The following is a 60,000-nucleotide window of genomic DNA, read 5'->3' as shown; positions in this document are numbered from 1 at the left end:
AAACAAAGAAAAAGGGTAGGAGAAAATGAGAGAATAATGGAAGGGGCCTTTGTCTAGAGAGTCTGCACCTGCAGAGATGACCTTAGAAATGGCCATTGTATCAGGACAGGTGGAATGATATGAAAGATTAGAGAAACTAAACACACCGTATCTCAGGAACAACAGTGGACATGAAGTTACAGGGCAAGATGGATATTTCTGTGGAATATCCCTTTTGAAAGGTCCTGGGATTGGTAGAGGTCTCCTGTGAGTTAGGAGAAGCAAGTGTTGTGCTCATCTTTGCAAGCGGACCACAGTGGAACCCAGGGAACCCCAGGCTGTACAAGCTCACTTTGGTGAGGAGGGAGCCATTGAAGGAGTGCTCTTGGGTGACATCCCTGGGCACCTAAAAGAGAAGAGCATCGTCCTGGACTGACCAAGGGTCAACCATGCCTCACCAACCTGGCTGCCTTCACGATGAAGGAGCTGCATTTGTGCATGAGGGGACACCAGGTGATGTCGTTTACCTCCACTTCAGCAAGACTTTTGGCATGGTCTCCCTCAATATTCTTGTACCCAAGTGAGGCCGTTACGGTCTGGACGGATAGACAAACAGAGGAGCAAAGCACCAGTTGGATGATGAGGCTGAGAGGGCAGTGGTGAAGGGGCCATCCTCTACCTGGAGGCCAGGGGACATACTGGGGTTTGGTGAGGCGGCACAGGGGACTCTCCTGAGCCCTGTGCAGTTTCACACCTGTATCCATGACCCGGAGGAGGCAGCTCTCACCACAGGTTTCAATGATACTCACTTGGGAGGACCATTCCTGTGCCTTCGGGATGCCTTTCAGGGAAACCTGGCAGGCGGGAGGACTGTCCTGTCAGGAACTTGATGGAAAACACAAAGGACAAAGAGCAGGTCCTGCGCCTGGGGGAGATAGAGTGACACCCTGCAGTGGCAGGGGAAGGGGCCTGCCTGGCTGGGGAGCAGCTCTGCGGAAAAGGCCCTGGTGGTGCTGGGGAACAGACGGCAAAACAAAATCCAGGAGCGTGACGTGGTGGCAAAGGCGGCCAGCAGTGTCCTGGGGTGTGTAAAGAGGAGCCTCGCCAGAAGAGTGGGGGAAGGGATTGTCTGCCCCTGCTCATCCCTTGTTCGGCCACCAGTACACTACTGTGTCCATTTCTGGAGCCCCAGTTCAAGTGTCCTGGGTCTGGCTGGGATGGGGTTCACGTCCTTCGTAGCAGCCCCTGTGGTGCTGTGGTTTGCGTTTGTGCCTCGACCAGTGTTGATGACACAGCAGCGTTTTGGCTGTTGCTGAGCAGTGTCTGCACAGCGTCAAGGCCTTCTCTGTGTCTCACTCTGCTCCCTCCCAGCGAGTAGGCTGGGGGTGGGCAAGAAGTTGGTGGGCGGCCACAGGCAGGACAGCTGACCCCGACTGACCAGAGGGATATTCCATACTGTATGACGACACGCTCAGCAAGAAAAGCTGGGGCCTGTTTTTGATCTCAGCCCACATGCTGCACAACAAGTTTATGCAGCAGCATGGGTAGAGACCTGTCTGGCTAAGGAGTGCCCTGAGGAGAAGGGCCTGGGCACCAGGACGGTTCCATACAAACCAGTGGGCCTCAGATTTCAAAAGGAAAGTGGAGAAACTGGAGAGGGTCCAGAGGAGGTCTGCCAAGATGGAGCTGGGGGCCTAAAGCACGAGCTGTGAGGAGAGTCTGAGGGAACTGGGCATCTCTAGGCTGCTGAAGGAGGCATGGGGCAACCTAGTAGGAGCCTACACCTACCTGGAGCGATGACGGAGCCAAGCTCTCTTCTGCAGTGGCCAAAGATATGGCAGAGGCAACAGCCACAAACGGCCTCTTGGGAGCTTTAGGCTGAGCCTTTGGAAAATAAAATGGACTAGAGGAGCGTTGCTGTGATCTCCACCTTTGGAGCTCTTCTTTGCTCCACAAAGTCACAGCCAGCCTGGAGGCTGGACAAGAGACCCCCAGCAGCCTCTTTCCCACCAGCCCTTCCAGGAGCCTGTGCCTTGCCACACACCGTACAAGAAGAGACAAAGCTGGAGGTGAGGGTCTCTACGTCATATGCTCATAGGACAATTCAGGGTGGGAGGGAGCTCAGGTGGTCTGTAGTCCAATGGCCAGCTCCAAGCAGGGCCAGCTCTGAGGTCAGACCAGGTCACTCAGTCCATGTCAGCATCCACAGAGAGAGTTTGCACATGAACCAGGCATCTAAGCCCCCATTCAAAAAAAGGAGACAGGCATTTGACCAGCTCCGTGCACACAGCTATCGGGACACCATTCCTCCAGAGATTCCTGGGAACATCCACCTCTTTGTCCAGAGGAGCGGGCTACTCCTGCAAGTTTCCTGGCATATCTCCAGACCATGGGGGCTTTGGGCTGGAAGCAGAATTGAAACAAAACCTCTGACTTGGGTACTGTCAACTTCACTGCTAAAAGAGAGGGAGGTGGAGGGATCTCAGCGCTTCCAGGTTCCTGCAGAAGATTTAAGGCCTCCGAGAAAGGAGCAGAAGATAACAGTTTTGAACTAGCAGAGCCTTAGATCATTTCACATGTGAGGGCTCTGCTCCCCCCTTTCAGTCATTGGCACCCAGAAACCTCCTTGAGCTTTTCCTTGCTCTCCTCCCAAAAGCTGACCCAGTGATGGGAAGAAAGGAAGCAGAACGGCCCTAGGCCTCTGAGAATCAGCTGGGGTCTGGCACCTGGAGGGCCACGGTGTCATTCCATTGTCCACCCGATAAAGAATCAAGCTGGGGAGTGACTGTGCAAGTCCGAATCAACAAGGTGCATGGACAGGCAAGGCTGTGTCTGTGGCTGTGTCTGGAGACCCGTACGCCTACAGCATAGATGAAGCTGGGGCTGAAACTCAGGCCTTGCTTCAATGGTCTCCTGGGCCCCTGGACAGAGAGGCAGGTGGAGGCCCCAGGTGATGCTGCTCACGGCCATGAAGGCCTATGGATGCTCTCAGGGCCCTGACACTGCCCCCATGGGTTTCCACCTGCCAGTGCCCTCAGCAGGTCAAGTTCTCATGCCCTGATGTCCAGGGTCTGCTCTCTGCTCATTTCCCTCCCCATGTCCCTGGGGATCTGGGAGACCACCATTTCATGGTCGTTACGACCAAGGCTGACACTTGTCTTCACATCCCTGACCAGCTCTTCCTCCTTTGGGAGTACCAGATCCAGGTGAGCAGAAGACTGGGTGGCCCATTCAGAAGGTGACCCCCACACAAGCCGCCATCTGACCTGTTACATGTCCCGTAGAGACCCTCATATATCTGAGCTGCCCTGACATCACACAAGGCATCCCCCACTTCTCATCTTCCCTGTCGGTCTCTCCTGAAGGTCTTGTATCTCCATGACCACAAAAGCCGTGGGAGCTGTCCTTCCCCACCTCAGCTCTTCTTCCACTGAAGTCACAGCTCTGTGGTGGCACACGGGGCTTCTGCTGCCTGTGGCCCAGCCTGTGGGTTTTGATGGACATTTGGGCTGCAGCACCTCACATGCGGCACCAGGTCCAAGGGCAGATTGTCACATGGAAACCTGGTGCGCAGAGCTTGGACCCCTTGCGTGGCCACAGAGCTGGTTTCAGGGATTGTAGCGTCTTTCATAGGAGGAAATGGCTGAGAGATGTGGGTCTGTTCAGTCTGGAGAAAAAAAGTCTTGGAGGGATCGTATTAATGTCTATAAAATTCCATCTGACGCCAAGAAAACGCTTTTAGACTGTGAGGGCGGTCAGTCACTGGAACGGGTTGCCTGGAGAGGTTGTGGAGTGCCCGTCCATGGAGATATTTGAAACCCACCTAGACAAGGTGCTGAGCAACCTGCTCTAGCTGACCCTGCCTCAGCTGGGGGGTTGAACCAGATGATCTCCAGAGGTCCCTTCCAACCTCAACATTGCCGCGATTCTGGGAGTATAAAGAAGTAAGACAGGAAGAAATGAACAACACAGAGCCTTGACCACAAATATGGTGGGATCCCATGGACAAGACCCACACTGGAGCAGGGGAGAAGTGTGAGGAGGAAGGAGCGGCAGAGATGTTCTTTGACTGTTAACCCCCTCTTCATCACCACCCCTGCTCCTCTTGGGGTTGGGGAGGGTAGATGAATTGGGAGCAATGGAGTAATTTGAGCCTAGAAAGTGTGAGGGCAAGGGTCTTTAATAGTTTTGTCATTGTTTCTCACAATCCACATCTTTTTTAATTGGCAATACATTAAATTGATCTTCGGCAAGTCCACACGTCTTTGCCTGTGACAGTAATTGGTAACTGATCTCCTTGACTTTGTCTTGACCCGTGAGATTCCTGGTTTCTTTTCTCCCCTTGTCCTGTTGAGTCAGGGGAGTGAGGGAGTGAGCAGCTGGGTGGCTGTCTGGCTGCTGGCCAAGGTGAACCCACCACAGGACCGCATCAGGACTGCTGCGTCCAGTACGGGGCTTCCCAGCACAAGGAAGACCCTACACCGAATGGAGCGAGTCCTGCAGAGGCCAGAAGGGTGGTTGAGGCCTGGGGCACAGTACGGAGAAGCAGAGGCTGAGAGAGCTGGGGTTTTTGAGAAATTGTTCAGGGAGAAACAGTGGAGCAAGGGCCCAGGCCCGTTGGTGGGACCTCAGTCAATGGAGATTTTCAATGTTGGAAAGATCCAAGGGACAAGGCCATGAGCACCTGATCGCTTTGGAGTTGTCTGGGAAAGGGCTTGGCTGAGAGACCAGCAGTGGCCAGAGCTCTGGGACTCGTGTGTCGTAAGAGTCAGTAGGAAACTGGTTCCCTTTCTATTAATGAGTGCGGTGGAGTTGGGTATCACAGGGCCCCAGAGGAGGACAGAGGTGACCATGCAGCAGCAAAGGTCCCTCCTCAGGGCTGGGGTGTACCACCAGACATGGAAATGGCCGGTGTGTGGGACTGATCTGGGACAGTTTTCCCAGGGCAGCTTCCCCAGGGTGTCCAGGGAACATGGCACAGAGCGGGCCCCTCTCTTCTGCACCTTTGGTGCCTTGCTTCCTTCACCACGACGCCTGGCTCTGCACCGTGAGCACCCTGCTGGGTGCCCTCACCCTGCACACTCTCACAGCGTTGGGAACACTGGTGTTTCCCTCTCCTGGGCTCTTTCCAGCCCAGCCCAGCCTCTCCCCACCTCTCCCCACCTCCCCTGCCCTCTACAGCAGCCCAGCCCAGCCCAGCCCAGCGGAGCAGCCCAGTCTGGGCTGGTCCCACTGCAGTGCTCATCGCAGGGTGCTGCAGAGCTCTGGCCATTCGGCAACAGCCCCGGCCCCTCTGAAGGGCACAGCAGGTCCTGGGGGGCAGAGAGGGGTCTCAGCCTCCCCACCAGCCCCAGGGCTGATGCTTGCCAAAATGCCACAAGGAAACAGAGGCCAGTCACTCCCAGGATCTCCTGCAGTCATCTTGTTGCTGATCCGCAACCCCAACTGCATTTGACCTCTTCTCTGCTCCCACCAGCCCCACTCCCCAGGACAGCACAAGAGCCCTGGGCCTCCTCAGGCAGCTCCCGCATCTCTCCAGTCTCCCCTTCCTGTGCCTGCTGGCTCCCCACTGACTCCCATGGCACTGCAGAGTCCTTTGTGGATACCTCAATCCAGTGCTTTACTTTGGGGGGACTTCACCTTTCAGGGTGTTGCACCTTCTGAGTCTCCATTCATTCCAACCCCAGGGCACGTGGCGAGTCCCCATCCTCGCCTCTCCTCACCCCTCCACATTCATTTCCACAGAGTCTGCCGTATGCCATCAGTCCTGTCGTACATGAAGAAACCTGAGGAGATAAGGGGAGCTCATGGACCATCTCCCCTGCCTTTGGACACCAAGAGGAGACCTTTGAAATCCAGAACATCTGGTCCAGTGGAACCCAATGGTAGCATGAGCTTAACTCCCAAAACACTGAGAACAAAAGGAGAACAGACTCGTTAAAACACCAAGTCCTCCGACATTGTCTTGGAAGCAATGTAGTAGACATTGAAGATGTGGGTATGACATCGGCACGGAAGAGGGGGTGGAGAAAGGACTGTCGTGGTGTAACCCCGGCCGGTAACCGAGCACCACACGGCCGCTCGCTCCCCCCCAGTTTTATTGCTGAGCGTGATGTCATATGGTGTGGAATATCCCTTGGGTCAGCCGGGGTCAGCTGTCCCAGCTGTGTCCCCTCCCAGCTTCTCGTGCACCCCCAGGCTGCTCGCTGGTGGGGCGGGGTGGGAAGCAGAAAGGGCCTTGACTCAGGGTAGGCACTGCTCAGCAGGGACGAAAACACCCCTGTGTTATCAACACCGTTTCCAGCACAAATCCAACCCAGAGCCCCGTAGCAGCTACTACGAGGGAAATTAACTCCATCCCAGCCCAAACCAGCCCAGCTCCCAGTACAAGAGAGGAGTTTGATGCCGGGACAAGTGACGACTCGCCAGCTTGGCAGAGCACGGGTGCCTTTTCGTGCCCTGGGATGTCTCAGGAGGGGCAGGTTGGGCTAAAGCTTCTCCCCTCCTCCCCTCGGGGCTTTGTGGTCTAGCGGGGCAGCTGGGGCTTGGCTGCAAGGACACCCTGGGTCCGGGTGTGCTGTCCTGCAGGCAGCGGCAGAGGCCAGGAAGGACGCTGTCTGCTCAGCACCCTCAGGGTGGTCCCCATGGGAAGGACACCATGGGATGGGGCTGCTTGTTCCAGCTTTAATTAAAAAAAAAAATATTCAAATACGGACGTTTTTGAGAGGAGAACGTAATCTCTCAAAGGCTCAGCAGGGCCAGCAGCACAGCAATCGCAGGCTCCATCCTGATGTTGGCACATCTCTTGTCAGGATGAAGAGGGTCTGAACTGCCAGGGAGCTGACCGAGAGTTCCGTGTCCTTCCCCAAGGGCAGGAGGGCTGCAACGAAAGGAAGCGAAGCGGACGTGAACCCCCACTGCCTGCAGAGACCCCCAGGAGTCCCCTCCAGCCCATGCCAGCCCCACCCATCTCTTTCCCTGGCCAGGAGGAGCAGGTGGGACAAACAGACCAGCTGGAAGCTGCTGCTCAGGAATGCCCCATGTGCCCCGTGACACATTCCTCTGCCCCTGGAGCGTTGCCCTGGCGCGGGGCCAGGCAGGGCAGCACCCTGCCCCGGCTCTGTCCCCTGCCCCGCCAGCCCCGGCCAGCACAGCACCGCCCCTACTCACCATTGCAGATATCCCAGAGCTTCTCCGAGCTTCGGTTCCTCAGGTGCCGTGCGGCAAGCCCTACGCACAGAGCTCCTGTCAGACCTCCTGCTCCCCAGCACGCTCCCAGCAGCACGGCCCCCGGCCCTGCCAGACTGGCTGCACCCCCTCCTCCCCCTCAGCAGGGCGGACCCCAGCGAAGGACAGTACGCGAGGGCGGTGGGACTGAGCAAGGCTCCCAGCGAGCCCACCTGCGTGGCGGGCCCTGCACGGGGCAGCCGGGGCTCTGGCAGCCACAGGGCTGTCCCTTGCTGCCGGTGCAGTGGAGGGGACCGGGGCCAGGCTGCCAGAAGAGGGACCCCAGGGGCTGGGGCTCACCGATGAACCTGATGGCCGCCACTCGCAGGGTGGCCTGAGCGTCCTTCAGGTACGGCAGGCTCTGACACAGATATTCTTCCACCCTGCTCCTGTTGCGCAGTAGCTGCAGAGAGCACAAGGGCACGTGGCTCATACAGACCCTCCCCAGCCATCCAGACCAGTCCCTCCTACCGGTGCCCTCCCTGCCTCGCTCCCTCCCAGGCAGGAGCCCTGTGGGGCTGAGGTTCAGAGCGAGCCGCAGGCACAGGGGGCCTGGGGGTGCTGCGACCCCTCTGTCCCACTGCCAGGGCTTACATGTGCCAGGGTCTTGTTCAGCACCCTGGGGGCAGGGAGGGGAGAAGGGCCTGGAGAAGAGCCCTTGGGGGCTGCGTGCTTGAGGGCAAGGAAGAAGGATGCAGCTCCAGGCTCTGGGCTCCAGGCTGGAGCAGGGCAGGCGAGGCACAGCTGCACAGCCCTCCCCACGGGCACGTGGGGCCCGGCCGTGGGGCTTGGGGGTTGTCCTCACCAAGCACTCTCCAATCAGGTGTGTCTGACGCGTCTCGGCCAGGTAGCTGAGCTTCCTCCATCCCAGGAACTTTGCACAGGCGAGGAGGGTGTTCCCAGAGGCCTGCAGAGAAGCAGAGGCTGGGAGATGGCACCACAGCCCAGGGAAGCAGCCCTGGCATCCTCCTCCTCTTGGCCAGGCTCCAAGCTGTTCCCAGCCCCTTATGGGAAGAGGCAGCAGGGGACAGAGTCTGAACTGGGTTCAGTGCCCAGGGCAGGGACACGGGGCAGCCACCACCTCAGGTATCTCCTGCTGCCGGCCAACAGAACAGAGATCCTCAAGAGCTGCTGAGCTGCTGCCAGGGATGGGGGCAGGCCGAAGGGCAAAGGAGGTGTGGGCCCACAGCTGTAGGCAGCGAGGGCTGGAGCCCCAGAGACACTGGGGCAGGATGGAGCCAGCAGCACGTCCCAGGAGCATCCCCCAGCAGGACGCTTGGCTCCCCAGCCGGGGCTGCCCCAGCTCCTCCACACCCAGGCTCCGGGTGAGCAGAGCTTTGATCCCGGGATGCAGGGCCAGTCCCCTTCTGGCTGCACCTCCCTTCCCACCATTCTCCCTGCCCCAGGCTGGGGAACAAGCTGACTCTCCACCCCTTGTAAGTGCTGCACCCCTCTGCAGAGGCCAAGTTCACTGGCCCCCTGCAAGGGCATCGGGGTGAGCAGGGCTCTGTTTCTGCAGCGATCCTGCCCTCAGGGAGCTGGGACATGCCCTGGCCCAAACATTTGGGGGTCTCTGGGACACAGCCCTGGGGGACAGGGATTGGGGCTCAAAGCCCTGGCCTCCCACACCTGCAGGGACAGCTGGGAAGCCCGTAGGGACTCGTGTGCTCGGTGGCCGTGGGGCTGCTGCTGAGCCCTGCTGGACCAGGCAGGGCAGGTCTGGGAAATGCCTGTGCCAGGTTCCCCGGCCCTGCTCGTGCTGGGTCTGCAGGGAGCCTTCCTCTGGGCTGTGCTGGAGGAGGGCTGAGTGGGGAGAGCGGGGCTGGGAGGGGACCCCCGCTCCCCATCCACCTCGGCAGCAGGCAGCAGGGGGGAAGGAGGAAGGCAGCGGTGGGCCCAGGGCAGGGAAGGAGGGGAGCAGTGGGACCCTGGGGTGACACACATTCCCAGACTCTGACGTCCAGCAGCCCTCGCCCCTTATGCCAGGCCAGCGTCGGCACGCCCTTCCCGGCGTCCCCAGTGGGTCGCTGGTCACTCACCTTCACCACGCTCTCGATCTGGTCGTTCATGTGGAGAAAGAGCGGGAGCAGGACCCTCTGCACTTTCTTCTTCATCTTTTTCACGTTTCTCCCCACCACAGTCTTCATCACGCCTTCGAAGAAGCTGATGGAGAGCTCCCGCACCTGGCTGGACACCTGGTGGTGAGGAGGACAGGGGGACTTGAGCAACAGCCGCTCCCTGCCCACAGTGAGCAAGGGCATCAGCGTGTCTGATGTGAGGGGGGCTGCTCTGGGGTGGGATCCTGAACACAGGGGCTGTGGGCCAGATCTGCAGCTGCGGCTGAAGAGCCCCAAAGCCCTGAAAGGCCATGCAAGAGGAGTGAGGAGGGGAGCCCTGCCCAAGTGCTGCCCACAGGGCTGGGCTGAAGGGCAGCTGTCTTTGCAGGGTGCCCATCTGTAGGGCTCAGGCTCCCACAGCAGCCTTACATCATCAAAGAGGGGCAGGAGCTTCTCCGCCAGCTGCAGAGCGATGACGCTGGCCTCCTCCCTCTTCATGTGACCCATCATGTTCCTGAGGAGTACCAGGGCCTTCATCCTGACATCAGCGTTGGCATCCTGCAGGGTCTCCATGATGTCTGGCAGCAGGACCGGTATTTTTCTTGCCTGTACGAAACACACAGTTTCCTTATTGTGAAGCAGGGAACGAGCACCCTGGCAAAAACGTGCCAGCTGCTGAGCACCAGCCTCCCGCCCGGCTTCCCAGCAGGTGGCCCAGGAGTCACTGCAGCAGCCTCCTGGCAGGCAGTGGCCACTGATGGGGATGCGGGGAGAGCCCGAGGAAGGGAAGGGAGTGCAGGAGAGCAGTGTCCCCTGCTCAGCCACCCCCTGAAACCGACCGGCCTGAAGGGGGCAGGTGGATTGGCAAGCCTCTGTGCCTGGAGGGCTCCCCAGGCACCCACCAGGCCCCTCCATAGCAGGGAGGGTGATTGGAGCCCTCACCCCGCCTCCTGCCTCCCAGCCAAGGCCAAGCCACCACATTACCCCCTGCCCCAGGCCCCGGCTGCCAACATGGCTCCGCTTGACTACACCCTGCTCACCGTCTCGGGTGTCTCTGAAAGCGTGATGAGGCCCCTCAGCACCAGCGAGAGCATCACCGGGCTTGGATGCCTCAGGTACCTCTGGGCTTTGTACAGGGCAGCAAACTCCTCTGTTCCAACGTCGGCGCAGAGCAGCAGCTAAAACGAAGACAGCAGTGAGAGACCAGCAGAGCCCGCAGGGCTCCCTCCACCGCGCTGGCACAAAGGGGGCACGACACGTGGGCGGTGGTAAGTGTCTCCTCTCCCCAGACTTGAAGCCCCCTCAGCCTGCGCAGAGGCCGTGCCTCTGCCCCAGGCCCAGCAACTGGCCTGACTCGGGCTTCTGCTCCTTTCTCTGCCCCTGCCCCGGGTTTCCAGGCTGCAGAGCAGGGCAGGGGGATGCAGGCAGGGGGATGCAGGCAGGGGGATGCAGGCAGCGGGGAAGCAGGGTGCTGCCCGGGCAGGGGCAGGCTTCGTGTTTTTTCACCGGGGCCAAAACAGCACAGGGGGGCCCCAAGTGTCTGGCACGGGGTCTGGCTGGTGCTGGGCAGGTCCCTGCTGACCCTCCGGGGCTGTGTCCATATGTACTGGAGGAGGTGGCCATTTGGAGGCAGACGGAAGGGGAGGGGGCCGTGCCTGTTTCCCTGGGGAGGCAGGCACAGCCCTGAAGGTCACTCACAGCCAAGGGATAGATGCAGGCGTCCTCCGCGGCACAGCTGAACACCTTGCGCAGCCGCTGGTCCTGGAGCACGCTGAGCAGCTCCGTCAAGACACTCCACAAAGCCCAAGGCACAGAGATCATCACCTCCCACATGGCCAGGGCAGCGCTGCAGACCCAGAGCGCTCGGTCAGCAGGAAGCAGAAGATGTTTACGCCTGCTCCTCTCCTCCAATCCCTGCTTGGGGATACAGTTGTCGATGGGACTCTTACAGTGTGTAGCGCGTACCAGATACTGTCAGAATAGGAAGCCTGAAAGAAATAGTCTCTCTATGCTGCCTTAACATCTTTAATCAAGGCCCTCACCCACAGCCTGAGAGACGGAGAACTTGAGGAGTCATTCAGAAAAGTCTTCTCTAAACACATGGATCTCACTGGGATCCAAACCTGCCCGACTGATGTGAACAGCTTCTAAGCTGCTCCTTATTTGTGCCTTTAGAGATTTCTCGAGGTTTCTAAGGTGGGCAGTGGAGACAATAGATATTTTTTGATGGTGCCTGCCGTCTCATTGCTTACAGAAGCTCTCATTCACTTCTGTCTTCATCAACCCTGGCTTGAGGTGCAACTCACCACTTTAGAAAGTGAGAAGCTGTTGGAGATGGCAGGCCGTGAAAGGAGAAACCTAGTTGGCCTGGGGTGAAACTGGTGAGAATATAAAGGGAAAACGTGCCAGCCAAAAGCTCGGAAAGTAGAGCGTCAGGATAGAAGGGGAAAAGGGGGAGTAGAAGGTGCGGCTGAAAAATGAGGCGGGGACGCCTGGGGGCCCCAGTCCAGCACCCTGTGTACCTGCTCTGTGCAGCCTGCAGCAGGAGAAGGAAACTGTTGCCCTGACTGTACCGCCTGTGTTTGACTGGCTGCTGTAGTCAGGAAGACATGGAGCGCTCCCCGACATCAGCGAAGGGGCACCCTGGTGTGCTGGTTTTGGCTGGGATAGAGTTAATGTTCCTCATAGTAGCTAGTACGGGGCTATGGATGTCTGGGGAGCCTTGGCTTGGATGCCTCCATTGACTCAGCCGATTCCCCTCCCTCAGCAGGGGTAAAGGAGATCCCTCCCTGTCAGTGTCCAGGTGCCCTGCCTAACGACGGGACAAGGCAGGGTGATTGTCAGACCTAACGGTGTCTCTGAGAGGAGAAAGGACAGTGCTGGGAAGAAATGTCTCTGCAGAGGTGAGACAGGCCACATCGGTGATTACTTCAGTCTCTTTCCACATGGGATCCTGGAGAGCCCCAGGGACAGCTGGCGGGAGCGCAGCGTGGGGTGGGGGGCAGAGAAAGTGACGTCTTGGGCAGGTCCTGTCCTCCTGGGCTGAGACAGGCTCCTGGGATGGAGGGAGCTCAGGGTAAGCAGGCAGCACTGCAGAGAGACGGCTCTGCCAAGGAACAACTCCTCTGCAAAGCGTGGCAGGGCTCAGAGGAAAGGAGTAGGGCAGAGAGAGATTGAAAGCAGCCTGGAGTGGGAGGACAGAGGAGAGCTCAAAGGAAGAAATCGTTACAGCCCTTGACACGGTAAGTCTCTTGGTGCAGGGCAATGCAGCTGCGGTTCCTGGCAGGGTCTCCTACAGCTATCGTAGCCTACAGGATCCGTCGGGAGGACTCCCAGTCCAGGGGCTCATGTTAGACAAGCGTGAAGGGGTGAAGCCAGGGTGTGCACCCAGAGCTGCCCAGGGCATTTCAGAGGGGACTTTTCCAGAGGAAGATCAAGGCAGGGGATACCTTAAAGGTGAAGAGCTTTCCGGAGTCTATGCTCTCAGTTTCCTGCTCTTTCAGGGAAAAGGCGCTGCTATGTTTGGAGAGGGAGACTGAGAGTCCTGAGCCGCTACACTGAGGGATCAGTGGGTGTGGTAGGAGCCAAGTAAACTGCTTTCATCCACTCCTCTACCTGCGGAGAGCACCAGCATCACCTTTGTTGCCCTCATCGAGGTTTGTCTGACCTGCTCCTTACTGCCTGCAAACGGGGAGAACCTCTAGAGAGTGCCTGAAACGGGGAGGTTTCTTCAGGTCAGAGCTGAGCCGACAGTAGTTGCTGATGGGGTCTGTGATCCCAGGCAGGGGAAAAATTGAGGGCAGAGGAACAGTTTGCGGCAGGGATAGCTCCAGGCAGCAGACACATGGCCAGAGAGCTCTACGCAGCTCCGACCAGAAATGTCACGGGAGGGAGAATTTGGAAAGCTGCCTGTCATCCCCTCCAACGCAGACGCCTTCCTCTGAGCCAGAGCCCTGGTCTCGTCTCCCACCCAGCAGAGCCTCTGCCCTCAAGGCTGCGTGGTCCAGGGCAGGAGTTGCCTCCTCTGCAGCCAGAGCTCTAGCACGGCAGAGGTGCATCTCTCCTGACACGTGGCCACTTGCCTCTGCAGAGCAAAGGGGCTGAGAGCGACTGCCCTGGGATTTTGCTAACTGGGAGGGGCAGCGCTCTGCTGGGTAAGGAGAAGGCTTTGCCGAGTGCCCGGCCACCTCTCCTCTCCTTGCTTCCCTTAGGAGGAGAGTCACAGAGTCTTTCTGTGACTGTACCGCCTGTGTTTGACTGGCTGCTGTAGTCAGGAAGACATGGAGCGCTCCCCGACATCAGCGAAGGGGCACCCTGGTGTGCTGGTTTTGGCTGGGATAGAGTTAATGTTCCTCAGAGTAGCTAGTACGGGGCTATGGATGTCTGGGGAGCCTCGGCGTCTCACACAGCACTACAGGCCTGTATGTGGCCATTAGCTGAGCGGCTGCCCTGAGTCTCCACCTGGTTGTGCTGCTCTTCTTCCTGCTCTTGGGGTCCCTGGCCATAACAGTGGTGGTGTGGCGCAAGGGGTGGGGGTGTTGAGTGCCTGCTCTGACGCTGCCCTGGAGGGCGCTGCCCTGGAGGTGTCTCCATGGGACCAAGGTGCCCAAGCCCTCTCTTAATTGTCCAGGCTGGAGACACTGCAGTCCGTGGTTGGGCAATGAGACGCTGCTTCCCTTAGCAGACACCACCTTAAGGCACCTGACTATGCTGGACAGGGAGTCCTGCGAGGCTGTGAGCATCACTCCAGAAGGGCATCGCTCTCCTGTCGGACCTCTGTGATGTCTGAGAGCACCTGATCTGCCCATGCGAATCAGCATCCCTGTCCTGTCCTCTTCATCACACTCTGCATAGCTCTGCTGGCAAGGAGAGGTGGTTTTAAATCTCCACGTTGAACAGGACCCCTCTGCTCCCAGTACAGTCCGGTTTCTTTTTCAGAGCAACCTCTGTGTGTGGTCCTCCTCCAGCTGAGAGCGGTGCGAGCACAGGGCAGCTGGGCACCCGGCTGATGGACAGAGCAGCCCTCCTGGACGTGAGCACTGACGGAGGTTTACACTGAGAGCAAAGGGGCAACGGGGGGATTTCACCCTTTCCAAGAACATCTCCCAAGTGGGATGGGGGGGTCTGAAGTCTAAAACACAGGGTAACGAGACACATTTGCTGCACGTCATCTCCCCCCCTCCTCTGTGGAAGAAAGCATCCTTCTGAGCTTTTTACCCTCCGCTCTGGTGCAGCCCAGGGAACTCCTCCCCGGGAACCCTCCCTCCAAATTATCTGGGCTGTTGCTACCTCCATGTGTCATTGCTGTAAAGCAGGGCTGACCCTGAAGGAGCCCACGGGTAGAGGGCACTGCTGTGCACCGCGCCCTCAGCCAGCACAAACCAGAGCTGAAGCCTCGGAGCTGCAGAACAGTCCCCCAGGCAAGAAAAGCACCCTCGGGTGTTTCACAATGAATGAATTAAGTTTTGCTCAGAGAAGCTTCTCTGAATTTTTCTGGTTTATCTCCTTTGGCAGTTTGAATGCCCAGAAGCAGCAGATGTCCAATGGCAGCTCCACCACTGAGTTCCTCCTCCTGGCATTTGCAGACACGCGGGAGCTGCAGCTCTTGACCTTCTGCCTCTTCCTGGGCATCTACCTGGCTGCCCTCCTGGGCAACGGCCTCATCATCACCGCCGTAGCCTGCGACCACCGCCTCCACACCCCCATGTACTTCTTCCTCCTCAGCCTCTCCCTCCTCGACCTGGGCTCCATCTCCACCACTCTGCCCAAAGCCATGGCCAATTCCCTCTGGGACACCAGGGCCATCTCCTACCCAGGATGTGCTGCCCAGCTCTTTTTATTTGTCTTTTTTACCTCAGCTGAGTATTTCCTTCTCACCGTCATGGCCTACGACCGCTACGTTGCCATCTGCAAACCCCTGCACTACGGGACCCTGCTGGGCAGCAGAGCTTGTGCCCACATGGCAGCAGCTGCCTGGGGCAGTGCGTTTCTCCATGCTCTGCTGCACACGGCCAATACATTTTCACTCCCACTCTGCCGAGGCAATGCCCTGGACCAGTTCTTCTGTGAAATCCCTCACATCCTCAAGCTCTCCTGCTCAGACTCCTACCTCAGGGAGGTTGGGCTTCTTGTGGTTAGTGTCTATTTATATCTGGGGTGTTTTGTTTTCCTTGTGGTGTCCTATGTGCAGATCTTCAGGGCCGTGCTGAGGATCCCCTCGGAGCAGGGACGGCACAAAGCCTTTTCCACGTGCCTCCCTCACCTGGCCGTGGTCGCCCTGTTTCTCAGCACTGGCACGTTTGCCTACCTGAAGCCCCCCTCCATCTCCTCCCCATCCCTGGACCTGGTGGTGTCGTTTCTGTACTCGGTGGTGCCTCCAGCAGTGAACCCCCTCATCTACAGCATGAGGAACAAGGAGATCAAGGATGCCCTGCGCAAACTCTGTGAACACGGACTACTGCAGCATCAATAAGGTGTCCATCATCCTCAGGAAAAGCTCGGATGCTCTTTTGCTCATATGTGCCTTGTTTTTCTCTTGGTTTATTATTCTTCATGTATTCCTTCTACTTAAATACTAATATTCTTCCCCCTCTAGCAGTGTTTTCTGACCCAAAAGACCTCATGTACATATGGAGCCGGGCTCCCTGTGTCGGTAAAGACAATAAAGAATCCAGCAGAATATTATTTGTCTCTGCTCCCATCTCTTAGATCTCCTCTGGAGCTGGGGGTGCAGCCCCAGCACACAGGAGAGGTCAAGGAGCCATGAGCCCAGCTGCCACATGGAGGAGCAGCACTTGTGGACCTTGGGGCTGCCCCTCGCTGCCTCAGTGGACAGATCCTTTCTGCCACCTTCACATCGGGGCTGCTGCTTCCCTGGAGCCGTGGCCATGGACAACCGCAGGATCTGGTCTTATTAGAGCAGCCCTGCCAGCGCAGGGCCCTGTGGAGAGCACGGGCTGGGAACCTGGAGGCCATCAGCGCTCGCTGCCGGCAGCGGCCCAGGCTCTGGAGGTACAGCCTCTCAGTGTCTGGAGGGGGGAACGCAGGGACGTCGTCACCGGCTGGGGGACAAAGTGCCACCCTCTCCCCCCACTGGCAAGGGCGGACTCACAGTTGAGGGCGGCGGCCCTCTTGCAGGGCCGGGCGCTGGCGGCAGCAGGAGGGAGAGGGGTGCAGAGGTGGCGCCAGGCAGCCTCGCTGTCGCACACCTCCTGGAGGCAGCGGCAGGTCTGGCCCAGTCTCAGCAGGTCGGGCAGCGTCGGGAAGGAGACGATGTGCAGTAGCTGTGGGGAGAGAGGGGGCGAGAGCAGCAACCCTGGGACCCCCCCTGCTTTCAGGGGGAGACCCCAGCCCCGCCATCCACCCCTGCTCAACTCACCAGCTCAGGGGGGAGACGCTGCATGGCGGCCACGTCCTCCCCCTCCTCACCACCCTTCAGGCTCCTGTGGGGTTGGGCTGCGGGCAGGGCATGTGGGTGAGGTGATGGCGGGCAGCCCCACGGCAAGCACCACCCCCACCCCTCCTCAGCCACCCCACCGCCACCCCGGCGGCCTCACCGCCATGTCCTCACCACCGACAGCTGGATGCTGGCGGCGATGGCGATCTCTTTCCAAGCAGTGGATGGAGATCAATCTGGGGTTACTTAGGTAAGGTCAACCCTTAAGAGTCCATTGGCTGAGACGGGATGCATCCAAGGATGCTGAGAGACCAGCCGATGTCATAGCAGGGCCGCTCTGGTACATTTTGGAAGGTCACCATGACCGGAGAAAGCAAGAGGCAAATCTTGCATACCTCTTCTAAAGAGAGCCAAGGACTGAGCAGGGGAATTACAGGCTGCAGTGACAGAGGCCAGGGGCTGCGTGGCTGGGGAGCAGCTCTGTGGAAAAGGCTCTGGTGGTCCTTGAGTTTCATTAGGCAAAACATGACCCAGCAGAGGATCCTGGGCTCTTTGAGCAGGACCACAGCCAGAAGAAGCGATTATCCCCCTCTGCTCAGCGCTTTTGACACCACACCCAGAATACTTGCCCAGGTTTAGACCCTGGGCAATGACAGTGAGACACTGGCAAAGAGGAGCCACTTCACCGGAGGGCCACTAAGATGGTAATCCTTCCATTACCCTTCAAGAGTTGGTGCGATTTCCCCAAGAATACCAGTATCTGCAACAACATCAACAACAACAAAGGCATTAATGTCCCTAAATATAAATACCGGCAGTGGAGCAGTGGGCACCTGTGGTAGCCACTTAGGGCAATGCCAATTAGATCAGTATTTGCAATATACAGCATGATACCCAATCCCAAAGTACAGATCTAAAGCGGTTCAGATGAAGGGCGGTCTTGCAAAAGACACCCTTTGTGTTCCCAGGTGGCATGGCCACTGCTGATTGCCCTCCCCAGGCTGGCAGAGGCTGGCTCCCCTTCTGAGGAGGGACTCCCTGCAAGGAAGCCACAGCCGTGGGTGTTGCTCACCTGGTTCTTACTGGCACTTCACTTGGCAGCCCTTCTGGGGTGTTTGATGCCTTCCTGTGACTACTCTTTCTGCACAGAAGATCATAAAAGGAGAATGATTTCATAAAAGAGGGTCATAAAGGCCCTGCTATGGACAAGAAAGCTCACCATGAGCGCTGGAGGGAGCCAGGAAGGTAGTTGGTAAGCACCAGGCCGATCCAGGAAGCTCAAGGCCTCTTCTGAAGCGTAAGCGGCCTTGAGCAGCAGTGCTTGCCCGTGTGGAGGTCTGGGAGAGAGAGTCGGGGCCCATCAGTGAGAATCCAAGTGATGGCTGCTGGCTTTAGCAAATCCTCACAACCATGTCAGAGTCCAGAAAGGGAAGGCACTTGATGGCTGTTGGCAGAGGAGACGCAGAGAATGTTTCCCCCGGGAATATGGCAGGAAGGACCTTGCCCTCTTTTTCTCCTTCAGTCCCCACGCTGGGACGGAGCTCAGGAAACATCCGTGAGCCTGGAGGAAGCCCAGACCTCCTGGGATGAGGTTCTGTCAGTGCAGGGGAAGAGGGAAGGATTTGTGAGACACATGGGAGTGCAGGTGAGGGAGCGGTATATGTGTAGCAACAAGTGTGCTAAGGGTAGGAAGGAGACCTGAACTAGCATGGGTAAGTGTAGGGTGGGGGTCATCCTGAATTGAAGTAGGTTGATTTCTTATAAGTTGAGGCAGCAGAAGAAGGAGGCTGCGCAGGTCAGCGCTGGCATATGGTGTAATGATTCAAACAAGCCTGGGGCTAAGACATCTTGGGTGCTAGGGGAGCATTAGCAGGGCTTTGGAAGAAACTGGGTGAGTTGTTGGGAACTCACAGGCACTGGCACATCCTCAGAAAACATTGTGTTTGAAGACACAACCAGTGAGCGTACAGGGACACCAGTTTGGGAGATCCCGGCTCAGAGTGAGGCAGGGAAGCAAGGGGGTGGTTAAAGGTTTCAAGGAAGCAGGCACAGGTATAGGAGAGTGTAGGACAGCCTGTGGTGGGGACAAGCAAGGGCCTTGGTGGGGCTGGGACAGCCCCCAACAGAACTGAGATCCTTGTCCTCTCAACTATGGCTCCTGCTTCTTCCAGTGGGGCCCATGAGAGGACAGCAGTTCCTTATGTTCCCAGTGCCTTGTGGCCTCCTCACCTCCACAGAGGCTGGGAGGTGTCCTACCGCTGTCCTGCACTCAGCATTGCACACCCCCACCTCTCACCGCCCCCAGGAAAAGCCCCGAGACTCCCATGAGGGAAGAATCCCCTTTCCCAGGGGACAGGGCTCAGGCCTTTGCTCTCTTGATTGAGGAAATGCATCAAAGGCTTTCAGAGCCACCTCCACATGGGCTTTTCCACCTGTAACCAGTGCTTCTGACTTTCTGCTTCACCAGTCCCCAGGGACGGGAATCTTCTCTGGTCATGCCCTCCACGGTCTCTCCGGTGATGGGCATCAGTGGGGCCTGCCAACACCCTCAGGAACTCCGAGTTTTGCTGCTGACTTTTACTTCTCTAGAGGCTTGTTCAATCTGCCAGGACCTGCAGGATCTTGCCACTAGAGGGCTCATTAACATGCAAAACGCCCCAACAAGCCAAGTGTCTGTGCGTAGTGTTCCTTAATCCCTCAGTTCTTATGGGGTTCTTTTGAGAGATTTCAGAAGCCAATAGATTTCAATACTAAACAAGAACAAGTTAGGATTCCTTCTTCTTTTAATTTTTTCTTTGTATTTCTTCTTACACACATTAAGTGATATCAGCAATCTCCAGACAATATTGATCCTGAACGTCTCCTAATGGAGCCTGAATATGGAAGTCAAGACCCTTTATGTCAGACACCCTACGGACAGTCTTTGCCCCAACCCCACCATTTCTCTCACCAGGCAACTAGGACTTAGAGCAGCCTGTTCCAACCTGAGCTTTCCCCACTGAAGTCTGTAGCTGCATGTTTCCGCTCCTGGGCACCAATTCCCACCTGCTTTACCGGGAAAAGGAGCTGACACGGAAGGATGTTTCTTAATTGCCAACAAAGAAAACCAAAGGGAGGCAGAGTTCAATAAACAAAAGACCTTCCTCAGCTGTGTGGTGAGTCCACGTTACCTCCACCGAAGTTCACTTTCCATTCTGGACGGCCTTAGGCTAATCGCAAACCCATTGTTGTGTCAAGCACAGATCACCCCAAGACCCCCCAAAACTCTCCCTGCCCCGGACTCTGTCCATAGTCGCTCTCTGCACACAGTGAGTCACACGTTGGAGTCACAAGCTCCCTCCATTCCCAGAGGCAAGCAAAGAGGCAGAGGGAATGAAATGCTCTCTCTTGACGAGCTAAAGCTGCACTGCTCCCAAAATGTCAGGGGCTCAGGAGCATCTTCAAGTGGTCTCTGCAACACGCAGATCCCCTCATTTGTCATTCGCTGGAGGGTAAGTTACATGTGACTCCATTGTAGGTGAAGACAGGGATGAGAGTGACCTGCTACAGTGTAGGACACCTCGGGTGCAATTGCCCAGGCTTACCTTTCTGGTCCAAGGAGAGAAATGGGTTGTCTCCACTGAGATGCCCTGGCCTCCCCTGCCTGTCCACCAGCTCCTGCTCCAGAAAGGCTCTTGTCGGTCCTGGCTCACATTCCCCAGTCCCTTGTGGAGGCTTCAGCTGCTCCCACGGCTCCTGGAGGAAGTTGCCCCCTCGGTGTGGGTAACTGAGTCAAGCCCTGGAGGAAGAGGTTAGGCAGAAGTTGAAACAGATGCAGGAAAGGCCTGGGTGTGAGAAGTGGTCAGGAAGTCTGCATTTTCAGATCTTTGGTGCTGGTCTGTAAAGTCTCATGAATTTTTCCATAGGACATGACACGGAGCAGCAAGCTGATGGCACTTTCTCACCCCCTTTGGAAATACAGGGTTAGGCAGCCATTTCCAAAACCACATTTCATCCCAGCACTTTGCATGGAGAAACTGTGTTCCGAGGACATGTTTATTCTAACACATTTCACATGTACATCTCATATCTAAATGGAGCTGGGAGCAATGAAGGCTGGATAAGTTGGACAGATGCTGCATGTATCTCTTTGCTGTCAAGCAATGGCCCCACCTGCTGGCACTTCCCTCATACCGTCCCTTTTTTGGAGATGGCCAAATCTTTATGGGGTTGTGCAATGGCATAACACCCCGGCCCTCCACGTGCCAGACCACCACCAGTGTACATGTTCCCTGAGTTCACCCAGTCACCTTCTCCTTCAGGCACCCAGAAATGCAATCCCAGAGGACATGCTCTGGGACACGTTCCCCATCTAAAGTGAAGCTAAGCAGCCTTTAGCTCCCCAGCTCATTCCCTGGACCTTTCTGAAAGATGCGTGCAGCATCTACTTTTTGCCAGCTGTCAGGGAGTCCCGCCAGTCTCCATGACCTTTCAAAGATGACAGAGAGCGGTCTCACTGTGACATTGTCTTACTTTCTCAGCACCTCTCGATGTGACCCGTCCATTCCCATGTCCTGGTAATGGTGGAGTTTGCTCAAGTAGCCCCTGATATCATTCCTGTCCTCCGTTGGCTGTTCTCCTCCAGAGCCCTGCCTTGAGGCACAAAGGCCTGGGAGACCTTGCTGGTGAAGTCTGAGGCAAAAAGGACATGGAGGATCTCAGGTCTGTCTTTACCTACTCTTCCTAAATCCAGCAGTGTCCAATCAGTATCTTTGTTTTCTTCTGGAAGTGTTCCTGAAGGAGGAAAAGCTCGTTATGATTGCCTGGAATTCGCTTTCAGGTTTTTGATACAGAGATATTTGATAGAGACAAATCTTCTGCTTGGAGGATGCTGTCCTTGGAGACCAGCTGTACTGAGCTCTGCTGCCCTTCAGTGGTGCTGACTATTGGATCCCCACTGAAACTCCCCAGAAGAGGCACAAGTCTGCTCCTCTGAGGTCCAACGTCTCCACTCTTCCATTCCGCTTCCTCACTCCCCTCGGGTGATGGGACCCCACTATTTCAGGGCCACGACAGCCAATCCTCACACCTCTGACCAGCTCTTCCTTCCTTGCAAGTATCACATCCAGGTTGGCATTATTTTGGTTGGCCCATCTGGCCGCTGTGCTAAGACGTTGTGCCAAGACACTCCAGGAACCGCCTGGACTGTGCATGCTGCTGTGTTCCCCTTTCAGAAATTGCCAGGGTCATTGCAGGCCCCAGGGAGACCCAGGCTTCTACAGCCAGAGGCTTCCTTGGGATCCTTCAAAAAGACTGTACCCGCTTCCTCACCCTGACTGCGGGTTCCTTATCTCCCACCATGAGAGGCCACTTTTACTGGCCTCTCCTCGGACCCTCCCTCACAAGGGATCACCAAACTCTTCACCCGCCCCACAGAGGAGCTCCATACATCCCGTTAAAGCCTTCACTTTCAGGGAACCCCACTCCTGATCCTTCCAGCCTGTCCCTCCTGAAGAGCCGATACCCATCCAGTGCAGCACTCCACGCTGTGTGCCTTGTCCAGCCGCGCTGTGGCTGTTACTCTATCGATGTCAAAAAGCACAGGCTCTCGCTCCGCTTGTCTGCTGCCCTGGCTGAGGGCATGGGTGCCCATCTGGGCTGTGGCACCTCAGGTGTAGCTCCAGGCCAAGCTCTGACTCGCCTTAAAGGAAACCTGGTACCGAGCGTCGACATCCTTCTGTGTGCAAAGGCTTTGCTTCACAGCAGAGAAGCTCAAGCTGAAATTGAGTGCCGAGTGTGAGCAAATCCTGCTGTCCCCAAGGCCAGAGAGAAACAGGGCTGGGAACTGCAGCCCTGGCAAGAAACAAGGTTTTTCTCAGTGGTGTCTCTGCTGCCCCTGAGGGCCTTTGGCAAAGGTGAAGCTGATCTCCATGAACAACAAGGTGCTGCTGAGAGGCCCCCTGTGAAAATTGTTTGTCTGTTCCCTGACTGTCTAATCAAGGGGGTGAGTAAAGGTTGGGGAAGAGATAAAAGAGCAGTTTGAGAGGGCAGGCACATGAGCGGAGACCCCGGTGTGATGTGCCTTGTCTTCCTGGACTGCCCTACATCTCCTGCATGGAGAAGGGAGAGACCTTGCCACAGTGCAGTGGCCATCAGTCACTTGTGTTAGGAAAATGTGCAACTGGCCCGTGCTGTCCGAGGAGAGAAGCTCGGACACAAAGCACGGAATTACACGGGTAAGCATTTATTCATGCGCATGAGGTGTCTGAGCGAAATTGGGGTACCTCAAATGTGGTTTTACACAGGGTTCTTATACCGGTCAAGCATTGAGGTACAACGTGATTTGACTAATCACTAATTAACACACACACAGTACTGATGACCATCATAGTAACACTTCACAAAGCAACTATTTTTCTGCAGCCTCCTCAGCCATCAGCATTCTCGCTGCTTGTCTGTTGATCCAGGCGTCCCTGGAGCTGGTCTATTGATAGTAGCTTATCTGGGCTGCTAGAGACTGGGAGAGTTTCAAAGGTGTGTCAGAGGGACTGGGGTACTGGCGTTATCTTGGTTGTCCAGGGGTCTCTTTCAGCCTTCATGGACAGCTCTAAGGTTCCGAGAAGCAAAGCCCTCATTTCCAGGGCAGGGCTGTTCTTCTGGTCCTTCTGATGAGCTGGTGTCCTTTAGTTTGCTTACTCAAGCGTGATAAATCAGTATACAACGTGAGCTATATCTCCATCTTCAGAAAGTGAATACGTTTTCATAGTATAAAGACTGATTGTCCTAAGAGTTAGGGAGGGAAGTTTTGATAACCTTGGAGCAGGGGATGCCTGTGGCCAGGCGGATTCTGCAGAAGGCTCTTTGATGGTCAAGGATCACCTCTCCGTGATCCAGAATGCTCCACCCCAACATGCAGGAAGTCACGCCAAGGCGTCAGGAGGCTGGCATGGCTGAGAAAGGAGCTCCTGACTAAGGTCAAGCATGAAGAGGAAGCACAGAGAAGGGGGAAGCTGGCTGCCTTCCAGCCTCAATGGTCTATGACTCTGTGCTGGAGAGAGCCATTTGTGTGTGTGTGTGTGCTTGTCTGTGCATGGGGGACCTGGAGGGATGAGGGAATCTTGAGGCCGGCTCCTAGATAGGTGGAAGGTCTAAGACCAGCTCCGGGAGGGACCCGTCCCGTCTGTGTGTCTATACAGGTATACATCTCACACGAACACAGCCTGGCATGCAAACAGCCCAACCCTCATTTCCCTTTCTCCACAGACTGCGATTTGGCTTGGCCTAGAGACCTCCCGAGGTCCCTTCCAGCATGAGTGAGTGTGCATTTCCTTCCACCGCAGGTCTTCCCTTGATGAGGACAGGGAGAGCGCTCAGGTTCCCCAGGACCACAGAGGTAAGCAGACATAAGTGTGACCCACTCAGGTGTGGCTTTTTTGTCCCACTCAACTCACTGACTCAAGGCGGACAGGCAGGTTACCCCAGACCCGCCTCATCATATCCTGAGCTGAACTTTTGCTTTTCCTTTTCCCTCTTTCCCCCTCCCAAATTCTTCTTTTTGATCATCCTCATACATTCCTCGACAAACAGCCCAGCTCTGCTCTTGCCCCACTGGCCCTGGCTTTGCTTGCTTTGTGCCCTCATGAAGTGTTTCTAAGAGGGTCGTCGTGCTGGTTCCTATGTTGGTCAGTACAGAACCAGTAAATCCTGCAATTACCTGCAGTGCCCTGCAACTTCTCATGCGGTTATCTTGTGGTCATGGCTCACCACAACCACGGTGAGCTGTCTGCATGCAAACAAGAAGAGGTGACAAAATGGATCTTCAGTGCAGGGGGACCTTGAGAAACTCTGGGATTCTGCCAACAAAAACTCCTGAAGTTTTCCAAGGAGAAGTGCCCAGTCCTGCATCGGCAGGGAATAACAACCCCATGTATCAGGGAACGTGACCAGCTGAGCAGTGACCCTGAGGAGAAGGGCCTGGGCACTACGAAGGACGCCAGACGAGCCAGTGGTGCATGCTCACCATGAGCAAGGCCAGCTGCACAGGGGGATGTGTTAGGAGGAGCATGGCCACCCAGACATCTTGAGTTTTCATCCCCCTCCAGGGAGCCGTGGTGTGGCCACACCTGCACTAGTGTGTCCCTCTGTGGGAATTCCTGCTCTAGGCAGGTGGGGAGCCACTGGAGAGTGCCCAGAGGAGGTCTGCACATCTCCTGGACTTCAGGCCCCAGTCCCCATCTTTGCCGACCTCCTCCATCCCAACACAACCTCAGGAATGTGATGACCCTGGAGAACCACCGTGCTCTCCAGGCGGCTCCAGATTCTTGTCTCAGAGGATGGGTGTCTTCAGTGTCACCCGTGGGAAAGCTCTGGGAGCGTCCCTGTCCCGCTTTACACCTTCAGCAACGAAGCACCACAGAGCTGCTTGCTCACCCTCCCCGCCACAGGGGATGGGGGGAGAGACGTGGAAGAGTAAAAGTAAGAAAACTCGTGGATTGAGATAAGAACAATTTCATACTTGAAATAATAAGATAATAATAATAAAAATAATAACAACAACAAAAATAAATTGTGATGGAAAGTAAAACAATGAGAGAGAGAAAGAGAGAAATAAACAAAACCGAGGAAGGGGAAAAAAAAATGTGATGCAACTGCTCAGTTTCAACCCCTCTCCAAACCTGAACTTCTGCTGTTTGGACCCTTGGGGGAAGAGCAGGGCTCAGGAGGTCCCACAGCATTCTCAAGGCAGTGGAAGAGGACTGTGAGGAATCTCACTAGCTCACAGGCCTCAAGGAGGAGAGGGGTGGGAATGCTATGATGAGGTCAGCGGTACCTCAGAATTTCATGGGCCAGCAGGAGGCACGTGGCTGTGAAGGTGACTGTGATGCCCCTTCTGCCTCTGGAGTTGATTGACCAGCAGCACGAACATGGCTGGTAAAGGACGGGGAGGTCACTTCTTTCTGAGGTAGCTGCTCGGTCAGCCCTTGACTCATGGCTGGGATATTTGCTGTTAGGCTCACATCTGCCAGCGTCCTTGATAGGCCAGCAGAAGGCACCTGCCTGGACCGTGGATTGTGGGAAGCCGTTTCCCTAATGAGCGGGAGGCCTCTCCAGGAAGAGGCGTTGGATATGGGTTGTCACTTCCTTTCCACCTGAGTAACTGGTGGGGCAGGGGCAGGCACACAGCTTGGCCGTGTCAGTCCCAGAAGCTGAAAGGCCAGCAGCAGGCACGTGGCTTGGAAGACCATGGTGAGGTTACGTCTGTCGAGTCGGCCGATAGGCCACAAGAAGGCTGATGGCTCGGGATGTGATGATGTTATCAACTGTGTCTGAGAAGCTCATAGGCCAGGAGGAGGCACGTGGCCGTGAAGGCGAGTGTGAGGCCACTTTAGTCTCCAATCTCCTGGAGTGATTGGCCATCAGCAGGCACAGGGCTGGGCTGTTGACCGTGACATTCACTTCTGGCTGAGAACCTGATAGCCAGCAGCAGGCACACGTGACTTGGTGGTTGTTTTGTACCTGGAGGTTCTGGTTTGTTATGTCCCCAGTAAGAAAGGCACTCAGACTCTGCGAGGCATTCTTTACAATGCCATTTGTTAGAGAAACACTCTAAACAAAGAGAGGATCTGTGGGAGACTGGCTGGCTGAGCAGAGGCATGTCAACATAGAATTGATAAGTCAGCAGGATCTCAAGAAGTGGCGAAAACAGCTGGTGTGAGAACTAATAAAGTGCAAGGACACACTGACCTTGTTTACTCCGGCATAAAGCCGACAAGAAAGTTGTGGTTAGCAAAAGGGAACGGCAGCTGGAGGAAACAGGGTGTTGGGAGAAACAAGATGTGTATGTAAATGTTGGGAGAAACAAGGTGTGTATGTAAAGGCTGGCATTTAGGCTACCAACCAATAAGGAGCTTGGCTTTTGTAATATGTATGAGCTAATTAAGGAACCTATAAAGTGTGATGATTGTATTCTAATAAACGAAGTCTGCTGATCCCTCACATTGAGTGACTGCTCCTTCCCTCTGCTTTGGCAAATGGCACGACATTTGGCGCCCGAACAGGGACCCGGCGACCCGATAGCGGAGTCCGGAAGCCACGGCCAGTAGAGAACTAAAGTGCGGTCCTGTAAGCAGCGCAGGAGGTGAAAGGGATATTCGTCCCCGCACCCGGGAGCACCTAAAGAGGCTGTCCCGCCAGCTACGCGCCGCCGAAGTCTGCAAAGGCTGCAATAGAGCGCTCTTTAAAGGTATGAACAGGCAAGCGGCGTATAACTTGCTCAAATGCTTCTTAGAGAAGCGGGGCACAGAAGGGGTAGATTTAAAGAAGGAACTCCCTGACTTGTTAGAGTATGGGGTAGCCCGGGGAATTTTTTTCAGATTCTAATACGGACTGATAACGGAGCAGTCTGGCCAACTGCCTCCCAGTGAGCGACCGCTATCATGGAAACAGAGGCGGCAGCTGTGTTGCTCGTAAGCATCCTCTCCAAGAGAGGGATCGAGACAACGGTAAAACAATTATGTGCGTTGATTAGGACAACGTTGGGGACATTTTAAGGACAGTCAAACTATTTTTTCTGACCTTGAGTGGCGAGAGCTTGGCAATACTATGTGGGAGCAGACTATCACGGGGGATGAAAAGTCAAAGAAGGAGATTAAAACAGTGCGGGAACTATGGAGGTCTGTGTCAGAGACTTTAAAAGCCATGAAAGCTGAAAGAAAGGTGGCTTGTGCAGCCACTCAAATGCTAGCCCCAGAACCCTTGCCTGATAGACCGAAGAATACAACATCTGGACTGTTTCGGTTCTTTGGGCCGTCTGCAGTCCGAGGTATGTCGGGTGCCCCCAAACGAACTGCCTTGGAAGCCAAGTATAGTGTTCTGGGGGGTGACGGCGCTTCTGAACTGCTTGAAACGTACCCTCCGCTTACGGACTGCAAAGATGCAGAAACTAGCGGTAACGGGGCCCCTCTTTCACCTGAGACGGTGGCGGAAGAGCGACGACCCGGAGAGGAGGAGCGGCTGGTTCCGTTAACCCCTCCGTGGCCAACAGCCCCGCCTCTAGGAGTCTCTTCAGGTGCGTCTACTCCACCACAGGGTGACAGCAAAGAACAGAGTATGGCTGGGACTAATGAGCTCCTGAAGAAGGTGGTGCAACAGTTACAGGACTTAACAATTACAGCCCAGAGGGGAGGAATAGAACACCTGTCCGGGGCATCAGGGGAATCCCTACCCCCTTGCCTCTCTGGACCACCAGCGACGGTTCAGCCCAGACGCTGGAGCGAAGTGGCTAGAGACGCTATGCTGGACGGGCAGTGGCAAGCGGTATCCAGCTTGGGGGCGAGTGCTTTTCCTGTGCTGCAAGAGAATAACGGCAATAAGTGGGCACCTCACGATTGGAAAATCCTTCAGCAAGCAAAAAACACTGTGTCCCAGTATGGGATAAAATCAGAAGCTTCACGTCAAATTGTAATCTGGATCTTTTCGGCTGACCTGATGTGCCCTGCTGACTGCCAAAACCTTATGCGGCTTTTATTGTCACCTACGCAGTATTTGTTGTGGGGGTCGGAATGGTCACGGCGGGCGGCAAGTGCTGCGGCACAGCATCAAACGCAGGGGGATCCCCTCTATGGGATTACCGCGGAAATGATAACGGGGACGGGAAGGTTTAACGATATTAATGCTCAGTTGGTTTTTCCTATTGCTTTGTTGCAGTTGTCTGCCAAACTGGTGCTAGATGCCTTTTTAGCCTTACCCGGTTCGTCCACTCCATCCAGCAAGGTGCCACTGAAGCGTATAGTCATTTTGTCGATCGCTTGTGGGGGGCGATATGTGGGAGAGAAAAAAAAAAAAAAAAAAACAAAAAAAAAAAAAAAAAAAAACAAACAAACAAAAAAAAAAAAAACAAAAAAACCAAAGAGTGCCTACAGTGTGTACCGTGAGTATTGTGTCAGTGTTACCATTGTGATAAGAAGTGGTGGGCCCGGTGCACGCGCGCACAAAGGTGATCTGAAACTTGCTATCTGAAAGAAATAGTGCTGTATAGAATATTAATAACCACTGGACACGAAATACAGTTCACGAAACTGCCAAATTGATTATTGTTTGTATAAAAAATAAAAAAAAAATAAAAAAAAAATTTAAAAAAAAAAAAAGAGAAAGGCAATTCGCCTAGAAGAGAAAATGTTGAGCCAGGCAGATGTGATCGTAATTGGGCTAATCTTAATAATCCCAGGGTCGGCAACTATACATCGCATTAACCCAAGGGAAAATATGTGGGTAACCTGGGCAAATAAAACAGGGCAGCCCGTGTTTTGCCTTTCCCTCGCCTCAGCAACTGAGCCGTTTAGGACTTGTTTGTTAGGTATGCCTGGATATAAGGAAGGTGACTTTGCCAGGTTCAGTACTGGCAGCTGTACTAATGTGACTGCAACTAGCAACTGTAGTGCTAACTTGATAAAAGGATTAAATCACTCGCTACCCTGGAATCCCCAGGAGTTGGAACTATTAGGGTCGATGCGAGTTGGAAATACATCTAAAAATTGGACTCAGACATGTTTTATATTTGGGGGACCCCTACAAACGGGTATCCACTTCTACCAGGCAAGAAATTGGACAGGGTGGACTAATGTCACCTCTCACGCATCTTACTACAAGTATCAGGATGCGGGCGATTTTTGTGGTACCAATGACAGTGGTAACACCTATGCTTTAGGAGCGGCTGGAGCGGAAACAAAGGGAGGAATAGGGATCTGGAACAATGGTACCCCAAAGGCGTTGCCCCCACAGGTATTTTTAATATGTGGGGACAGGGCCTGGCAGGGTATCCCAGCAAATGCTGTAGGAGGGCCATGCTACTTAGGAAAATTGACCCTGTTGGCCCCGGGAGAAAATTGGTGGAAAACCATAACAAGAAAAGGGCAACAACAAAGACAAAAAAGAGCCGCCACGGGTCTTTCCCCAGACTGTCGTGATGACGTAATTCTGCCTAGCGACACCGAAAAGGTCTTCCTTTCACTATTTGTACCAGGTGCTGCAGCTGCGAGGGCCCTAAATGAGGTAGGGAAATTAGCTTGTTGGGCTAAAAAGCAGGCTGATGTGACAACAGAGCTTATTGAAAAATTACTTGCAGATCAGGATACCTTCCATCATGCGATTTTACAGAATAGAGCTGCTATTGACTTTCTGTTATTAGCACAAGGACATGGGTGTGAGGATTTTGAAGGGATGTGTTGTATGAATCTGTCTGACCATGGGGAGTCAATCCACAAACAGCTACAATGGTTAAAGGACCACACCAAGAATATTCAACAAGATCAGGGGTTATTCGATACCTGGCTTAAGAATATATTTGGGGAACTGCCATCTTGGATAATAAGTTTAATAAAAGAAAGCTTACGCATTTTAATTGTTATATTAGTAATAAGTATATGCTCTTGTATAATTTTTAGCTGTGTGAAGAAAGCAATTATGAAAATTGTTAATCAAGTCTGGGTTGCTCAAAAACAAGAAGGGGGAATTGTGCAGGAGTGGCTGGTACAGCAGGGGCACAATCTAGTATCCATGAGCAACCCATGTTTTTAACAGTAGCAGGGATATGCTGACAAAAACGGCTGGTGACCTTGACCATCCTTCCCTGAGCAGAAGAAGGAGCCTCACTACGTGATGAACAACAACAGCGGAACAACACCCAGGATAAGGAGGAGGCACAGATCGGCGAGACCAGCCGGCAGCTACCGATGAGAAAGGTGTTGTGAGTGCGTGGACAGCTGTGATTAACCAATTATAGGTTGTTATGAAGAGCGTGCCCAGCCACCCCATCCGTTCCGGTGAATGATGGGGGAGTGACCGGGGAGAAAGACCCCCTGGCTGCTGCGTTTGCAGACTTGCGGGTATCAGACAGCTCCTCCTCATGGCTGGTTAAAAGGACTAGCCAAGCTAAGAGGGATATGTGTAATAGTATTTATATGCATTTTTGTTTTGTGTACCCTGTTTGTTGCAATGTATACGAAAAATGATTGAAAGATCGGTTTCAGCAGTGTTTCTAGTAAAACAAAAAGGGGGAGATGTGGGAATGGGAGTCTCACTAACGGACATTCCTGAGTTTGATTTTAATGAGCAAACACTGCACCACCCGGCATAACAAGACACTTAAGCAGAAAACAACGGAGAAAGGAATGTGCAGCTGGAAGGAGAAAAACAAGATAAAGACCATGAAGGCATTTCGCATGATCAGAAAGAACGGGCCAATCTGCTAGAGGATAGATGCGCGTGAACACAAGGCTGTAACCTATCTGCAAGCTGCAGGTAGCGCGTGTCCATAGCAGTTAACTATATAAGCCCTGTTATAAGTGTAAATAAAGGAGAATGACCATACTCATATTGAGATCTGTCATTACTCCGGAATCGCAACTCCCGCTCCGTCGTCGACACTGAACAAAGGGAAACTCCGACAGGTAAAGACAATAAAGAATCCAGCAGAATATTATTTGTCTCTGCTCCCATCTCTTAGATCTCCTCTGGAGCTGGGGGTGCAGCCCCAGCACACAGGAGAGGTCAAGGAGCCATGAGCCCAGCTGCCACATGGAGGAGCAGCACTTGTGGACCTTGGGGCTGCCCCTCGCTGCCTCAGTGGACAGATCCTTTCTGCCACCTTCACATCGGGGCTGCTGCTTCCCTGGAGCCATGGCCATGGACAACCGCAGGATCTGGTCTTATTAGAGCAGCCCTGCCAGCGCAGGGCCCTGTGGAGAGCACGGGCTGGGAACCTGGAGGCCATCAGCGCTCGCTGCCGGCAGCGGTCCAGGCTCTGGAGGTACAGCCCCTTGGTGACTGGAGGGGGGAACGCAGGGACGTCGTCACCTGCTGGGGGACAAAGTGCCACCCTCTCCCCCCACTGGCAAGGGCGGACTCACAGTTGAGGATGGCGGCCCTCTTGCAGGGCCGGGCGCTGGCGGCAGCAGGAGGGAGAGGGGTGCAGAGGTGGCGCCAGGCGGCCTCGCTGTCGCACACCTCCTGGAGGCAGCGGCAGGTCTGGCCCAGTCTCAGCAGGTCGGGCAGCGTCGGGAAGGAGACGACGTGCAGTAGCTGTGGGGAGAGAGGGGGCGAGAGCAGCAACCCTGGGACCCCCCCTGCTTTCAGGGGGAGACCCCAGCCCCGCCAACCACCCCAGCTCAACTCACCACTCAGGGGGGAGATGCTGCATGGCGGCCACGTCCTCCCCCTCCTCACCACCCTTCAGGCTGCTGTGGGGTTGGGCTGCGGGCAGGGCATGTGGGTGAGGTGATGGCGGGCAGCCCCACGGCGAGCACCACCCCCACCCCTCCTCAGCCACCCCACCGCCACCCCGGCGGCTTCACCGCCATGTCCTCACCACCGACAGCTGGATGCTGGCAGCGATGGCGATCTCTTTCCAAGCAGTGGATGGAGATCAATCTGGGGTTACTTAGGTAAGGTCAACCCTTAAGAGTCCATTGGCTGAGACGGGATGCATCCAAGGATGCTGAGAGACCAGCCGATGTCATAGTAGGGCCGCTCTGGTACATTTTGGAAGGTCACCATGACCGGAGAAAGCAAGAGGCAAATCTTGCATACCTCTTCTAAAGAGAGCCAAGGACTGAGCAGGGGAATTACAGGCTGCAGTGACAGAGCCCAGGGGCTGCGTGGCTGGGGAGCAGCTCTGTGGAAAAGGCTCTGGTGGTCCTTGAGTTTCATTAGGCAAAACATGACCCAGCAGAGGATCCTGGGCTCTTGGAGCAGGACCACAGCCAGAAGAAGCGATTATCCCCCTCTGCTCAGCGCTTTTGACACCACACCCAGAATACTTGCCCAGGTTTAGACCCTGGGCAACAGCAGTGAGACATTGGCAAAGAGGAGCCACTTCACCGGAGGGCCGCTAAGATGGGAATCCTTCCATTACCCTTCAAGAGTTGGTGCGATTTCCCCAAGAATACCAGTATCTGCAACAACATCAACAACAACAAAGGCATTAATGTCCCTAAATATAAATACCGGCAGTGGAGCAGTGGGCACCTGTGGTAGCCACTTAGGGCAATGCCAATTAGATCAGTATTTGCAATATACAGCATGCTACCCAATCCCAAAGTACAGATCTAAAGCGGTTCAGATGAAGGGCGGTCTTGCAAAAGACACCCTTTGTGTTCCCAGGTGGCATGGCCACTGCTGATTTCCCTCCCCAGGCTGGCAGAGGCCGGCTCCCCTTCTGAGGAGGGACTCCCTGCAAGGAAGCCACAGCCGTGGGTGTTGCTCACCTGGTTCTTACTGGCACTTCACTTGGCAGCCCTTCTGGGGTGTTTGATGCCTTCCTGTGACTACTCTTTCTGCACAGAAGATCATAAAAGGAGAATGATTTCATAAAAGAGGGTCATAAAGGCCCTGCTATGGACAAGAAAGCTCACCATGAGCGCTGGAGGGAGCCAGGAAGGTAGTTGGTAAGCACCAGGCAGATCCAGGAAGCTCAAGGCCTCTTCTGAAGCGTAAGCGGCCTTGAGCAGCAGTGCTTGCCCGTGTGGAGGTCTGGGAGAGAGAGTCGGGGCCCATCAGTGAGAATCCAAGTGATGGCTGCTGGCTTTAGCAAATCCTCACAACCATGTCAGAGCCCAGAAAGGGAAGGCACTTGATGGCTGTTGGCAGAGGAGACGCAGAGAATGTTTGTCCCGGGAATATGGCAGGAAGGACCTTGCCCTCTTTTTCTCCTTCACTCCCCACGCTGGGACGGAGCTCAGGAAACATCCGTGAGCCTGGAGGAAGCCCAGACCTCCTGGGATGAGGTTCTGTCAGTGCAGGGGAAGAGGGAAGGATTTGTGAGACACATGGGAGTGCAGGTGAGGGAGCGGTATATGTGTAGCAACAAGTGTGCTAAGGGTAGGAAGGAGACCTGAACTAGCATGGGTAAGTGTAGGGTGGGGGTCATCCTGAATTGAAGTAGGTTGATTTCTTATAAGTTGAGGCAGCAGAAGAAGGAGGCTGCGCAGGTCAGTGCTGGCATATGGCATGAAGGTTCAAAAAAGTCTGGGGGCCAGGACATCTTGGGTGCTAGGGGAGCATTAGCAGGGCTTTGGAAGAAACTGGGTGAGTTGTTGGGAACTCACAGGCACTGGCACATCCTCAGAAAACTTTGTGTTTGAAGACACAACCAGTGAGGATAAAGAGACACCAGTTAAGCTTGGGAGATCCCGGCTCAGAGTGAGGCAGGGAACCAAGGGGGTGGTTAAAGGTTTCAAGGAAGCAGGCACAGGTATAGGAGAGTGTAGGACAGCCTGGGGTGGGGACAAGCAAGGGCCTTGGTGGGGCTGGGACAGCCCCCAACAGAACTGAGATCCTTGTCCTCTCGGCTATGGCTGCTGCTTCTTCCAGGGGGGCCCGTGAGAGGACAGCAGTTCCTTATGTTCCCAGTGCCTTGTGGCCTCCTCACCTCCACAGAGGCTGGGAGGTGTCCTACCGCTGTCCTGCACTCAGCATTGCACACCCCCACCTCTCACCGCCCCCAGGAAAAGCCCCGAGAGTCCCATGAGGGAAGAATCCCCTTTCCCAGGGGACAGGGCTCAGGCCTTTGCCCTCTTGATTGAGGAAATGCATCAAAGGCTTTCAGAGCCACCTCCACATTGGCTTTTCCACCTGTAACCAGTGCTTCTGACTTTCTGCTTCACCAGTCCCCAAGGACGGGAATCTTCTCTGGTCATGCCCTCCACGGTCTCTCCAGTGATGGGCATCAGTGGGGCCTGCCAACACCCTCAGGAACTCCGAGTTTTGCTGCTGACTTTTACTTCTCTAGAGGCTTCTTCAGTCTGCCAGGACCTGCAGGATCTTGCCACTAGAGGGCTCATTAACATGCAAAACGCCCCAACAAGCCAAGTGTCTGTGCGTAGTGTTCCTAAATCCCTCAGTTCTTATGGGGTTCTTTTGAGAGATTTCAGAAGCCAATAGATTTCAATACTAAACAAGAACAAGTTAGGGTTCCTTCTTTTTTAAATTTTTTCTTTATTTTTCTTCTTACACACATTAAGTGATATCAGCAATCTCCAGACAATATTGATCCTGAACGTCTCCTAATGGAGCCTGAATATGGAAGTCAAGACCCTTTCTGTCAGACCCTCTACGGACAGTCTTTGCCCCAACCCCACCATTTCTCTCACCAGGCAACTAGGACTTAGAGCAGCCTGTTCCAACCTGAGCTTTCCCCACTGAAGTCTGTAGCTGCATGTTTCCGCTCCTGGGCACCAATTCCCACCTGCTTTACCGGGAAAAGGAGCTGACACGGAAGGATGTTTCTTAATTGCCAACAAAGAAAACCAAAGGAAGGCCCAGTTCAATAAACAAAAGACCTTCCTCAGCTGCATGGTAAGTCCACGTTACCTCCACCGAAGTTCACTTTCCATTCTGGACGGCCTTAGGCTAATCGCAAACCCATTGTTGTGTCAAGCACAGATCATCCCAAGACCCCCCAAAACTCTCCCTGCCCCGGACTCTGTCCGTAGTCACCCTTTGCACACAGTGAGTCACACGTTGGAGTCACAAGCTCCCTCCATTCCCAGAGGCAAGCAAAGAGGCAGAGGGAATGAAATGCTCTCTCTTGACGAGCTAAAGCTGCACTGCTCCCAAAATGTCAGGGGCTCAGGAGCATCTTCAAGTAGACTCTGCAACACGCAGATCCCCTCATTTGTCATTCGCTGGAGGGTAAGTTACATGTGACTCCATTGTAGGTGAAGACAGGGATGAGAGTGACCTGCTACAGTGTAGGACACCTCGGGTGCAATTGCCCAGGCTTACCTTTCTGGTCCAAGGAGAGAAATGGGTTGTCTCCACTGAGATGCCCTGGCCTCCCCTGCCTGTCCACCAGCTCCTGCTCCAGAAAGGCTCTTGTCAGTCCTGGCTCACATTCCCCAGTCCCTTGTGGAGGCTTCAGCTGCTCCCATGGATCCTGGAGGAAGTTGCCCCCTCGGTGTGGGCAACTGAGTCAAGCCCTGGAGGAAGAGGTTAGGCAGAAGTTGAAACAGATGCAGGAAAGGCCTGGGTGTGAGAAGTGGTCAGGAAGTCTGCATTTTCAGATCTTTGGTGCTGGTCTGTAAAGTCTCATGAATTTTTCCATAGGACATGACACGGAGCAGCAAGCTGACGGCACTTTCTCACCCCCTTTGGAAATACAGGTTTAGGCAGCCATTTCCAAAACCACATTTCACCCCAGCACTTTGCATGGAGAAACTGTGTTCCGAGGACATGTTTATTCTAACACATTTCACATCTACATCTCATATCTAAATGGAGCTGGGAGCAATGAAGGTTGGATAAGTTGGGTAGATGCTGCATGTATCTCTTTGCTGTCACGCAATGGCCCCACCTGCTGGCACTTCCCTCATACCGTCCCTTTTTTGGAGATGGCCAAATCTTTATGGGGTTGTGCAATGGCATAACACCACGGCCCTCCACGTGCCAGACCACCATTGATGTACATGTTCCCTGAGTTCACCCAGTCACCTTCTCCTTCACGCACCCAGAAATGCAATCCCAGAGGACATGCTCTGGGACACGTTCCCCATCTAAAGTGAAGCTAAGCAGCCTTTAGCTCCCCAGCTCATTCCCTGGACCTTTCTGAAAGATGCGTGCAGCATCTACTTTTTGCCAGCTGTCAGGGAGTCCCGCCAGTCTCCATGACCTTTCAAAGATGACAGAGAGTGGCCTCACTGTGACATTGTCTTACTTTCTCAGCACCCCTGGATGTGACCCGGCCATTCCCACGTACTGGTAATGGTGGAGTTTGCTCAAGTAGCCCCTGATTTGACTCCTGTCCTCCGTTGGCTGTTCTCCTCCAGAGTCCTGTCTTGAGGCACAAAGGCCTGGGAGACCTTGCTGGTGAAGTCTGAGGCAAAAAGGACATGGAGGATCTCAGGTCTCTCTTTACCTACTCTTCCTAAATCCAGCAGTGTCCAATCAGCATCTATGTTTTCTTCTGGAAGTGTTCCTGAAGTAGGAAAAGCTCGTTATGATTGCCTGGAATTCGCTTTCAGGTTCCAAACTGATTTTTGATAGAGAGAAATCTTCTGCTTGGAGGATGCTGTCCTTGGAGACCAGCTGTACTGAGCTCTGCTGCCCTTCAGTGGTGCTGACTATTGGATCCCCACTGAAACTCCCCAGAAGAGGCACAAGTCTGCTCCTCTGAGGTCCAACGTCTGCACTCTTCCATTCTGCTTGTTGTCCTAAGATGCTCCAGGAACCGCCTGGACTGTGCATGCTGCTGTGTTCCCCTTTCAGAAATTGCCAGGGTCATTGCAGGCCCCAGGGAGACCCAGGCTTCTACAGCCAGAGGCTTCCTTGGGATCCTTCAAAAAGACTGTACCCACTTCCTCACCCTGACTGCGGGTTCCTTATCGCCCACCATGAGAGGCCACTTTTACTGGCCTCTCCTCTGACCCTCCCTCACAAGGGATCACCAAACTCTTCCCCCGCCCCACAGAGGAGCTCCATACATCCCGTTAAAGTCTTCACTTTCAGGGAACCCCACTCCTGATCCTTCCAGCCTGTCCCTCCTGAAGAGCCGATACCCATCCATTGCAGCACTCCACGCTGTGTGCCTTGTCCAGCCGTGCTGTGGCTGTTACTCTATCGATGTCAAAAAGCACAGGCTCTCGCTCCGCTTGTCTGCTGCCCTGGCTGAGGGCATGGGTGCCCATCTGGGCTGTGGCACCTCAGGTGTAGCTCCAGGCCAAGCTCTGACTCGCCTTAAAGGAAACCTGGTACCGAGCGTCGACATCCTTCTGTGTGCAAAGGCTTTGCTTCACAGCAGAGAAGCTCAAGCTGAAATTGAGTGCCGAGTGTGAGCAAATCCTGCTGTCCCCAAGGCCAGAGAGAAACAGGGCTGGGAACTGCAGCCCTGGCAAGAAACAAGGTTTTTCTCAGTGGTGTCTCTGCTGCCCCTGAGGGCCCTTGGCAAAGGTGAAGGTGATCTCCATGAACAACAAGGTTCTGCTGAGAGGCCCCCTGTGAAAATTGTTTGTCTGTTCCCTGACTGTCTAATCAAGGGGGTGAGTAAAGGTTGGGGAAGAGATAAAACAGGAGTTTGAGAGGGCAGGCACATGAGCGGAGACCCCGGTGTGATGTGCCTTGTCTTCCTGGACTGCCCTACATCTCCTGCATGGAGAAGGGAGAGACCTTGCCACAGTGCAGTGGCCATGAATCACTTGTGTTAGGAAAATGTGCAACCGGCCCGTGCTGTCCGAGGAGAGAGGCTCGGACATAAAGCACGGAATTACAAGGGTAAGCATTTATTCATGCGCGTGAGGTGTCTGAGTGAAATTGGGGTACCTCAAATGTGGTTTTACACAGGGTTCTTATACCGGTCAAGCATTGAGGTACAACGTGATTTGACTAATCACTAATTAACACACACACAGTACTGATGACCATCATAGTAAGACTTCGCAAAGCAACTATTTTTCTGCAGCCTCATCAGCCATCAGCATTCTCGCTGCTTGTCTATTGATCCAGGCGTCCCTGGAGCTGGTCTATTGATAGTAGCTTATCTGGGCTGCTAGAGACTGGGAGAGTTTCAAAGGTGTGTTAGAGGGACTAGGGTACTGGCGTTATCTTGGTTGTCCAGGGGTCTCTTTCAGCCTTCATGGACAGCTCTAAGGTTCCGAGAAGCAAAGCCCTTATTTCCAGGGCAGGGCTGTTCTTCTGGTCCTTCTGATGAGCTGGTGTCCTTTAGTTTGCTTACTCAAGCGTGATAAATCAGTATACAACGTGAGCTATATCTCCATCTTCAGAAAGTGAATACGTTTTCATAGTATAAAGACTGATTGGCCTAAGAGTTAGGGAGGGAAGTTTTGATAACCTTGGAGCAGGGGATGCCTGTGGCCAGGCGGATTCTGCAGAAGGCTCTTTGATGGTCAAGTGTCACCTCTCCATGATCCAGAATGGTCCACCCCAACATGCAGGAAGTCACGCCAAGGCGTCAGGAGGCTGGCATGGCTGAGAAAGGAGCTCCTGACTAAGGTCAAGCATGAAGAGGAAGCACAGAGAAGGGGGGAGCTGGCTGCCTTCCAGCCTCAATGGTCTATGACTCTGTGCTGGAGAGAGCCTTTTGTGTGTGTGTGTGTGTGCGCGCTTGTCTGTGCATGGGGGACCTGGAGGGATGAGGGAATCTTGAGGCCAGCTCCTAGAGAGGTGGAGGGTCTAAGACCAGCTCCGGGAGGGACCCGTCCTCTCTGTGTGTCTATACAGGTATACATCTCACACGAACACAGCCTGGCATGCAAACAGCCCAACCCTCATTTCCCTTTCTCCACAGACTACGATTTGGCTTGGCCTAGAGACCTCCCGAGGTCCCTTCCAGCATGAGTGAGTGTGCATTTCCTTCCATCACGGGTCTTCCCTTGATGAGGACAGGGAGAGCACTCAGGTTCCCCAGGACCACAGAAGTAAGCAGACATAAGTGTGATCCACTCAGGTGTGGCTTTTTTGTCCCACTCAACTCACTGACTCAGGGCGGACAGGCAGGTTACCCCAGACCCGCCTCATCATATCCTGAGCTGAACTTTTGCTTTTCCTTTTCCCTCTTTCCCCCTCCCAAGTTCTTCTCTTTAATCATCCTCATACATTCCTCGACAAACAGCCCAGCTCTGCTCTTGCCCCATTGGCCCTGGCTTTGCTTGTTTCGTTCCCTTGTATGCTCACCTTCAACCCCTCTCCTAGCCTGAACTTCTGCTCTTTGGACCCTTGGGGGAAGAGCAGGGCTCAGGAGGTCCCACAGCATTCTCAAGGCAGTGGAAGAGGACTGTGAGGAATCTGACTAGCTCACAGGCCACAAGGAGGAGAGGGGTGGGAATGCTATGATGAGGTCAGCGGTACCTCAGAATCTCATGGGCCAGCAGGAGGCACGTGGCTGTGAAGGTGACTGTGATGCCCCTTCTGCCTCTGGAGTTGATTGACCAGCAGCACGAACATGGCTGGTAAAGGACGGGGAGGTCACTTCTTTCTGAGGTAGCTGCTCGGTCAGCCCTTGACTCATGGCTGGGATATTTGCTGTTAGGCTCACATCTGCCAGCGTCCTTGATAGGCCAGCAGAAGGCACCTGCCTGGACCGTGGATTGTGGGAAGCCGTTTCCCTAATGGGCTGGGAGGCCTCTCCAGGAAGAGGCGTTGGATATGGGTTGTCACTTCCTTTCCACCTGAGTAACTGAGGGGGCAGGGGCAGGCACACAGCTTGGCCGTGTCAGTCCCAGAAGCTGAAAGGCCAGCAGCAGGCACGTGGCTTGGAAGACCATGGTGAGGTTACGTCTGTCGAGTCGGCCGATAGGCCACAAGAAGGCTGATGGCTCGGGATGTGATGATGTTATCAATTGTGTCTGAGAAGCTCATAGGTCAGGAGGAGGCGCATGGCCGTGAAGGCGAGTGTGAGGACATTTTGTCTCCAATCTCCTGGAGTGACTGGCCATCAGCAGGCACAGGGCTGGGCTGGTGACCGTGACATTCACTTCTGGCTGAGAACCTGAGAGCCAGCAGCAGGCACACGTGACTTGGTGGTTGTTTTGTACCTGGAGGTTCTGGTTTGTTATGTCCCCAGTGAGAAAGGCACTCAGACTCTGCGAGGCATTCCTTACAATGCCATTTGTTAGAGAAACACTCTGAACAAAGAGAGGATCGTGTAGGCAATCTGACGTCCCTTCAGGTGCCAGAGCCTTTGACAGTGGTGCAGAGAGTTGTGCAGCTTCCATCTCTGAATCGGCTCCTGTGATCTCTTTCAAGGTTTCCTAACAGGGAAAAAACCCTCTGGTCATCATTTCTACTGCCCTGAGACGTGATGTTCACGTGCAAATCTGTTGCTGCAGTTTTTGGCAAACGTGAGGACGTGCAGTGGGCCTCCTGGCCAGTCCCAGGTGGGAGCTTCCTGCAGATTTCTCTCTTGCCATCAAGTTGGTCCTGTGACCCAGGGACATGCTCAGCACAACACAGCCTGAAGACCAAGCTGCACGTGGAGCCCAGCACAGCGCAGCACAGGCCCGGGTCTACTCAGGTTTACTCTTCTGTGGATCACTGACTCCTCTATGGACAATGCTCTTATGGTCAGGATCCCTGAACTGCCTGAGGAAGGTTAGGAAGAGGGTGAGGTCTCCTTTAGACAGCTGGAGGAAGGGACACCGTTTTAGGACCTGGTAGTCACTGGGGACTTTGAAGACCATGGACCTCTGCTAAAAGGCCTCGGTTGGAGGGGAGGTAGAAGGTAATCCCTGACCCGACATGGGGGGATGCTCTCCTGGACTTGTTTTTCACCAGAAGACAAGGCAGGACTGGTGGAAGATGCGGAGGGCAGCTTTGGCTGCAGTGCGCGTGAGGTGGCAATGTAGAAAAGCTTGAGGGAAGTGAGCAAGAGCACTTGTAGCAGGGCTGAGTAGAGAGGAAGGGTCACCTCCACCCAGCTGCTGGCAGTGCTCTTCCTCCTGCAGCCCAGGATGGCGTTGTCTGCCTTTGCTGCAAAGGTGCCGAGTCAGGAGAAGAGAAGAGAAGGGAAGGGAAGGGAAGGGAAGGGAAGGGAAGGGAAGGGAAGGGAAGGGAAGGGAAGGGAAGGGAAGGGAAGGGAAGGGAAGGGAAGGGAAGGCAAGGCAAGGCAAGGCAAGGCAAGGCAAGGCAAGGCAAGGCAAGGCAAGGCAAGGCAAGGCAAGGCAAGGCAAGGCAAGGCAAGGCAAGGCAAGGCAAGGAAAGGAAAGGAAAGGAAAGGAAAGGAAAGGAAAGGAAAGGAAAGGAAAGGAAAGGAAAGGAAAGGAAAGGAAAGGAAAGGAAAGGAAAGGAAAGGAAAGGAAAGGAAAGGAAAGGAAAGGAAAGGAAAGGAAAGGAAAGGAAAGGAAAGGAAAGGAAAGGAAAGGAAAGGAAAGGAAAGGAAAGGAAAGGAATTTCTTCTTGGATCCTAGAAATGGAAAACCAGGGCCTCCCTGGTCTGGAGGAATGGGGAAGAACTGGAGCGGCCCCAAAGGGCATCTGCCAGGATGTGGTTTGAGGCCTCTGTGGAGAGGCAGAGGGACCTGGGGTTCTTTAGCCTGGTGACGTAGAGGCTCAGGACTCTATAGTAGTAACCTGCAACTACTTGAAGGGTGGTTTCCGAGATAATGGAGCTTTTCTGGGTAGTGGGAAGAGAAGGAAACCTCCACAGATTGCAGCTTGGAAGGTTCAGAGTGGAGGTGAGGAAAAAGAAATCTCACTCTGAGGGTAGCCTTGTGGTGCAAGAGGTCACCCAGAGGGCGTCTGGATCAGCCCATGGCTTTGTCTTTCAAGAAAAAGCCAGCAATGCCTGGAGAGACATCAGTGAAGACACAGAAATGCTGGGCTGAGAGGTAGGTGGGAAAGCAAGAAGGGTGTCGGCAGCCTGAAGGGAAAGAGGTGCAGGCATGGGACAGTGTAGGACAGCCTGCAGTAGAGACGGCCTCGGCCTCTGGCAAGGCTGAAAGGCCCATCAAAACCGAGGTCTTTGTCCCCTTGGCTACGGCAGTTGCCTCTACCACCGAGGCCTACAAGGAGGAACTTTCTCTTGAGGCTCTGGACTGCATTTCTTCCTTTCCCCTGCTTGGGGAGCCCGGGAGGGGTTGTACAGTTTTTCTACACCTGGCATTGCTCACCCTCACATCCCACTGCCCCCAGGAAGAGCCCTGAGCCACGCGTGAGGGACAGGGTCGGCCTTCTCAGGGCCTGGGGGTCAGGGCTTGGCCTTTCTGCTTTCTGAATACAACCAAGGCTTTTCTCAGCATCACAGCTGCCTGCACAGTGCCTTTGCCTACCTGCAATCACAGCCTCCAATTACCTGCTCTAACGAGTCCATGGGGAGGCTTTGTCAGGAATGGTCCTCAGGGGGACCCAGTCATACTTCAGTACTCCTTTGCTTCTGACTTGGACTTCTGGAGAGGTTTCTTCAATCTCCTCTCATCATGGGAGCTTCAAGGACTCAGCACCAAATACTCCATGGGACTCATTAAAAGACAGAGAGCCTTAACGAGCTCTTTCCCTTCCTGTAGTTTTCTTCAGGTCTTCCAGGCTTGTACAGCTCATTGGAGTCATTTCATAGTGCAGTGAAAGAGGAAGATTTCAAAGGGCACCTAATAAAAATACCAAAATTTTGTAATTTGTTTGATATTTTATTTCTTTTCATTGTAGAGAAGAGGTGATAGAAGCATTCTCCAATTGATATTGATGCAGAGTGTCTCCTCAGGAGGCCTGGGCAGGTAGGAACAGCCGTCCTTTGAGGTCTGACGCCGGATGGACAACCTCGCTCCTCACCTCCCCAACCCCACCATTGTTCTCATTGGCCCCCTGGGACTTGCATCAGTTTGCCTTACATCAGACTTCACTGAACTCTGGAGCTGAATGTTACAGCTCCGTTGCACCAGCTCCCTCCCGCTCTCCTTCGAGAACTGGCTGCACACAGGCCACAGAAGATTCTTCCTATTTGCAAGCAAAGACAAGCAAAGCATGATAAAGTTTGCTAAACAGTAAAACACCCTCCTCAACCACACGCTAAGCACAAGCTGTCTCAAATGAGGTTGCCTTTCCACAAGGGATAATATCAGGAGAAATGTTTTAGGTAGATACAAAAAAGTTAGATATGAACATAATTAAAGACTTGGCTGAAGAGACAATTAGAGAACGGAAAGACAGGCAAGGTTTTGACTCCCTGAAGCTCAAAGCAGCACCTGGGTAGGTGAGAGTTATCTGAGCGAACAAAGAAAAAGGGTAGGAGAAAATGAGAGAATAATGGAAGGGGCCTTTGTCTAGAGAGTCTGCACCTGCAGAGATGACCTTAGAAATGGTCACTGTATCAGGACAGGTGGAATGATAAGAAAGATTAGAGAAACTAAACACACCGTATCACAGGAACAACAGTGGACATGAAGTTACAGGGCAAGATGGATCTTTCTGTGGAATATCCCTTTTGAAAGGTCCTGGGATTGGTAGAGGTCTCTTGTGAGTTAGGAGAAGCAAGTGTTGCACTCATCTTTGCAAGCGGAGCAAAGTGGAACCCAGGGAACCCCAGGCTGTACAAGCTCACTTTGGTGAGGAGGGAGCCATTGAAGGGGTGCTCTTGGGTGACATCCCTGGGCACCTAAAAGAGAAGAGCATCGTCCTGGACTGACCAAGGGTCAACCATGCCTCGCCAACCTGGCTGCCTTCATGATGAAGGAGCTGCATTTGTGCATGAGGGGACACCAGGTGATGTCGTTTACCTCCACTTCAGCGAGACTTTTGGCATGGTCTCCCTCAATATTCTTGCACCCAAGTCAGGCCGTTACGGTCTGGACGGATAGACAAACAGAGGAGCAAAGCACCAGTTGGATGATGAGGCTGAGAGGGCAGTGGTGAAGGGGCCATCCTCTACCTGGAGGCCAGGGGACATACTGGGCTTTGGTGAGGCGGCACAGGGAACTCTCCTGAGCCCTGTGCAGTTTCACACCTGTATCCATGACCCGGAGGAGGCAGCTCTCACCACAGGTTTCAATGATACTCACTTGGGAGGACCATTCCTGTGCCTTCGGGATGCCTTTCAGGGGAAACCTGGCAGGCGGGAGGACTGTCCTGTCAGGAACTTCATGGCAAAGACAAAGGACAAAGGCCAGGTCCTGCGCCTTGGGGAGATAGAGTGACACCCTGCAGTGGCAGGGGAAGGGGCCTGCCTGGCTGGGGAGCAGCTCTGCGGAAAAGGCCCTGGTGGTGCTGGGGAACAGGCGGCAAAACAAAATCCAGGAGCGTGACGTGGTGGCAAAGGCGGCCAGCAGTGTCCTGGAGTGTGTAAAGAGCAGCCTCACCAGAAGAGTGGGGGAAGGGATTGTCTGCCCCTGCTCATCCCTTGTTCGGCCACCAGTACACTACTGTGTCCATTTCTGGAGCCCCAGTTCAAGTGTCCTGGGTCTGGCTGGGATGGGGTTCACGTCCTTCGTAGCAGCCCCTGTGGTGCTGTGGTTTGCGTTTGTGCCTCAACCAGTGTTGATGACACAGCAGCGTTTTGGCTGTTGCTGAGCAGTGTCTGCACAGCGTCAAGGCCTCCTCTGTGTCTCACTCTGCTCCCTCCCAGCGAGTAGGCTGGGGGTGGGCAAGAAGTTGGTGGGCGGCCACAGGCAGGACAGCTGACCCCGACTGACCACAGGGATATTCCATACCGTATGACGACACGCTCAGCAAGAAACGCTGGGGCCTGTTTTTGATCTTAGCCCACATGCTGCACAACAGGTTTATGCAGCAGCACGGGTAGAGACCTGTCTGGCTAAGGAGTGCCCTGAGGAGAAGGGCCTGGGCACCAGGACGGTGCCATACGAGCCAGTGGGCCTCAGATTTCAAAAGGAAAGTGGAGAAACTGGAGAGGGTCCAGAGGAGGTCTGCCAAGATGGAGCTGGGGGCCTAAAGCACGAGCTGTGAGGAGAGTCTGAGGGAACTGGGCCTCTCTAGCCTGCTGAAGGAGGCATGGGGCAACCTAGTAGGAGCCTACACCTGCCTGGAGCGATGATGGAGCCAAGCTCTCTTCTGCAGTGGCCAAAGATATGGCAGAGGCAACAGCCACAAACGGCCTCTTGGGAGCTTTAGGCTGAGCCTTCAGAAAATAAAATGGACTAGAGGAGCGTTGCTGTGATCTCCACCTTTGGAGCTCTTCTTTGCTCCACAACGTCACAGCCAGCCTGGAGGCTGGACAAGAGACCCCCAGAAGCCTCTTTCCCACCAGCCCTTCCAGGAGCCTGTGCCTTGCCACACACCGTACAAGAAGAGACAAAGCTGGAGGTGAGGGTCTCCACATCATGTGCTCATAGGACAATTCAGGGAGGGAGGGAGCTCAGGTGGTCTGTAGTCCAATGGCCAGCTCCAAGCAGGGCCAGCTCTGAGGTCAGACCAGGTCACTCAGTCCATGTCAGCATCCACAGAGAGAGTTTACCCATGAACCAGGCACCTAAGCCCCCATTCGAAAAAAGGAGACAGGCATTTGACCAGCTCCGTGCACACAGCTATCGGGACACCATTCCTCCAGAGATTCCTGGGAACATCCACCTCTTTGTCCAGAGGAGCAGGCTACTCCTGCAAGTTTCCTGGCATATCTCCAGACCATGGGGGGCTTTGGGCTGCATGCAGAATTGAAACAAAACCTCTGACTTGGGTACTGTCAACTTCACTGCTAAAAGAGAGGGAGGTGGAGGGATCTCAGCGCTTCCAGGTTCCTGCAGAAGATTTAAGGCCTCCGAGAAAGGAGCAGAAGATAACAGTTTTGAACTAGCAGAGCCTTAGATCATTTCACATTTCATGGCTCTGCTCCCCCCTTTCAGTCATTGGCACCCAGAAACCTCCTTGAGCTTTTCCTTGCTCTCCTCCCAAAATCTGAGCAAGTGATGGGAAGAAAGGAAGCAGAACGGCCCTAGGCCTCTGAGAATCAGCTGGGGTCTGGCACCTGGAGGGCCACGGTGTCATTCCCTTGTACACCCGATAAAGAATCAAGCTGGGGAGTGACTGTGCAAGTCCGAATCAACAAGGTGCATGGACAGGCAAGGCTGTGTCTGTGGCTGTGTCTGGAGACCCCGTACACCTACAGCATAGATGAAGCTGGGGCTGAAACTCAGGCCTTGCTTCAGTGGTCTCCTGGGCCCCTGGACAGAGAGGCAGGTGGAGGCCCCAGGTGATGCTGCTCAGGGCCGTGAAGGCCTATGGATGCTCTCAGGGCCCTGACACTGCCCCCACGGGTTCCCACCTGCCAGTGCCCTCAGCAGGTCAAGTTCTCATGCCCTAATGTCCAGGGTCTGCTCTCTGCTCATCTCCCTCCCCATGTCCCTGGGGATCTGGGAGACCACCATTTCATGGTCGTTACGACCAAGCCTGACACTGGTCTTCACATCCCGGACCAGCTCTTCCTCCTTTGGGAGTACCAGATCCAGGTGAGCAGAAGACTGGGTGGCCCATTCAGAAGGTGACCCCCACACAAGCCGCCATCTGACCTGTTACGTGTCCCATAGAGACCCTCATATATCTGAGCTGCCCTGACATCACACAAGGCATCCCCCACTTCTCATCTTCCCTGTTGGTCTCTCCTAAAGGTCTTGAATCTCCATGACCACAAAAGCCGTGGGAGCTGTCCTTCCCCACCTCAGCTCTTCTTCCACTGAAGTCACAGCTCTGTGGTGGCACACGGGGCTTCTGCTGCCTGTGGCCCAGCCTGTGGGTTTTGATGGACATTTGGGCTGCAGCACCTCACATGGGGCACCAGGCCCAAGGGCAGATTGTCACATGGAAACCTGGTGCGCAGAGCTTGGACCCCTTGCGTGGAAAGGCTTGGCTTCCCAGCAGAGGCATGCTGGAGTGGATGGCAGGTGGCGACATCATGATGGATGAGGGTCCCACAAGGAGGGCAAAAGCTGGAGTCCCCAAGGCCCGAGAGAAAGAGGCCTGGGCTGTGCAGCCCTGGCAGGAGAGGGCTTTGCTGTCCCAGGTGACCCTGCAGCACCGTGGGGCCTGGGCCAGAGGTGGAGCTGATCTCCAAGGAGGACAAGGTGCTGCTGAGAAAGTCCCTGTGGGAAGAAAGCCTGTGATCCAGCCACACTGTGGACATCATGCTGGGGGCCGACTGGCCAGGTAGCAGCTCTGCAGAGAAGGACCTTGGCCTCCCAGAGGACAACAAGCTGAGCACGAGCCAGCAATGCCCCCTCGCGGCAAAGGCCAACAGCCTCCTGGGCTGCATTCGGAAAAGCATTGCTGGCAGATGGAGGGAGGTGACCCTTCCCCTCTTCTCAGCACTGGTGAGGCCACATCTGGAGTGTTTTGTCCAGGGCTGGGCTCCCCAGTACAAGAAAGCTGTTGACCTACTCAAGCAAGTCCAGCAAAGGGCCACAGAGCTGGTTTCAGGGATTGTAGCGTCTTTCATAGGAGGAAATGGCTGAGAGATGTGGGACTGTTCAGTCTGGAGAAAGAAAGTCTTGGAGGGGTCGCATTAATGTCTATAAAATTCCATCTGAAGCCAAGAAAATGCTTTTAGACTGTGAGGGCGGTCAGTCACTGGAACGGGTTGCCTGGAGAGGTTGTGGAGTGCCCGTCCATGGAGATATTTGAAACCCACCTAGACAAGGTGCTGAGCAACCTGCTCTAGCTGACCCTGCCTCAGCTGGGGGGTTGAACCAGATGATCTCCAGAGGTCCCTTCCAACCTCAACATTGCCGCGATTCTGGGAGTATAAAGAAATAAGACAGGAAGAAATGAACAACACAGAGCCTTGACCACAAATATGGTGGGATCCCATGGAGAGGACCCACGCTGGAGCAGGGGAGAAGTGTGAGGAGGAAGGAGCGGCAGAGATGTTCTTTGACTGTTAACCCCCTCTTCATCACCACCCCTGCTCCTCTTGGGGTTGGGGAGGGTAGATGAATTGGGAGCAATGGAGTAATTAGAGCCTGGGAGAAAGTGTGAGGGCAAAGGTCTTTAATAGTTTTGTCATTGTTTCTCACAATCCACATCTTTTTTAATTGGCAATACATTAAATTGATCTTCGGCAAGTCCACACCTCTTTGCCCGTGACAGTAATTGGTAACTGATCTCCTTGACTTTGTCTTGACCCATGAGATTCCTGGTTTCTTTTCTCCCCTTGTCCTGTTGAGTCAGGGCAGTGAGTGAGTGAGCAGCTGGGTGGCTGTCTGGCTGCTGGCCAAGGTGAACCCACCACAGGACCGCATCAGGACTGCTGCGTCCAGTACGGGGCTTCCAAGCACAAGGAAGACCCTACACCGAATGGAGCGAGTCCTGCAGAGGCCAGAAGGATGGTTGAGGCCTGGAGCACAGTATGGAGAAGCAGAGGCTGAGAGAGCTGGGGTTTTTGAGAAATTGTTCAGGGAGAAACACTGGAGCAAGGGCCCAGGCCCGTTGGTGGGACCTCAGTCAATGGAGATTTTCAATATTGGAAAGATCCAAGGGACAAGGCCATGAGCACCTGATCTCTTTGGAGTTGTCTGGGAAAGGGCTTGACTGAGAGACCAGCAGTGGCCAGAGCTCTGGGACTCGTGTGTCGTAAGAGTCAGTAGGAAACCGGTTCCCTTTCTATTAATGAGTGCGGTGGAGTTGGGTATCACGGGGCCCCAGAGGAGGACAGAGGTGACCATGCAGCAGCAAAGGTCCCTCCTCAGGGCGGGGGTGTACGACCAGACATGGAAATGGCCAGTGTGCGGGACTGATCTGGGACAGTTTTCCCAGGGCAGCTTCCCCGGGGTGTGCAGGGAACATGGCACAGAGCGGGCCCCTCTCTTCTGCACCTTTGGTGCCTTGCTTCCTTCACCACGACGCCTGGCTCTGCACCGTGAGCACCCTGCTGGGTGCCCTCACCCTGCACACTCTCACAGCGTTGGGAACACTGGTGTTTCCCTCTCCTGGGCTCTTTCCAGCCCAGCCCAGCCTCTCCCCACCTCTCCCCACCTCCCCTGCCCTCTACAGCAGCCCAGCACAGCCCAGCCCAGCCCAGCGGAGCAGCCCAGTCTGGGCTGGTCCCACTGCAGTGCTCATCGCAGGGTGCTGCAGAGCTCTGGCCATGCGGCAACAGCCCCAGCCCCTCTGAAGGGCACAGCAGGTCCTGGGGGGCAGAGAGGGGTCTCAGCCTCCCCACCAGCCCCAGGGCTGATGCTTGCCAAAATGCCACAAGGAAACAGAGGCCAGTCACTCCCAGGATCTCCTGCAGTCATCTTGTTGGTGACCATCAACCCCAACTGCATTTGACCTCTTCTCTGCTCCCACCAGCCCCACTCCCCAGGACAGCACGAGAGCCCTGGGCCTCCTCAGGCAGCTCCCACATCTCTCCAGTCTCCCCTTCCTGTGCCTGCTGGATCCCCACTGACTCCCATGGCACTGCAGAGTCCTTTGTGGATACCTCAATCCAGTGCTTTACTTTGGGGGGACGCCACCTTTCAGGGTGTTGCACCTTCTGAGTCTCCATTCATTCCAACCCCAGGGCACGTGGCGAGTCCCCATCCTCGCCTCTCCTCACCCCTCCACATTCATTTCCAGAGAGTCTGCCGTATGCCATCAGTCCTGTCGTACATGAAGAAACCTGAGGAGAGAAGGGGAGCTCATGGACCATATCTCCCCTGCCATTGGACACCAAGAAGAAACCATTTAAATCCAGAACATTTGGTCCAGTGGAACCCAATGGTACCATGAGCTTAACTCCCAAAACATTGACAACAAAAGGAGAACAGACTCGTTAAAACACCAATCCCTCAGACATATTCTTGGAGACAACCTTGGAGGAAGAGCCCAGCCTTCAGGTACTGCCTGGGAGATTCCGTTTTATTGAAGAGCTGCTATTGGGCATGCCACATCTGACAGAATGTTGTGCAAGAGTCAGACACAACAGGATCAAGCCTCAAGACAAGTAGTATAAACCCAGAAATTTATATATAATCAGGATTATCACAAGAGAAAAAAATGGACTCATGGCTGAAGATAAACTGGGGAACGTGAAGAGAAGGGGAGGCAGGTTGTTGTCAGTGAAACAGCGTCCACTGGGCCAGTTTCCATAAAGCATCTCTGAGCTCCTGGTTCCTCATGCTGTAGATGAGGGGGTTCACTGCTGGAGGCACCACCGAGTACAGAAACGACACCACCAGGTCCAGGGATGGGGAGGAGATGGAGGGGGGCTTCAGGTAGGCAAACATGCCAGTGCTGAGAAACAGGGAGACCACGGCCAGGTGAGGGAGGCACGTGGAAAAGGCTTTGTGCCGTCCCTGCTCAGAGGGGATCCTCAGCACGGCCCTGAAGATCTGCACATAGGACACCACAAGGAAAACAAAACACCCCAGATATAAACAGGCATCAACCACGAGAAGCCCAGCCTCCCTGAGGTAGGAGTCTGAGCAGGAGAGCTTGAGGATCTGGGGGATTTCACAGAAGAACTGGTCCAGGGCATTGCCCTTGCAGAGCGGGAGTGAAAATGTATTGGCCGTGTGCAGCAGAGCATGGAGAAACCCACTGCCCCAGGCAGCTGCTGCCATGTGGGCACAAGCTCTGCTGCCCAGCAGGGTCCCGTAGTGCAGGGGTTTGCAGATGGCAACGTAGCGGTCGTAGGCCATGACGGTGAGAAGAAAATACTCTGCTGTAATCAAGCAGAATATAAAGAAGACCTGTGCAGCACATCCTGGGTAGGAGATGGCCCTGGTGTCCCAGAGGGAATTGGCCATGGCTTTGGGCAGAGTGGTGGAGATGGAGCCCAGGTCAAGGACGGAGAGGTTGAGGAGGAAGAAGTACATGGGGGTGTGGAGGCGGTGGTCGCAGGCTACGGCCGTGATGATGAGGCCGTTGCCCAGGAGGGCAGCCAGGTAGATGCCCAGGAAGAGCCAGAAGGTCAACAGCTGCAGCTCCCGTGAGTCTGCGAATGCCAGGAGGAGGAACTGGGTGATGGAGCTGCCATTGGACATCTGGTCCTGCTGGGCATCAGCACTGTCCATGGAGGAAAAGGCAGTAAAATGTTTACGTTACACTAGTGTGAACAAAATCTACTTCATTTTCCCTAGGGCTGTGCTGTGTGGGAGAGGAGATCAGGGGCTTGCTCCGGGGAAGGGGTCTGGCCCGGCAGGGGGTGGCAGGGAGGTGCCCAGATCCCCCCTCCCCCAGCATTGCTGGGACCAGCTCCCCTCTCACTCCCTGCCCATCTCTGCTGCCTGGAGCTGTCCCTGCCAGGAGATGTTTCTCTGTCCCCACGTCTCCTCCCTGCCAGTGCTCACAGGCTCCATCCAACCCGCTGCGTGCTCCACTCTGCCCTGCAGACCCCTCTTGGCAGCAGGACACCGCCCAAGGGCATCTCTGTGTGTGCAGGGTCTGAGGAGCAGCTCAGAAAAGTGCTAACCAGAACTGGGGTCTCAGGGCCTTCTCCAGGGCCTTCTCTAAGGCACTTCCTCAGAAATGCCTTAGAAATGATCTGGAGCTCTGAGCAGCCCTGACCCACACAGCACCCTCTCGACAGCAGAAGGACCCTGCCCTGCTGGGGGTCGCTCCTTCCACCCACAGCTTTTCCCCAAAGCACCGTGGGGAGTGCCCCGGGCAGGCTGAGTGCTGACCCTGGCAGGCGGCAGAGTCCCTTGCCCTGGCACACAGCCCCCTGGGGCGCAGGGACCCTGCTCGCAAGGACAGCCCTGGGCACCCCTGGCTGCACACCCACCTTCACAGCCCTGCAGCCGTCCCTGGGAGAAGGGACACCTCATGCCCTGTCCCTCTGAAAGGGCAGCAGGGAAGCCCTGCTCTGCAACACCTCCTCCTCCTCTACGCTAGAGAAACACTGAGAGTCCTCCTGACAGATTCCATAAGCTGTGGTCATGTGCCAGCTTTAGGAGATCTCTCCAGGAACCGCAGCTGTGTTGCCCTGCAGCCAGAGACTTACTGTGTCAAGGGCTGTGAACATTTCTCCCACAGTGGACACTCAGCTCTCCTCCCACTCCACGCTGCCTTCTCTCTCTGCCTCGCTCCTCTCCCCTCGGTGCCTGCAGGCAGTGCCCTCAGCCCTGCTGCGCTTTGCAGAGGAGCTGCTCCTGGGCAGAGCTGGCTCTCGGCAGCGCTGCCCGCTTGCCATGAGCTCCCTCCATCCCAGGAGCCCAGCCCAGCTCAGCAGCAGAGGACCAGCCCAGGGCAGCACTTTCCCTGCCCCCTCTGGGCTCCCAGGAGGTGTCCCTGGGGCTCCAGGGGAACCTGCTGTGAAACAGGCTGAAGGAATCACTGATGTTCCCTCCCTCAGCTGGGCAGAGAGACTTCTTTCCTGCTCTGTCAGTTCTCTTACCAGAGACAGAGTTAGGTCCTATAATCCCTTTTTCTTGTCTCATCATCAGGCAGGACACCCAGACAGTGACAGGGAGGGATCTCCTTTACCCCTGCTGAGGGAAGGGATTCAGCAGAGTCAATGGAGGCATCTCATCCTGGGTCTGTAGTCCTGGGGCTAGAAGGAGACCCCATCTCCCTCCCATGCAGACCACAACCCACAGGAGGTGGGATTCCTCTTGCATCAGTTCAGGTGGGCACACAATCGGCACCTACATGTCAGCTCCATGTCTCAGCTCCCATGGCAAGAATGGAGCTAGAGAGCAGGAGGGAGCTGTTCAGACCCCAACACCTGGTGCCATCTGAGGTTCAGGGGGTGGTCTAAGATGTGTGCAGGTGACTGCAAGCTCTAGTGGAGCAATGCTGAGAGACAGGGCAGCATCTGGGGGCATCTTCTTGGAGGCTGCTGGGAAATTAACTGTGCCAGGTGAAATGACATCGCATGCCCACATGTAGGACACCTGAACCTGGAGATATTCCTTATGTCCTGGGCAGCCTAGAGAGGTATTCAGCTGACCAAATGGAGTCACGTGCCATGGGGAGAGCTAAGCCTCTCCCTTTCTCTTCTCCATCAGCTCTATTTTCTACATGTCCTTCCAGTAGAATGGCAGTTTTGTCAAGTGCATCCCTTGCACTCTCATTGTCTAAACTAATTCAGGGCACCTGAATCTTAATTGAATCTCCAAATACAGGCCTGTAGCGCTATGTGAGATGCCAGGGCGCTCCAGCACAACTGCATGCAGCTGACATGGACAGCACAGGTCCTGTACAAGAACCCGATCCCCATTCAGACTAGTTGTGTGACAAGCACCACCCAGGGCATCTCAGACAAATTCGGGGCCTTTGAATCAATGACCAAATCCCACCGCTGCAGCGACGTAAGGTCTGTCCCTTCTCTATCCAGTAGATGCTGGGCAGGGCATGAATGCCAAGCACATCACACCAGGGTCCCCCCACTCGTGTGCGTTCCCTCTCAATCTCTGCCATTCTTCTCTCCCCCATCGTTTAACCATCCCCTCGATGTCACAATCATGGATCAGGCCAATGATTTTCATTGTGCTGGTATCGCAGGAGGTCCACACCCAAGGACACTCTCAACATCATCTCTTCCTTCCTGAGATCAGCTTCACCTCCACCACAAGCCCTCAGAGCCTGCAGAGACACCTCAGACAGCAAACCCCTCTCCTGCTCGGACTGCACAGCCCAGCTCTGTTCCTCTTTGGCCTTGGAGACAGCAGGCTTTGCCTTCTTTGCGGGCACTTCATTTCTTCTTTACATTGCCATCTGCTCTCCACTCCACCATGTCTCTGCCCTGAAGCAAAGCCTTTGCACACTTGAGGCCTTGGGCACCTCATAGCAGGTTTCCCCATTCCAAGTCTGGTCCCAGCCCACACGTGCCACAGCTGAGGTGCTGCAGCCCAGACATGCACCCATGCCCTCAGCCTGGGGCACAGCCAGGAGGAGCTGGAGCTCTGCGTGCAATCTCTTCATTCCACTTGGGGGGAATAACAGCTGAGGCGTGTAGGGACAGCTCACAGGATTGGGGTGCCGTGATGTGTGGGTACAGGATCACCAGGAGAGACAGGCCGGAAAGTTGAGGAGGGAGGTGTCCTGGGTGTGAAGGAGCTGCTTAGATGTGTTCAGCTCCTCTCTGGGATGAAGAAATTGGGTGAGCCCTTGAGGGTGAGGGTCAGAGGAGAGACTGGTAAGGGTGCCATTGTGGTGGGAGACAAAGACCCATTGAAGTTTCCTTGAGGACTTGAATTACCCTGGTATTCCCTGGAAGGAGACCACAAGAGTGTACAAAGAGTCCTGGAGGTTCCTGGAGGCGCTCTGGACCCAGCTTGGGACACAGGGCTTTATAGCACAGCTGCCAGATTGGCCAAGGTCAGTGCTGGGAGATGGAGTGAAGATTCAAGCAAGCCACGGGGCTAGGGGAGCATTAGCAGGGCTTTGGAAGAAACTGGGTGAGTTGTTGGGATCTCTGAGGCACTCGCAAATCCTCAGAAAACTTTGTGTTTGAAGACACAACCAGTGAGCGTACAGGGACACCAGTAAAGCTTGGGAGATCCCAGCTCAGAGTAAGGCAGGGAACCAAGGGGGTGTTTAAAGGTTTCAAGGAAGCAGGCACAGGTATAGGAGAGTGTAGGACAGCCTGTGGAGGGGACAAGCAAGGGCCTTGGTGGGGCTGGGACAGCCCCCAACAGAACTGAGATCCTTGTCCTCTCAGCTATGGCTGCTGCTTCTTCCAGTGGGGCCCATGAGAGGACAGCAGTTCCTTATGTTCCCAGTGCCTTGTGGCCTCCTGACCTCCACAGAGGCTGGGAGGTGTCCTACCGCCGTCCTGCACTCAGCATTGCACACCCCCACCTCTCACCGCCCCCAGGAAAAGCCCCGAGACTCCCATGAGGGAAGAATCCCCTTTCCCAGGGGACAGGGCTCAGGCCTTTGCTCTCTTGATTGAGGAAATGCATCAAAGGCTTTCAGAGCCACCTCCACATTGGCTTTTCCACCTGTAACCAGTGCTTCTGACTTTCTGCTTCACCAGTCCCCAGGGACGGGAATCTTCTCTGGTCATGCCCTCCACACGGTCTCTCCAGTGATGGGCATCAGTGGGGCCTGCCAACACCCTCAGGAACTCCGAGTTTGGCTGCTGACTTTTACTTCTCTAGAGGCTTGTTCAATCTGCCAGGACCTGCAGGATCTTGCCACTAGAGGGCTCATTAACATGCAAAACGCCCCAACAAGCCAAGTGTCTGTGCGTAGTGTTCCTTAATCCCTCAGTTCAGATAGGATGCCTCGAGTTTTTTAATTTTTTCTCTGTATTTCTTCTTACACACATTAGGTGATATCAGCAATCTCCAGACAATATTGATCCTGAACGTCTCCTAATGGAGCCTGAATATGGAAGTCAAGACCCTTTCTGTCAGACCCTCTACGGACAGTCTTTGCCCCAACCCCACCATTTCTCTCACCAGGCAACTAGGACTTAGAGCAGCCTGTTCCAACCTGAGCTTTCCCCACTGAAGTCTGTAGCTGCATGTTTCCCCTCCTGGGCACCAATTCCCACCTGCTTTACTGGGAAAAGGAGCTGACACGGAAGGATGTTTCTTAATTGCCAACAAAGAAAAACCAAAGGAAGGCCCAGTTCAATAAACAAAAGACCTTCCTCAGCTGCATGGTGAGTCCACGTTACCTCCACCAAAGTTCACTTTCATAGAATCATAGAATCATAGAATCATTGAGGTTGGAAAAGACCTCTAAGATCATCGAGTCCAACCGTCAACCCAACACCACCATGCCCACTAAACCATGTCCCTAAGCGCCTCATCTACACGTCTTTTAAATACCTCCAGGGATGGGGACTCCACCACTTCCCTGGGCAGCCTGTTCCAATGTTTCACCACTCTTTCAGGAAAGACATTTTTCCTTACATCCAATCTAAACCTCCCCTGCCGCAACTTGAGGCCATTTCCTCTCGTCCTATCGCTTGTTACTTCGGAGAAAAGACCAACACCCACCTCGCTACAACCTCCTTTCAGGTAGTTGTAGAGAGCGATGAGGTCTCCCCTCAGCCTCCTCTTCTCCAGGCTGAACAGTCCCAGTTCCCTCAGCCGCTCCTCATCAGACTTGTTCTCCAGACCCCTCACCAGCCTCGTTGCCCTTCTCTGGACACGCTCCAGCACCTCGACGTCCTTCTTGTAGTGAGGGGCCCAAAACTGAACACAGTAGTCGAGGTGCGGCCTCACCAGTGCCGAGTACAGGGGCACGATCACTTCCCTACTCCTGCTGGCCACACTAGCTCTGATACAGGCCAGGATGCCATTGGCCTTCTTGGCCGCCAGGGCACACTGCCGGCTCATGTTCAGCCGGCTGTCGACCAGCACCCCCAGGTCCTTCTCTGCTGGGCAGCTTTCCAGCCACTCTTCCCCAAGCCTGTAGCGCTGCATGGGGTTGTTGTGGCCAAAGTGCAGGACCCGGCACTTGTCCTCGTTGAACCTCATACAGTTGGCCTGGGCCCATCGATCCAGCCTGTCCAGGTCCCTCTGCAGAGCCTTCCTACCCTCGAGCAGATCAACACTCCCGCCCAGCTTGGTGTCATCTGCAAACTTACTGAGGGTGCACTCAATCCCCTCATCCAGATCATCAATAAAGATATTGAACAAGACCGGCCCCAGTACTGAGCCCTGGGGAACACCGCTCGTGACCGGCCGCCAAGTGGATGTAACTCCATTCACCACAACTCTCTGGGCCTGGCTGTCCAGCCAGTTTTTAACCCAGCGCAGAGTCCACCTGTCTAAGCCGTCAGCCGCCAGCTTCTCTAGGAGAATGCTGTGGGAGACAGTGTCAAAGGCCTTGCTGAAGTCCAGGTAGACCACATCCACAGCCTTTCCCTCATCCACTAGGCGGGTCACCTGGTCATAGAAGGAGATCAGGTTGGTCAAGCAGGACCTGCCTCTCATGAACCCGTGCTGGCTAGGCCGGATCCCCTGGTTGTCCCACTCATGCCTTGTGAGCGCCCTCAAGATGAACCGCTCCATAATCTTCCCCGGCACCGAGGTCACGCTGACAGGCCTGTAGTTCCCCGGATCCTCCTTCCGGCCCTTCTTGTGGATGGGCGTCACATTGGCAAGCCTCCAGTCGTCCGGGACCTCCCCCGTTAACCAGGACTGCTGATAAATTTCCATTCTGGACGGCCTTAGGCTAATCGCAAACCCATTGTTGTGTCAAGCACAGATCATCCCAAGACCCCCCAAAACTCTCCCTGCCCCGGACTCTGTCCGTAGTCGCTCTCTGCACACAGTGAGTCACACGTTGGAGTCACAAGCTCCCTCCATTCCCAGAGGCAAGCAAAGAGGCAGAGGGAATGAAATGCTCTCTCTTGACGAGCTAAAGCTGCACTGCTCCCAAAATGTCAGGGGCTCAGGAGCATCTTCAAGTAGACTCTGCAACACGCAGATCCCCTCATTTGTCATTCGCTGCAGGGTAAGTTACATGTGACTCCATTGTAGGTGAAGACAGGGATGAGAGTGACCTGCCACAGTGTAGGACACCTCGGGTGCAATTGCCCAGGCTTACCTTTCTGGTCCAAGGAGAGAAATGGGTTGTCTCCACTGAGATGCCCTGGCCTCCCCTGCCTGTCCACCAGCTCCTGCTCCAGAAAGGCTCTTGTCGGTCCTGGCTCACATTCCCCAGTCCCTTGTGGAGGCTTCAGCTGCTCCCAGGGATCCTGGAGGAAGTTGCCCCCTCGGTGTGGGCAACTGAGTCAAGCCCTGGAGGAAGAGGTTAGGCAGAAGTTGAAACAGATGCAGGAAAGGCCTGGGTGTGAGAAGTGGTCAGGAAGTCTGCATTTTCAGATCTTTGGTGCTGGTCTGTAAAGTCTCATGAATTTTTCCATAGGACATGACATGGAGCAGCAAGCTGATGGCACTTTCTCACCCCCTTTGGAAATACAGGTTTAGGCAGCCATTTCCAAAACCACATTTCACCCCAGCACTTTGCATGGAGAAACCGTGTTCTGAGGACATGTTTATTCTTCTACATTTCACATGTACATCTCATATCTAAATGGAGCTGGGAGCAATGAAGGTTGGATAAGTTGGACAAATCCTGCTCGCATCTCTTTGCTGTCAAGCAATGGCCCCACCTGCTGGCACTTCCCTCATACCGTCCCTTTTTTGGAGATGGCCAAATCTTTATGGGGTTGTGCAATGGCATAACACCCCGGCCCTCCACGTGCCAGACCACCATTGATGTACATGTTCCCTGAGTTCACCCAGTCACCTTCTCCTTCAGGCACCCAGAAATGCAATCCAAGAGGACATGCTCTGGGACACGTTCCCCATCTAAAGTGAAGCTAAGCAGCCTTTAGCTCCCCAGCTCATTCCCTGGACCTTTCTCAAAGATGCGTGCAGCATCTACTTTTTGCCAGCTGTCAGGGAGTCCTGCCAGTCTCCATGACCTTTCAAAGATGACAGAGAGTGGCCTCACTGTGACATTGTCTTACTTTCTCAGCATCCCTGGATGTGACCCGTCCATTCCCACGTACTGGTAATGGTGGAGTTTGCTCAAGTAGCCCCTGATTTGACTCCTGTCCTCCGTTGGCTGTTCTCCTCCAGAGTCCTGCCTTGAGGCACAAAGGCCTGGGAGACCTTGCTGGTGAAGTCTGAGGCAAAAAGGACATGGAGGATCTCAGGTCTGTCTTTACCTACTCTTCCTAAATCCAGCAGTGTCCAGTCAGTATCTTTGTTTTCTCCTGGAAGTGTTCCTGAAGTAGGAAAAGCTCGTTATGATTGCCTGGAATTCGCTTTCAGGTTCCAAACTGATTTTGATACAGACAAATCTTCTGCTTGGAGGATGCTGTCCTTGGAGACCAGCTGTACTGAGCTCTGCTGCCCTTCAGTGGTGCTGACTATTGGATCCCCACTGAAACTCCCCAGAAGAGGCACAAGTCTGCTCCTCTGAGGTCCAACGTCTCCACTCTTCCTTTTGGCTTCCTCACTCCCCTCGGGTGATGGGACCCCACTATTTCAGGGTCACGACAGCCAATCCTCACACCTCTGACCAGCTCTTCCTTCCTTGCAAGTATCACATCCAGGTTGGCATTATTTTGGTTGGCCCATCTGGCCGCTGTGCTAAGACGTTGTGCCAAGACACTCCAGGAACCGCCTGGACTGTGCATGATGCTGTGTTCCCCTTTCAGAAATTGCCAGGGTCATTGCAGGCCCCAGGGAGACCCAGGCTTCTACAGCCAGAGGCTTCCTTGGGATCCTTCAAAAAGACTGTACCCGCTTCCTCACCCTGACTGTGGGTTCCTTATCGCCCACCATGAGAGGCCACTTTTACTGGCCTCTCCTCGGACCCTCCCTCACAAGGGATCACCAAACTCTTCCCCCGCCCCACAGAGGAGCTCCATACATCCCGTTAAAGTCTTCACTTTCAGAGAACCCCACTCCTGATCCTTCCAGCCTGTCTCTCCTGAAGAGCCGATACCCATCCAGTGCAGCACTCCACGCTGTGTGCCTTGTCCAGCCGCGCTGTGGCTGTTACTCCCTCGATGTCAAAAAGCACAGGCTCTCGCTCCGCTTGTCTGCTGCCCTGGCTGAGGGCATGGGTGCCCATCTGGGCTGTGGCACCTCAGGTGTAGCTCCAGGCCAAGCTCTGACTCGCCTTAAAGGAAACCTGGTACCGAGCGTCGACATCCTTCTGTGTGCAAAGGCTTTGCTTCACAGCAGAGAAGCTCAAGCTGAAATTGAGTGCCGAGTGTGAGCAAATCCTGCTGTCCCCAAGGCCAGAGAGAAACAGGGCTGGGAACTGCAGCCCTGGCAAGAAACAAGGTTTTTCTCAGTGGTGTCTCTGCTGCCCCTGAGGGCCTTTGGCAAAGGTGAAGCTGATCTCCATGAACGACAAGGTGCTGCTGAGAGGCCCCCTGTGAAAATTGTTTGTCTGTTCCCTGACTGTCTAATCAAGGGGGTGAGTAAAGGTTGGGGAAGAGATAAAACAGGAGTTTGAGAGGGCAGGCACATGAGCGGAGACCCCGGTGTGATGTGCCTTGTCTTCCTGGAC

The 60,000-nt window shown here is 54.7% G+C and overlaps 2 protein-coding genes across 2 annotated transcripts; one reads left to right on the top strand and one right to left on the bottom strand.

The window, feature by feature from the left end:
• Positions 1-14,799: 14,799 nt before the first annotated feature.
• LOC143173791 (olfactory receptor 14C36-like) lies at positions 14,800-15,735 on the top strand. The gene has a single exon (XM_076363929.1). It carries the CDS (start codon positions 14,800-14,802, stop codon positions 15,733-15,735), a length of 936 nt encoding a protein of 311 aa, XP_076220044.1.
• A 34,379-nt stretch (positions 15,736-50,114) lies between these two features.
• On the bottom strand, positions 50,115-51,074 carry LOC143173792 (olfactory receptor 14A16-like). Its single transcript, XM_076363930.1, has one exon. It carries the CDS (start codon positions 51,072-51,074, stop codon positions 50,115-50,117), a length of 960 nt encoding a protein of 319 aa, XP_076220045.1.
• Positions 51,075-60,000: the final 8,926 nt, after the last annotated feature.

Source organism: Aptenodytes patagonicus, unplaced genomic scaffold, assembly GCF_965638725.1.
Source record: "Aptenodytes patagonicus unplaced genomic scaffold, bAptPat1.pri.cur scaffold_288, whole genome shotgun sequence".
Lineage (NCBI taxonomy): Eukaryota > Metazoa > Chordata > Aves > Sphenisciformes > Spheniscidae > Aptenodytes > Aptenodytes patagonicus.
Note: the sequence above shows the minus strand (reverse complement) of the source record. Positions and strands in the feature narration are given on the sequence as shown.

Coding starts and splice junctions, on each gene's coding strand:
- LOC143173791 (XM_076363929.1), top strand. CDS start 14,800: ATGTCCAATGGCAGCTCCACCACTGAGTTCCTCCTCCTGGCATTTGCA.
- LOC143173792 (XM_076363930.1), bottom strand. CDS start 51,074: ATGGACAGTGCTGATGCCCAGCAGGACCAGATGTCCAATGGCAGCTCC.